The sequence below is a fragment of the Staurois parvus genome, unplaced genomic scaffold (assembly GCF_062004578.1).
Source record: "Staurois parvus isolate SC_StPar_1 unplaced genomic scaffold, SC_StPar_1.0 ptg003352l, whole genome shotgun sequence".
NCBI classification, from domain to species: domain Eukaryota; kingdom Metazoa; phylum Chordata; class Amphibia; order Anura; family Ranidae; genus Staurois; species Staurois parvus.
The window spans coordinates 16786-88874 of NW_028321148.1; the positions used below are offsets into that span (position 1 = coordinate 16786).

Below are 72089 nucleotides of genomic sequence, written 5' to 3' on the forward strand. Positions count from 1 at the left end.
CCAATCCCTCCACTGGCCTCCATACAGTGTCCTCTACCCCCCCCCGCCAATCCCTCCACTGGCCTCCATTCAGTGTCCTTCACCCCCCCCCCCCGCCAATCCCTTAACTGGCCTCCATTCAGTGTCCTCCACCACTCTCTGCCAATTCCTCCACTAGCCTCCACTCAGTGCCCTCCACCCCCCTCTGCCAATAACTCCACTGGCCTCCACTCAGTGTCCTCCACCCCTCTCTGCCAATCCCTCCACTGGCCTCCAATCAGTGTCCTCCACCCCCCTCTGCCAATCCCTCCACTAGCCTCCATTCAGTTTCCTCCACCCCCCTCTGCCAATCCCTCCACTGGCCTCCATTCAGTGTCCTCCACCCCTCTCTGCCAATCCCTCCACTGGCCTCCACTCAGTGTCCTCCACCCCTCTCTGCCAATCCTTCCACTGGCTTCCCATTGCCCAACAGATAAAATTCACAACATTAACAAATACATATAAAGCCATTTATAACTCTGCCCCAAATTACATCACCGACCTTGCCTCCAAATATCACCCAAACCGTACTCTCCACTCCTCGCACGGCCTCCTGCTCTCTAGCTCCCTTGTCTCCTCCTCCCATGCTCTTCTCCAGGACTTTTCCAGAGCTTCCCCCATCCTCTGGAGCTCTCTACCCCAATTTATCAGACTTGCCTACTCTGCTCACTTTTAGGTGATCTCTGAAAACCTATCTCTTCAGGGAAGCCTATCCCGCCCCCAGCTAATAATGGAATCTTCTACTCCTCCTACCAGTCCATCCTCCAAAGCTATTACCTTTTGTACCACCAGCCCCTCCCTCCTAGATTGTAAGCTCTCAGGATCAGGTCCCTCCTCACCTTGTATTGAACTGTATTGTTGCTGTATTGTCTCCAGTTATATTGTAAATGTATATTGTAAAATGTATTGTATTGTAATGTATGTATGTAATGTATGTTCCTAACCCCAGAAACCACTAAACAGCTCATCCACTCCCTCATCATATCACGACTCGACTACTGCAACTCCCTCCTCACTGGCCTGCCTCGCCGCTGGCTATCCCCGCTTCAGTCGATCCTGAATACGGCTGCCAGACTCATTCACCTTTCCAACCGCTCCATTTCCGCCACCCCCCTCTGCCAATCCCTCCACTGGCCTCCACTCAGTGTCCTCCACCCCCCTCTGCCAATCCCTCCACTGGCCTCCACTCAGTGTCCTCCACCCCCCTCTGCCAATCCCTCCACTGGCCTCCACTCAGTGTCCTCCACCCCCCTCTGCCAATCCCTCCACTGGCTTCTGATTGCGCAACGGATCAAATTTAAAATCCTAACACTGACGTACAAAGCTGTCCACCATCCTGCCCCGAACTACATCACCGACCTAATATCCAAGTACCACCCAACACGCACACTCCGCTCCTCACAAGACCTCCTTCTCTCTAGTTCCCTGGTCTCCTCCTCCCATGCCCGCCTCCAGGACTTCTCCAGGGTGTCACCCATTCTCTGGAACTCCCTTCCCCAACCCATCAGATTATCACCTACTCTCCTCACCTTTAGGCGTACCCTGAAAACCCATCTCTTCAGGAAAGCCTACCCCACCCCCTGCTAACTTGCTGACCTCCTCCACTCCTCCTACCACTCCATCCCCCACAGCTATCTTCTCCTGTGCCACCATCCCGTCCCTTCTAGATTGTAAGCTCGAAAGAGCAGGGCCCTCGATCCCCTCATGTTTTGCATTGTATTGGTATTGTTCTGTCACATGTTCTGTCCCCCTTTGTAATGTACAGCACTGAGCGAACTATTGGCGCTTTATAAATACTGTATAATAATAATAATAATAATAATAATAATTGTATTGTAATGTATGTATTGTATGTAAAATGTAATGTTTTGTAAAGTGCTGAGCAGGGGCGGACTGACAACTCATGGGGCCCCCGGGCAATAGGAGATCATGGGGTCCCTGTGTCCTTGCCCAAACTCAAAAAAGCCTATGAAAAAGGTACCAGGGGCATCTCATGGGGCCCCCTACTGACCCCGGGCCCTCGGGCAGTGCCCGAGTTTCCAAATGGTCAGTCCGCCCCTGGTGCTGAGAAAGCTGTTGGCGCCATATAAATCCTGAACAATAATAATAATAATAATAACAGGGCTCTCTTCTGTCATTCTCTCAGCCGATAAGTGGGTCCCGGCCATAAATCATTGCTGGAGTGAATTGCAGCACAGCCGGGGCGACGCACGAGGGCGCTCCCTAAGTGGAGGAGTTGGATCATGTACATGATCCAGTGCAGTGGTGCCTCTCTGCCGCAGTATATCTGCAGAAAACGGTCGTCAACTGGTTAAGAAAACACAGCACCACATTGAATTAAAGTGAATGCAAACTCCAACATTGAACTTCTCTAGTTTGTTCTCATACTTTATTTGCTCCGTGTTGCTGTGGTTTAAAGCAAACAAGATAACATCTGAAGAACAGCAATGGGCAAGTCCCTATTGTGTATTTAAGATACGGAGAAGTAATCATTTATAAACTATCAATGACAAAGCCTAACAACAAATATGTTCGTTGCTCCTGGGTGAACGATTTACGGTTATCTAGAGCTGAGCTTCCCGACCTTAACGAGACCAGGGCCTGGGTCAAATCATCCAAAACCTTCCATGCCCCAACAGTAAAAAATGTACATTATATGGGGTTGGCTGTCACTGTGGGGGGTTTTGTGTTTGGGGACTCTGTAGCAAACTTGGAGGCTGCTGTATGGGATGAGGCTTCTGAAGGGGACTGTGAGATACTGTGCAGGATGGTGTCTTTGGAGGGGGCTGGGGGTCTTTTTGGGAGGCTGGTGACTTTGCAATGTGGGAAACTGGAGGGCGCTGAAAGGTCTGTGAAGCATTGTGGGAGGTTAGGGGACAGTGAACTGTTGGATGTTGGGGGCACTGTGGAGGCCTTACAATAGGCTGGGGGGGGCACTGTGTGGAGTTGTAGAGCACTGTGGAAAGTTGGGGGACACTATGGGGTCTGAGGGGCGCTGTGGTCCACTCTGGAAGGTTAAGGATCCCTATGGGAGCTGGGAGGCATTGTGGGAGGTTAGGAAATCTGCAGCTGCCTGGAGGCCCATGGGGGAAGGAGGCCACGACCCGGCAGCAATCCACAGCCTAGTGGCTGAGGACCACTGATCTATGCTCCAACCCTCTAAGAGATGTTTGGATAATGTTTGCACCCCCTACAGAAGTAAGATAACATTTGAGGATGAAGAAGTCTCGTTTCAAGTTTTTTAACCAGATTAGTCTACTAAAAGGAGTTTACGTCTTTCTCGACTTGAGTAACAGGAGACTAGGATGTTCTTGGGACAAATGTCACCTCCTGTCTCCCCCATGTTCCTCAGTCCTTAACATTATATACGGGGAAAGAAGTGGCAGTGAGGGAGGCATTTGATTGGCTTGGATTGGTTTGAATAAGCAAACTTGGAGGTGCTGTATGGGATGAGGTTTCTGGAGCGGACTGTGAGAAACTGTGGAGGATGGTGTCTCAGGAGGGGGCTGGGGTCTTTTTTGGGAGGCTGGTGACTTTGCAATGTGGGAGACTGGAGGGTGCTGAAAGGTCTGGGGAGCATTGTGGGAGGTTAGGGGGCAGTGTACTGTTGGATGTTGGGGGCACTATGGAGGCCTTACAGTAGGCTGGGGGGGGGGCACTGTGAGGAGTTTTAGAGCACTGTGGAAAAGTTGGGGGACACTATGGGGTCTGAGAGGCGCTGTGGTCCACTCTGGAAGGTTAAGGAGCCCTATGGCAGCTGGGAGGCATTGTGGGAGGTTAGGAGATCTGAAGCTGCCTGGAGGCCCCTGGGGGAAGGAGACCATGACCCGGCAGCAATCCACAGCCTAGTGGCTGAGAACCACTCCAAAAGAAATGTTTGATTAATGTTTGCACCCCCTACAGAAGTAAGATCACATTTGAGGATGAAGGAGTCTAGTTTCCAATTTTTGAACTAGATTAGTCTACTAGAATATAAAGAAACCAACACACACAAAGGAGTTTATGTCTCCCTCGACTTGGGTGGCAGGAGACTAGGGTGTTCTTGGGACAAATGTCACCTCCTGTCTCCCCTGGGTTCCTCAGTCCTTCGCATTATATACGGGGAAAGAAGTGGCAGTGAGGGAGGCATTTGATTGGCTTGGATTGGTTTTAATAAGCAAACGTGGAGGTGCTGTATGGGATGAGGTTTCTGGAGGGGACTGTGAGAAACTGTGGAGGATGGTGTCTCAGGAGGGGGCTGGGGGTCTTTTTGGGAGGCTGGTGACTTTGCAATGTGGGAGACTGGAGGGTGCTGAAAGGTCTGTGGAGCATTGTGGGAGGTTTGGGGGCAGTGTACTGTTGGATGTTGGGGGCACTATGGAGGCCTTACAGTAGGCTGGGGGGGCACTGTGTGGAGTTGGGGGACACTATGGGGTTGAGAGGCGCTGTGGTCCACTCTGGAAGGTTAAGGAGCCCTATGGGATCTGGGAGGCATTGTGGGTGGTTAGGAGGTCTTCAGATGCCTGGTGGCCCCTGGGGGGGGGCTGGGGGTCTTTTAGGGAGGCTGGTGACTTTGTAATGTGGGAGACTGGAGGGTGCTGAAAGGTCTGTGGAGCATTGTGGGAGGTTAGGGGGCATTGTACTGTTGGATGTTGGGGGCACTATGGAGGCCTTACAGTAGGCTGGGGGGGCACTGTGTGGAGTTGTAGAGCACTGTGTAAAGTTGGGGGACACTATGGGGTTGAGAGGCTCTGTGGTCCACTCTGGAAGGTTAAGAAGCCCTATGGGATCTGGGAGGCATTGTGGGAGGTTAGGAGATCTGCAGATGCCTGGTGGCCCCTGGGGGAAGGGGGCCACGACCCGGCAGCAATCCACAGCCACAGGATATAATTTGTAGGAAGTAATAGAAGGTAACTGAATCCCAAGGAACTTCGTTGCTCTCACAAACTCCAGTGGCTGCTGGAAGCTGAAGACAAAAGAAGGGGAAAGCGAGAGCGCAAAGTGTCGTTACCTTTAATAGACAATGAATAAAACAAAGGAAAAAGATTTCACAAACAGAGACTTCTATCACAAATCTACCCTTGTAATGGGTCCCCATTTTATGGATTTTATTATAAAGTGCCCAAAATGAATGCACTAGGCATTTACTCCCTTTCTGCTTCTGTTGTTGCTACTCTGAATACCTAGCACAGCCTCTCCCTCTTTGCACGTGATAGCCCTCTCCTCTTCTAATTACTGTCTGTGCTGACCCAGCTCCTCTCATCACCCTACATAAACTTCTATGTAGCTGAGGGTGGCAGAATTGAAGGGAAATACTACTGAGTGTCCCTTGAGTGACACCTGTGAGTCTGCTGGGGGCCTGGGGCTGCTGACATTACATCCAAGATGGCAACACCCAGTTGGATGTCTACACAAGGGAGGATTTTACAGGGTAAAAACATGGCCAAAACACCTAAAATGCACATAGAGTCATATGGGAAGATAGTTGTTCACACACTACTGTAATTGGGACTTTGATGGAACTTGTGGCAACTACTGCAGCCATTCTAGGGAATCCCACACATTTTTGGAATGCATTTACCAAGATATTATTATTATTATTATACAGTATTTATATAGCGCCAAAGGGTTTGCTCAGCGCTGTAGCAAGGGGGACAGAACATGAGACAAGACAGTAACAATACAATACACGAGGGGTTCGAGGGCCCTGCTCCTTGGAGCTTACAATCTAGGAGGGAGGGGAAGGTGGTACACGAGGAGATGGCTGTGGGGGATGGAGTGGTGGGAGGAGTGGAGGAGGTTAATTGTTAGGTGAGGTTGCGGTAGGCTTCCCTGAAGAGGAGGGTTTTCAGGGTGCGCCTGAAGGTGAGGAGGATAGGTGACTGTCTGATGGATTGGGGTAGGGAGTTCCAAAGGATGGGGGAAGTCCTAGAGAAGTCCTGCAATTGGGCGTGGGAGGAGGAGACCAGGGAGCTAGAGAGTAGGAGGTCCTGTGAGGAGCGGAGGGCACGGGTAGGGTAGTATTTGGGTATCAGGTCAGTTATGTAGTTTGGGGCAGCGTTGTGAATGGCTTTGTATGTCAGGGTTAGCAATTTGAATTTGATGAGCTGGGCAATCGGGAGCCAATGAAGGGATTGGAAGAGGGGGGAGGCAGAAGTGGAGCAGTTGGTGAGGTGGATGAGTCTGACCGCTGAGTTCAGGATAGACTGGAGTGGGGATATCGTTCGTTTGGGTAGGCCAGTGAGGAGGGAGTTGCAGTAGTCCAGGCGTGAGATGATGAGGGAGAGTACGAGTTGTTTGGTGGTGTCTGGGGTCAGGAAGGAGCAGATCTTGGAGGTGTTGCGGAGGTGGAGCCTGCATGACTTTGATAGTGATTGGACATGAGGTTGGAAGGAAAGGTGGGAGTCCAGGGTGACACCCAGGACTTTGGCGTGTGGGGTGGGAGAGATGGTGGCGTGGTTAGTAGTGATGGAGAAGATGGGGGGGCACGTGGGGGGCGGGGGAAGACCAGGAGCTCGGTTTTGATTAGGTTAAGTTTGAGGAAATGGAGTGTCATCCAGTCTGATATGTCGTTCAGGAGGTGGGCGATGCAGGCAGAGAGTGAGGGGGTGAGGTGGGGGGTGGGGAGGTAAATTTGGGTGTTGTCTGCATAGAGGTGGTAATTGAAGCCGTGGGAGTGAATACGTTTGCCATGGGAGGAGGTGTAGATGGAGAAGAGGAGGGGACCGAGCCTTGGGGGTCCCCAAAAGAGAGGGAGGGGGAGGTGGTAGTGTTATAGGTGACGCTGAAGGAGCGTTGGGAAAGGTAGGAGGAGAACCAGGAGAGAGCAGCGTCCCTGATGCCAAGGGAGTGCAGTTTGGCAAGGAGGAGTGGGTGGTCAACAGTGTGGAAGGCCGCGGAGAGGTCGAGGAGCAGGAGGACAGAGTAGTCGCCTTTGGCTTTGGCGGTTAGCAGGTCGTTGGAGAGTTTGAGTAAGGCGGTTTCGGTGGAGTGTAGGGGACGGAAGCCGGACTGTAGGGGGTCAAGGAGGTTGTTATCAGTGAGGTTGGCGCTTAGGCGACTGTAGGCCAGGCGCTCAAGGAGCTTGGAAGTGAAGGGCAATAAGGAGATGGGTCTAAGGTTGTTAAGGTTAGTGGGGTCAAGGGAGGGTTTTTTGAGTATGGGGGTGATGTGTGCGGCTTCAGTGAAGACCTTAGTGACCTCCTCAGGGGTAGCTGGGCTGAAGGAGCGGAGCGTTGGGGAGGTGATGGTGTGGGGGGCATTAGGTACAGTGGGGGGTAGTGCGGCTATGAGGTCGGGGGAGGGGAGGGTTGAGGGCTTAAAGGAGGGTGGGAGGCGGGGTGGAGAGGTGGATTGCGAGTTGACAATGTCCTTACGGATTGCGTCAAGATATGTAAAAATATATGTTAAAATTACTTTTTTTATAGGTTAAAAAAAGATCTGAAGAATATATTTTAAAAAAATAAATTTTTAAAAATAATTTTCATATATTTTGTAATATATGAAAAACGCATTTCAACATGCAGTATATATATATATATATATATACATACACGCATTCCAAAAAGGTAGATTTGTATTTTTAAAGACATACAGTATATTTAAAATGTATTTTGAAATTTTTTTTTCATATATTTTGTAATAAAAATGCATTTCAACATGCAGTGTGTATATGTGTATATATATATATATATATATATATATATATAAAATATATAATTTTCATTTTTTTAAAAATTATTATTTATTTATTTATATATTGAATATGGCCAAAATTGTAGCATTTCATATGTTTGGGAAGAATATTTTTAAAATATATTTTTCTTCCATGTGGGAAGATCCTTTCCATCCTTGACCACTTGCCGTCCACCTGCTGTTTATAAACGGCAGGACGGTGGCACTCCAGGGGCGGGTTGCCGTTCATAAACGGCACCCGCCATTTCCAGCTGTGCGCGCTCCCTGGGAGCGTGCAGCACCGTGATCCGGTGCCCTCTGTGTCCTCCATACACAGTGAAACACCGATCGTCGGACGGGGCCTCTGTACGAGGTCCCAATCATGTGATCACTGATTGGCCAATCAGTGATCACATGCAAAGTAGTAAGCAAGATGTCACTTCTGACATCATTGCTTACTACGTGTGAAATCTGTGAATGATCACAGAGGTCACATGGTACAAGGCTATTCACAACAGCCTTGTAACATGTGACAAGCTGTGACCAATCACAGCTCACTCAGTAGTTCTCAATGGCTGCAAGAATGCAGACAGAGAAGGAGAAATGATTGCTTTTACATCCTATATGGGTGTAAAAGCAATCAGTGTAAAAAAAAAAAAATCTTCATCACCCCCCACAAGCAGTACAGTGTCACCATGGTGACACTGTAGTGCTAGGGTGACAGTATGTAAAAAAAAAAAAAAATAATAATACTATAAAAAAATAAAATAAATATGTAAAAAAAAATTTAAAAATTATAATTTTTGGTTATAAACTAATTTGGGTTTTTTTTTTTACTAAAAAAATAACGGAATACATTTTGGCCGAGATATATAATGAAATATTATTTATTTGCAAAATTTTATTAAAAAAAACACTTTTTTTCAAACTTTTTGGACATTTTCATTTACATAGCAAAAAAAATAAAAATCCCAGCGGTGAATAAATACCACCAAAATAAAGCTTTATCTGTCTCAAAAAAATGGTAAAAAATTCATATGGGTACAGTGTTGCACGACCGCGCAATTGTCATTCAAAGTGTGATAGCGCTAAAAGCTGAAAATTTGGCCTGGACAGGAAGGGGGGAAAGTGTCCGGACTGGAAGGGGGTGAAAGTGTCCGGACTGGAAGGGGGGGAAAGTGTCCGGACTGGAAGGGGGGGAAAGCGTCCGGACTGGAAGGGGGTGAAAGCGTCCGGACTGGAAAGGGGGGAAAGTGTCCGGACTGGAAGGGGGGGAAAGCGTCCGGACTGGAAGGGGGGGAAAGCGTCCGGACTGGAAGGGGGGGAAAGCGTCCGGACTGGAAGGGGGGGAAAGCGTCCGGACTGGAAGGGGGGTGAAAGTGTCCGGACTGGAAGGGGGGGAAAGCGTCCGGACTGGAAGGGGGTGAAAGTGTCCGGACTGGAAGGGGGGTGAAAGTGTCCGGACTGGAAGGGGGTGAAAGTGTCCGGACTGGAAGGGGGGTGAAAGTGTCCGGACTGGAAGGGGGGGAAAGTGTCCGAACAGGAATGGATGAAAGCGTCCGGACTGGAAGGGGGTGAAAGCGTCCGGACTGGAATGGATGAAAGCGTCCGGACTGGAAGGGGGGGAAAGTGTCCAGACTGGAAGGGGGGGAAAGTGTCCGAACAGGAATGGATGAAAGTGTCCGGACTGGAAGGGGGGGAAAGCGTCCGGACTGGAATGGATGAAAGCGTCCGGACTGGAAGGGGGGGAAAGTGTCCGGACTGGAATGGATGAAAGCGTCCGGACTGGAAGGGGGTGAAAGTGTCCGGACTGGAAGGGGGTGAAAGTGTCCGGACTGGAAGGGGGGGAAAGTGTCCGGACTGGAAGGGATGAAAGCGTCCGGACTGGAAGGGGGGGAAAGTGTCCGGACTGGAAGGGGGTGAAAGTGTCCGGACTGGAAGGGGGGAAAGTGTCCGGACTGGAAGGGGGGAAAGTGTCCGGACTGGAAGGGGGGGAAAGTGTCCGGACTGGAAGGGGGGGAAAGTGTCCGGACTGGAAGGGGGGGAAAGTGTCCGGACTGGAAGGGGGGAAAGTGTCCGGACTGGAAGGGGGGAAAGTGTCCGGACTGGAAGGGGGGGAAAGTGTCCGGACTGGAAGGGGGGAAAGTGTCCGGACTGGAAGGGGGGAAAGTGTCCGGACTGGAAGTGGTTAAGGATTGTGTTCTGGGAAGGGCTCTGTACACCGGACCAGCTCCATGGAGCAATATTGTATTACCAGATATTTGTCTAACGTATCAGCGATTTTCTACAAACACGTGACTCTCATACTATAGTATCACGGACACCACAAGAACAAACGTGTTGTATGTAAAGTCTGTATCTGTAAACCAACTATGTAACCACACAGAGATATGAAAATGGCGGTGACGTAACACACAGGTACACTCAGGTTGATCTGGATAGACGGGTGTCTTTATTCAACCTTCCCAACTATGTGACGAATGCCCCGTACACACGATAAGAAAATCATCCGAAAAATTTAGCGGAACCGCTGATCGAACGATTTTCTCTTCATTGATGACCGGGATGTTTTAACCGATAACGATATTGTGAACGAAAAAATCTGATTCGCGTACGAACGAGCGATTTTCTATGCAGCGGTATGACGCATGAGCGGAAACAGACGATGACCCGGATGTTTATATCCGAGGAATCTTCGTAAACACGAACGAAAAATCCAAATGTTAAAAGTAGATCGGCCGAATGAGATGACGAAACCAGAATCCTGTATATTATATTTTATGTATCGCTATTTACAGTGAAGGAAATGCGTATTTGCTCCCCGGCTGATGCTGATTGTTCGCCCCTCACACAGAAATGATCGGTCTAACAATCGAATGTTCGCCTCTCACACAGAAATGATCGGTCTAACAATGGAATGTTCGCCTCTCACACAGAAATGATCGGTCTAACAATCGAATGTTCGCCCCTCACACAGAAATGATCGGTCTAACAATGGAATGTTCGCCCCTCACACAGAAATGATCGGTCTAACAATGGAATATTCGCCCCTCACACAGAAATGATCGGTCTAACAATGGAATGTTCGCCCCTCACACAGAAATGATCGGTCTAACAATGGAATGTTCGGTGTAACACTGAGAGACAGAATACAACAACAAATTCAGCAGAAATGCGTCTAACAAATGATGACGGATCTGCATGTTCATGAGGGAAAGAAGGATTTGATGCCCTATCATTCAGCAGCATTTCTGGCTCCCAGGTGTCTCTCACACAGGTAACAAGCTGAGATTAGAAGCAGCCTCTTAAAGGGAGAGATGCTAATCTCATTTTCTGACCTGTATAAAAGACACCTGTCCACAGGAGCAATCAAACCATCAGATTCCAAACCCTCCACCACGGCAAAGACCAAAGAGCTGTCCAGGGATGTCAGGAACAGGATCGAAGACCTACACAAGGCTGGACTGGGCTACCAAACTATGGCCAAGCAGCTTGGTGAGAAGGTGACAACAGTCGGTGCAATCATTCACAAATGGAAGAAACACAAAACAACTGTCAGTCTCCCTAGGACCGGTGCCCCGTGCAAGATCTCCCCTCGTGGAGTGTCAATGATCATGACAACAGTGAGGCATCATCCCAGAACTACGAGTGAGGATCTTGTCAATCATCTCCGGCCAGCTGGGACCGCAGTCACCAAGAGAACAATGGGTAACACACTACGCCGACGAGGATTGAAATCCCGCAGTGCCCACAAGGTCACTCTGCTCAAGAGAGCCCATGTCCAGGCCCGTCTGAAGTTTGCCACTGAACATCTGAATGAGGCAGAGCAGGACTGGTTGAAAGTGTCCTGGTCAGATGAGACGACCAACATGGAGCTCTTTGGCATCAACTCAACTCGCCGTGTTTGGAGGCGGAGGACGAGGAATGCTGCCTATGACCCCAAGAACACCATCCCAACTGTCAAACATGGTGGTGGAAACATTCTGCTTTGGGGGTGTTTTTCTGCTAAGGGGACAGGACAACTGCACCGCATCAAGGGGACCATGGACGGGGCAATGGAGCGGCAAATCTTGGGCAAGAACCTTCTCCCCTCAGCCAGGGCATTGAAAATGAATGGCGGGTGGCTGTTCCAGCATGACAAGGAGCCAAAACACGCGGCCAAGGCAACAAAGCAGCGGCTGGAGAAGAAGCACGTTAAGCTCCTGGAGTGGCCTAGCCAGTCTCCAGACCTTCATCCGGCTGACAATATCTCTGTGGAGGGAGCTGAAAGTTGGAGTTGCCAAACGTCAGCCGCCAAACCTTCATGATTTGGAGAGGATCTGCCAAGAGGAGTGGGCCAAAATCCCTCCTGAGATGTGTGCGAACCTGGGGGCCAACTCCAGGAAACGTCTGACCTTTCTGATTGTCAACAAGGGATTGGCCACCAAGTACTAAGTCATGTTTTGTGAAGGGGATCAAATCCTTCTTTCCCTCATGAACATGCAGATCAGTCATCATTTGTTAGACGCATTTCTGCTGAATTTGTTGTTGTATTCTGTCTCTCAGTGTTACACCGAACATTCCATTGTTAGACCGATCATTTCTGTGTGAGGGGCGAACATTCCATTGTTAGACCGATCATTTCTGTGTGAGGGGCGAACATTCCATTGTTAGACCGATCATTTCTGTGTGAGGGGCGAACATTCCATTGTTAGACCGATCATTTCTGTGTGAGGGGTGAACATTCCATTGTTAGACCGATCATTTCTGTGTGAGGGGCGAACATTCAGCATCAGCCGGGGAGCAAATATGCATTTCCTTCACTGTGTATATATAGGTCATGTAATAACTGATATTATACTCATCGCTGGTCATCGTGTATATCGATCGTTCTGGCCGGAAGGGCGTGGCTACAAGGTCACACACACCGCATCACTTCCAGTTGTACGGAAGACATCAGCACTATGTGTTGCTGATGAACGATTCCTCGCTGTTGTCACTTTCAGTGTCTGATGAGGAATTTCCCCCACCAATCATTATCACTCAATTCTGCAAGTGGTTCTGATTTACTATCGCTGTTCTCGGTCTAAAACCGCGTCTGACCTAAAGGGACGCTTTGACTGCCATGGACGTTTCTCAGTTTCCAGGACCTCAGAGTTCCATCGGGGATATCGCTCTTCACTTCCTGTCCCCGAGACACAACAGGAAGTGAGAGGAAATCTCCTCAAACTGGACAGAAAGACACGAATTGTTGTCTCCTCCATCCAGAATGGAAACACGGATTTAGATACAAATTAAAGGGATAAAATACATCCTGACAACCAGAAATCATAGGACAGCACAGAGCTCACCCTGCACACCCTCATGGGGCCGTAATGTCAGGACAAAGAGAGAGAGAGAGATGGATGGAGGGAGGTAGGGATGGATGGACGGATGGATGGACGGAGGAAGGTAGGGATGGATGGACGGACGGATGGACGGATGGATAGATGGATGGACAGATGGATGGAGAGATGGATAGACGGATGGATAGATGGATAGATGGATGGATGGAGAGATGGATAGACGGATGGATAGATGGATGGACGGATGGATGGAGAGATGGATAGACGGATGGATAGATGGATGGATGGATGGATGGACGGACAGATGGACAGGTGGATGGATGTATACGTGGATGGACGGATGGACGGATGGATGAACGGATGGACAGACGGATGGATGGATGGACGGATAGATGGATGGATGGACGGATGGATGGATGGACGGATAGATGGATGGACGGATAGATGGATGGACGGACGGATGGATGGACGGATAGATGGACGGATGGACGGACGGATTCAGAGATGGATGGATGGACGAATGGATGGATGGACGGATTGATGGATGGACGGATGGATGGACGGATGGATGGACGGTCGGATGGAGAGAAGGATGGATGGACGGATGGACAGATTGATGGACGGACGGATGGATGGACGGATTGATGGACGGACGGATGGATGGATGGCTGGCTGGGTGGAGGGATGGCTGGATGGACGGATAGATGGACGGATGGATGGACGGACGGATGGAGAGATGGATGGATGGACGGATGGATGGCTGGGTGGATGGACGGATGGATGGACGGATGGATGGAAGGATGGATGGATGGCTGGATGGACGGATGGCTGGATGGACGGATGGATGGACGGATGGATGGCTGGCTGGATGGACGGATGGACAGATGGATGGCTGGATGGAAGGATGGATGGATGGCTGGATGGACGGCTGGATGGATGGACGGATGGACAGAGGGATGGATGGACGGATGGACAGAGGGATGGATGGACGGATGGACAGAGGGATAGATGGACAGACGGATGGATGGATGGACAGACGGATGGATGGACGGACAGACGGATGGATGGACGGATGGATGGATGGCTGGATGGCCGGACGGACAAATGGATGGATGGATGTATAGGTGGATGGACGGATGGACTGATGGAGGGATGGACGGATGGATGGACGGATGGATGGACGGACGGATGGATGGATGGACGGACGGATTCAGAGATGGATGGATGGACGAATGGATGGATGGACGGACGGATGGATGGACGGTCGGATGGAGAGATGGATGGATGGACGGACGGATGGATGGACGGATGGATGGATGGCTGGCTGGGTGGAGGGATGGCTGGATGGACGGATAGATGGACGGATAGATGGACGGATGGATTGATGGACGGATGGAGAGATGGATGGATGGACGGATGGATGGCTGGGTGGATGGATGGCTGGGTGGATGGACGGATGGATGGACGGATGGATGGATGGTCGGATGGAGAGATGGATGGATGGACGGACGGATGGATGGACGGATAGATGGACGGATGGATGGACGGACGGATGGAGAGATGGATGGACGGATGGATGGCTGGGTGGATGGACGGATGGATGGACGGATGGAAGGATGGATGGATGGACGGATGGAAGGATGGATGGATGGACAGATGGATGGATGGATGGATGGAGAGATGGACGGATGGATGGATGGACGGATGGATGGACGGATGGAAGGATGGATGGAGAGATGGATAGACGGATGGATAGATGGACAGATGGATGGATGGACGGACGGATGGACGGAAGGATGGATGGAAGGATGGATGGACGGATGGATGGACGGATGGATGGACGGACGGATGGATGGAAGGATGGACGGATGGACGGATGGATGGACAGATTCTGTAGATCGTTGCTCCAAGTTCCCAGCATGCTGACAGTGTGGCTCTGTGATCTGGATTGCACTCAGGGTAGTCACAAGTCTCCTCTCTTCTCAGGCAGCAATCCATTCCCCAGAGCAGAGCAGGAGGAGTTCCGGGAAGGTTACTCCAAGTGTCTGCAGGAGGCGCTGTCCTACCTCACCCTCCATGGTGTGGCAAAGGAGATGTCAGTCACCCCCCCCCCCCCTCCCCTCCATCCTCCATCCAACAGGAGAAGCACCAACCCCCGACTGGCAGCTTCAAGCCTTTGTGGAGACCCTGGTAGAGGAGCTGGGCCATCCCAAGTCCCAGCACATTGATAGGACTGTATCAGGGACTGTAGAGCTGGGAGGACGCAGAGATTGCTGGGACCTCATGTGGCTCCTCCCCTTCGTGTATTTCCATAGTGGGAGGAGATCGATGTTTGCTTCATAATGAAGAATGGATCCTACAGGGCGGGACCATCCAGGAACTCCTCCTACCTCCTGCTGAACACGCCCCTTGCCTGGCCGCCCCTGAACTCTGCCGTCTGTGGTCTGATCCGAGCCGAAAATCACCGAAAGGGGGGGGGGGGGGAAATGTGCGGAGCTCTGATGTCCATGTGTAAGGCGTGTTCTGTCACGTGTTCATGTGTGTTATATACATCCAATAGACGTGCAGAACGAAAATCTTTGCTTTGCTTCGGATCGATTCGTTCCGTTACTAATTTCCTTTTGTTGCGTTCGTTTCCTTTCTTTTATTCTATTCCTTTATTTTTCCATTCTATTTTATTCTATTCTTTGATTTTCTATTCTATTCTGTTTTATAGCTTTTCAATTCTTTTCGGAATTCGAATTTCAGAAGACGGCTGTATTCTTTCTATTCTATTTTTTTCTCTTCTTTTTCTATTCTATTCTGTTTTAGTCTTATTCTTTTTGAAATTTGAATTCGGAAGACAGCTGTACTCTTTCTATTCCATTCTATCCTATTCTATTTTTTTCTACTCTTTTATTTTCTATTCTATTCTGCTCTAGTCTTATTCTTTTTGAAATTCGAATTTTGGAAGACGGCTGTAAAATTTTCATTATCCGGAGATGCAGCTGCATCACGGGTCTGCATTTAATGCATCACTGCTTTTTTTTAATTATTTTTTCTTTTTTTAATTTTTATTTCAATCAAACTCCTTTATTGGGCTCATTTTCAAACCTTAATACACCGGAGGAAAGCAAAATACGGGATAATTCATGGCAGCTGAGGGAACAGATGAGCCGTGACAGGTACCCTTTATTTTTTTTTCTTCGTTTTTTTTTTATTTTTAATTTTATTTCTTCGTTTTTTTAATTTTTTTTTCTTCGTTTTTTTAATTTTTTTTTCTTCATTTTTTTGTTTTTTTTATTGTTTATTTTTTTTCTTCTTGTTCCAGCTGGAGATCAGAGAAGGCACATCTTGATATATCTGTTATGACAGGTCCCCTCTATTTTTCTTTCTTTGTTTTTTTACATTTTTAATTTTTTTTCTTCGTTTTTATTTATTTCTTCATTTTTGTTTTTTTTATTTTTGTTTTTTTCTATCAAACTCCTTTATTGGGCTCATTTTCAAACCTTAATACACCAGTGGAAAGCAAAATACAGGATAATTCATGGCAGCTGAGGGAACAGATGAGCCGTGACAGGTACCCTTTATTTTTTTTTCTTCGTTTTTTTTTATTTTTAATTTTTTTTTCTTCGTTTTTTTAATTTTTTTTTCTTCGTTTTTTTAATTTTTTTTTCATTTTTTTGTTTTTTTTATTGTTTATTTTTTTTCTTCTTGTTCCAGCTGGAGATCAGAGAAGGCACATCTTGATATATCTGTTATGACAGGTCCCCTCTATTTTTTTTTCTTTGTTTTTTTACATTTTTAATTTTTTTTCTTCGTTTTTATTTATTTATTTCTTCATTTTTGTTTTTTTTATTTTTTTTTTTCTATCAAACTCCTTTATTGGGCTCATTTTCAAACCTTAATACACCAGTGGAAAGCAAAATATGGGATAATTCATGGCAGCTGAGGGAATGGTTGAGCCTTGACCGGTCCCCTGTATCTTTTTTTCTTCTTTTTTTTGAATGTTTTATTTTTTTTCTTCGTGTTCCAGCTGGAGATCAGAGAAGGCACATCTTGATCTATCTGTCACGACAGGTCCTCTTTATTTTTTTTATTTATTTTCTTCGGTTTTTATTTACTTAATATTTTTTAATTTTTTTTTTTAATTTTAATCTTTTTTTATCAATCTCCTTTATTGGGCTCATTTTCAAATCTTAATACACCGGTGGAAAGCAAAATACGGGATAATTCATGGCAGCTGAGGGAATGGATGAGCCGTGACAGGTCCCCTTTATTTTAATTTCTGTTTTTTTTTTTTTTCTTCTTGTTCCAGCTGGAGATCAGAGAAGGCACATCTTGATATATCTGTCATGACAGGTCCCCTTTATTTTTTTTTCTTTGTTTTTTTAACATTTTTAATTTTTTTTTCTTCGTTTTTATTTTATTTCTTCATTTTTTGTTTTTCTATTTTTATTTTTTTTTCTATCAAACTCCTTTATTGGGCTCATTTTCAAACCTTCATACACTGGTGGAAAGCAAAATACGGGATAATTCATGGCAGCTGAGGGAATGGTTGGGCCGTGACAGGTCCCCTTTATTTTTTTTTCTTCCTTTTTTTTATTTTTTTTTTCGTTTTTTTTATTTATTTATTTTTTTCTTCATTTTTTTGTTTTTTATTGTTTATTTTTTTTTCTTCTTGTTACAGCTGGAGATCAGAGAACGCACATCTTGATATATCTGTCATGACAGGTCCCCTTTATTTTTTTTTCTTTGTTTTTTTAACATTTTTAATTTTTTTTCTTCGTTTTTATTTATTTATTTCTTCATTTTTTGTTTTTTTATTTTTTTTTTCTATCAAACTCCTTTATTGGGCTCATTTTCAAACCTTAATACACCAGTGGAAAGCAAAATACAGGATAATTCATGGCAGCTGAGGGAATGAATGAGCCGTGACAGGTCCCCTTTATTTTAATTTCTTTGTTTTTTTTCTTTGTTTTTTTACATTTTTATTTTTTTTTGTTTTTATTTATTTCTTTGTTTTTTGTTTTTATTTTTTTTTTCTATCAAACTCCTTTATTGGGCTCATTTTCTAACCTTTATACACCGGTGGAAAGCAAAATACAGCTGAGGGAATGGTTGAGCTGTGACAGGTCCCCTTTATTTTAATTTCTTTGTTTTTTTACATTTTTATTTTTTTTTTTGTTTTTATTTATTTCTTTGTTTTTTGTTTTTATTTTTTTTTCTATCAAACTCCTTAATTGGGCTCATTTTCAAATCTTAATACACCGGAGGAAAGCAAAATACGGGATAATTCATGGCAGCTGTAGGCATGGTTGAGCCGTGACAGGTCTCCTTTATTTTTTTTTTCTTCGTTTTTTTTTTTATTTTTAATTTTTTTCTTAGTGTTCCAGCTGGAGATCAGAGAGGGCACATCTTGATATATCTGTCATGACAGGTCCCCTTTATTTTTTTTTTTCTTTGTTTTTTTTTTATTTTTAATTTTTTTCTTAGTGTTCCAGCTGGAGATCAGAGAGGGCACATCTTGATATATCTGTCATGACAGGTCCCCTTTATTTTTTTCCCTTTTTTTTCTTTTTTTTCTTCGTTTTTTCTTTTTTTCTTCGGTTTTTCTTTTTTTTTTCTTCATTTTTTTTTTATTTTAAATTTTTTTTTCAATCAAACTCCTTAATTGGGCTCATTTTCAAATCTTAATACACCGGAGGAAAGCAAAATACGGGATAATTCATGGCAGCTGAAGGCATGGTTGAGCCGTGACAGGTCCCCTTTATTTTTTTTCTTCGTTTTTTTTTATTTTTAATTTTTTTCTTAGTATTCCAGCTGGAGATCAGAGAGGGCACATCTTGATATATCTGTCATGACAGGTCCCCTTTATTTTTTTTTCGTTTTTTTTTTCGTTTTTTCTTTTTTTTTTTCGGTTTTTCTTTTTTTTTTCTTCATTTTTTTTTTATTTTAAATTTTTTTTTCAATCAAACTCCTTTATTGGGCTCATTTTCTAACCTTCATACACCGGTGGAAAGCAAAATACAGCTGAGGGAATGGTTGAGCTGTGACAGGTCCCCTTTATTTTAATTTCTTTGTTTTTTTACATTTTTATTTTTTTTTTTGTTTTTATTTATTTCTTTGTTTTTATTTTTTTTTCTATCAAACTCCTTTATTGGGCTCATTTTCTAACCTTCATACACCGGTGGAAAGCAAAATACAGCTGAGGGAATGGTTGAGCTGTGACAGGTCCCCTTTATTTTAATTTCTTTGTTTTTTTACATTTTTATTTTTTTTTTTGTTTTTATTTATTTCTTTGTTTTTATTTTTTTTTCTATCAAACTCCTTAATTGGGCTCATTTTCAAATCTTAATACACTGGAGGAAAGCAAAATACGGGATAATTCATGGCAGCTGAAGGCATGGTTGAGCTGTGACAGGTCCCCTTTATTTTTTTTTCTTCGTTTTTTTTTTTATTTTTAATTTTTTTCTTAGTGTTCCAGCTGGAGATCAGAGAGGGCACATCTTGATATATCTGTCATGACAGGTCCCCTTTATTTTTTTTTCGTTTTTTTTTTCTTTTTTTTCTTCGTTTTTTCTTTTTTTTCTTCGGTTTTTCTTTTTTCTTTCTTCATTTTTTTTTTATTTTAAATTTTTTTTTCAATCAAACTCCTTTATTGGGCTCATTTTCTAACCTTCATACACCGGTGGAAAGCAAAATACAGCTGAGGGAATGGTTGGGCCGTGACAGGTCCCCTTTAATGGCTCGCGGTCTTCATCGCCTCGTCTAGGGTAGGATAGGACTGTCTGCTATTCGTCTCAGTCAGCCGCCATGTCAAATCTTCGTAACCCATAGCAACCAATAAATCCTGTTTCAGAGATTCCAAAATATCTCTCAGCCGTGACATTAATGCCGGCCATACACGGGTCGAATCCCGCACAATTTTTCATCCTGAAAATCGAAAACGCTGTTCGCTAATCCAATGACTTCGAAAATCGGCCGACCGAGTCAGAAAGTTCACTTCCTGTTTCGGCTATGGGACAGGAAGTGAAGAAACGTGTCGGGGTGGCAGTTTTTTCTTTCAGGCATCATGAGTGACATGGATCTGCATCACTGGTTGATGTGGGATGTAAATCCTGGGACATTTTTTTTTTTTTTTGTGAATGAGAAGGGTTACTTTGTACTCCACTCATTCACATAAGTGGGGCCGGTATCTGGGGCCCCTTATTTTTTGGGGGGCTTCCAGATTGTAATAAGCCACTTACCCACAGACCCCATATTCACAGGGCTAGGGTCGTGAGGAAGAGGCCCGTGTCCTCATCGCATCCGTGGCAAGGTACCCCCCCAGGTTGAGGGCATGTGGTCTAGTGCAGTTCATGGGGGAGGGGGGGCTTTCTTGCCTCTCTCTTTTCTGACCAGCCAGGCTGCATGCTTGGACAATGGTTTGGAGGGACCCCACGCTTTCTGTGGATGAGCTTGCCGTTATAATTCATACCATGTACTGGTATGAATTATGTGGGAACCCCACTTTTTTTTTTAACTACCCCCCTTTTTTTTTATTTGCTAGCCAGGTAAATGAATAGGTGACATCACTGCATCCTGCACCTGCCGGTGTCCTTAACAACCATTAACAGTGGGAAGCTGTCACGTCATACCCAGGGGCGGACTGACAACTCATGGGGTCCCCGGGCAATAGGGGATCATGGGGCCCCTGTGTCCTTGCCCAAACTCAAAAAAGCCTATGAAAAAGGTACCAGGGGCATCTCATGGGGCCCCCTACTGACCCCGGGCCTTCGGGCAGTGCCCGAGTTTCCAAATGGTCAGTCCGCCCCTGGTCATCCCTAAATGAAACAACAGCACAGTGAACAGAAGGTGCCTTGGTGACACGCCCCTTGGGGGCTTGTCCGGGATGCAATGCAATGATCTTCTTGGGCCCAGAGGAAAGTGGACATCTTGTGGCAGAAAAGAGGTATTGCAGGACCTCAGATTAAAGGTGAGTATTACACCCTTGGCTGCACACAACTCTGGGCTTTTTTTTATTACAAATGGCCCCCTGCAGGTGTAAAAACAATGTTTTCTTGACACCAACATGGCAGCATGCATATGATATAGCTCTGCCCCATATCCACCCACAGGACCAGTTTAAACCTATAAAAAAAAAAGTAAAGAGAGCCCCGCCCCATAGTCAAATGTCGGTGAACTTGGTCAGGATGACGGCTCAAGATTCCATGTCCATTGTACTAAAGTCTGATTGTTCATTATATCCCTCAACGTTTAACTAGATAGGTATCATATTTATAACATACTGGAGTCAGGAAAACAGAAAATTGTGTCAATTGTACTACTTTGGGGAAGTGATCAGTATTTTTTTTTTTTTTTTTTTTTTTTTACACAATTTGATTGCTTATAGCAAAGCATTTAACTGAATGAAATCGATTCATTTATGTTTTTTGGTTGATTGGCCATGGCTAATCACATGACAGAGGCTGTCAATGGCCCAGCCTGTGCATGTGATCACTGCAGGGGCGGACTGACCATTTGGAAACTCGGGCGCTGCCCGAGGTCAGTAGGGGGCCCCATGAGATGCCCCTGGTACCTTTTTCATAGGCTTTTTTGAGTTTGGGCAAGAACACAGGGGCCCCATGATCCCCTATTGCCCGGGGACCCCATGAGTTGTCAGTCCGCCCCTGGATCACTGTGACCATTCACAGCTAGACACACTTGCATTCAATGGCTGGAATGAAAGGAAGCCATCCATTGTTGACAACTGTCATGTGACCTGCTGTAATTGGTCACCGCAGGTCACATGGTGCTGGCAACGGGGCCAATACACAGATCTGTCATCGGCCGTGTCCGAGGTACACAGCCGGTGACAGATCTCGACACCGAGCGGCTCTGCGGGCTGAGAAGGACGTCGTATGACGCTGAGAGGCTCACCTGCCCGTCATTTTACTAAGGGCCGGGTGGGAAGTGGTTAAACAGGTTCTGTGGGTGGAGATAGGGGAGGGGCTATATCATATGTATCCTGGCATGGATTGGCATCAGGAAAGGAAAATTACGGCATTTGATACAATTTTCTTAAAACCAGGACACCCTTTAAATACTCGATATGGTTCATTATTTTAAACAGTTTACATAGGAAAATGAAAATAAATATACAGCAAGCAACATCTGTGGCCATAAATACGTATAGTATGTAATGAGGAAACATGTAGCTCAATGAAACTTCCCTTTCGAGGGAAAACAAAATTACTAAAAAAAATATATAAAATAATAATATAGGGTATTCAATTGCGACACGAGTCATATTGTAATTGAATGTTATTAACCATTTGACGCCCGGCCTATAGCTGTTTGGCAGCCGCAAAAATGCATTACCTTTCCGGGGTGTACGCCATTTGGCGTCCTCCCGCACATGCGCAGTTCACGCGGTTGCAGAGACGCGCAGCAGCACGATCTGTCACCGGCCGTATACCTCGGACACGGCCGATGACAAATCTGAGTACCGGCCCCTCTTGCCGTGACCATGTGACCTGCTGAGTCACATGACAGTTATATACAATGGATGGCTTCATTCATGCCATCCATTGTGTACTAGTGTCTAGCTGTGAATGGTCACAGCAGGTCACATGCACATGTCATGTGATTAGCTGTGGCCAAATCACAGCTAAGCACAAAAAAAAAACAAACCCTGAATGAATCGATGTAATTCAGGTAAATGCTTGCTTATAGCAAAGTAATTCTTTGCTATAATAATAATACATGCAGCGCTAAAATAAGAAACCTGCTACAACATAAAGAAACATGTGTAATAGACTACTAGTGCTTAGTAGTGATTTGTAAGTGTCCTCATAGCATATATGCAGTAGTCCCAATAAACTTGTGCAAGACGTGATGAACTCCGTGCTGTGAAGTGTTTAATAATATGCACTCACCAGAAAGCGCATAAAATGCGCATTTGAGTTGTCAGACCACTCCTGGTCCCAGAAAGGTTGCACCTATATGGATCATCTGGCAAGCTGTCACTCTGTCACTCCTTAACCAGCAGGGGGACTCCCGACATCCAAAGGACCCCACAGAGATAATCCAGGCTTATACCCAGGGCACTTTCATGCAGTATCCACCTTGAGAGAGGGGGGGCTTGACCAAGAAGCCCACCCCAAAGAACACTGATAGTGTAGTATGTTCCAACCAATAGTTCTTTATTAAAGATATAGTATACAGAGTAACTCACAGAGTATCCAGATATAAAGATGGCCGCCGGCCTCCACGAGGTACGGAACGGCGTGACGTCACCGGCTAGGCTCCACCCTGACGCGTTTCGTGCGGACGAGCACGTTATCAAAGGGAGCGAGCACTAGCCGGACTGATCTATATATACCGTTCCACGCGCATGCGCGGTGGAACAAAAAAGCCGGTGACGCCATCTTGGCCCGCTCGCGCATGCGCAAACCATGCGATAGCGGCCATTTTCAAGGTTATCGTGGCTCAGGGTAGGCGACCCTTGTGCATTCCAAAGAAACTCCCTCACCTACCCTGTCACAACAGAGACAGGTGTAGCGGGGGGCGGCAGATCACGGCAGATCACTGAAAAACCTTATATATTAACCGCAGGGAGTGAGAAAAAATGTTAATAGACTGCCCTTAGTCTATTACCAACGAATTAAATATAGGTGCAGTCAGAATAGCATGTATAGGGGCTGATTAAATAGTGCTTATTGCACACCCCAAAGTACATGTTAGAATTTGGCCAAAACTCCCTCAAAACCCACAAGACTTTATAAATCCTAAATAATGCCTAAAATCACCCCCCTGAGCCATAATAAATTGCACATAATATATGAAAATACTACATGACATATAAATAGAATAAAAAATCATAAAAAAATACATAAACATCAGCAAATGTGTAAATAGTAAAAACAAAGTGAAATATATGTATAAAACGTTTAAAATGATAAAAACTCATCAACTTGTATCAACTAGTATCAATAAAACAATTAATGTCAAGGTCTACATTCAGGCCTTGGGGGAAAAAAGACTGTAACTCATAAATCCACTTGGTTTCCAATTTGGAAACCGATCTCTTTTTGTATGTACCCCTCCAATGTGGTTTCACGATATCTATCGCTGCAAATTTCAGGCATTTGGGATTACAGTTATGGTGCAGTCTATAGTGTAAAGATAGTGAGTGGTCCTTGAATCCTTTTTTAATATTTTTAAGGTGCTCACGTAATCTGTCCCGTAACCTTCTTGTGGTCCTCCCAACATATTGTTTCCCACACCCGCACTCTAGTAGGTAAACGACATAAGTACTGTTACAGGTGATAGTATTTTTAATTTCATATGTTCTGTTGGTAGTGTTGGAGGCAAAAGTCTTCACCGGTCTTTTGTGTGTGCCATTATTAACACAGATCATACACCTATTACAAGGATAAAAACCTTTGTGTCCAAAATTAAAAGTAGCATTATTTGGCTAAAAATTCTCCTTGATAAAACTGAAAAGGAACAGAGAATTAAGAAAAAGAAAAAATATGGGAGAGACTGTAAGGATTATGCTAATAAAGAAATTTTCAAATGGCAGACCCCTAGCCTTCCCCCTCCATTACAGTCTGCAACCCAACCGGAAGGTAATGGTTCTAGACCCTACATTCATCCAAATAAAGGCAATAAAGGGAATGTCCCATGAATAAATCCACAAAAGTCAATGGGGACACCAAAGGGAAACAACTATAGAGTCAAAGATGACAGACCCCCCACTACACCAAACCCCATGCAAGATCAATATAACATACCCACCTTTAATAGATTTCAAGGGTTTAATCAGATGCATACACCGTTTTATGGGGATAGGAATTTTAGACCATATCCCAATCAGAATTACAATCATAATAGTAATAGAACAGGTGGTAACCGAAATGGTAATGGAGGGCATCCCCTTAAACCGCAACAAAGGGGGAATTGGAGAAATACAAAAAATTATAACCAGGGGAATCAAGGCAATAACAATTATTATTACCAAGAAGGAGGGAGAGGGGAATGGACCCCAGGGAGACAACAATATAACTCCAGCCAAAACTGGGATCCATCGCCAAGGGGATACCCGTCCAATAATCATGGCCCTCAAAATCGGGGTTACCCACAAGCCCCTGTACAAAGGAATGAGAACTACTCATACTCTAATTCTGATCAACAATACCCTCACCCCCAAAATCATTTTTTAGGAATAGGACCGGCAAGAAAAAGAAGTACGCGGTCAGAGGAAGAAGAGGAGGAAAGAGGGTACATAGACACCAAAAAAAGAAAAATGTAAACTCTAAAGGCATTTTTAATCTGAGTAAACAAAAACTAACTGATAATGAAGTAAATCTCCTGAACAAAGGGCTGAAATTTGCCCCAAGGGCCAAACTTAACAAATTTGACACTTATATTGATATTCACAAGTTTAGGAGGAAACTGGCTATGAAAAGATATTTTCTAAATGCCCCTCCCACAAGGATTTCCTCTAACTCTGCCACTAGCACTTTCAAGCACTCAGGCCTTAAGAATGCCTCTTTGTTCAACCCCCCAGCTCATTCATATGTTAACGTTTTTAAAAATCTAGTTTTAAAAGACCTGGAAAAAATCAAGGTCAAGAATAGAGACAACCACAAACACAGAGATTCTCTGGTTAAATCATTACTCGATGAAAAAGATCTGGTAGTTCGCCCAGCCGATAAAGGCGGGGGGGTAGTCATCATGGACAAGACAGATTATGTCAAACAGGTATATCTTATCTTAAACGATAAGAACACATATCAAACCCTGGATCGTAACCCTCTGGTACCCTATAAAAAATCTTTGAAGAGTATCATAAATAAGGGTTATGATATGGGTATTCTAACCAAAAAAGAAAAAGAATATCTGTGCCCCATTGCACCTAAACTACCAGTTCTATACTGTTTGCCTAAGATACACAAAGATCTGACTAACCCCCCGGGGAGACCTATAGTGAGTGGAATTGGCTCTCTAAGCTCAAGGATTGGTGAATACATAGACCATTTCTTGCAGCCTCTGGTGGCCAAAACACCAGCATTTCTAAGAGACACAAAACAAATGCTTTTAGACATTAAAACCATCAAATTGAATTCTCCCACATATTTGGTCACAGCAGATGTGTCAGCACTTTACAGCAGCATTAAACATGATGATGGTATGGCGGCAGCCGATTTTTATCTGAATATGGCCACGGACATTCCTACAACACAAAGGATATTCATTTTAGACCTTCTTAAATTTGCTATGACACACAACTACTTTTGGTTTGGGAATGAATTTTATTTACAAACTACGGGCGTCGCTATGGGCGCCAAGTTTGCCCCAAGCCTGGCAAATCTATTTATGGCGAGATGGGAGGAAGACCTCATCTACTCCAGAGAATGGCCTAACCTTGTGTTTTATCGAAGATATATTGATGATGTGTTCTTACTATGGCAGGGGGATGAATTCACTCTTAAGAATTTTTTTATCACATTAAATTTTAATGAATCAAATATTAAATTTTCTTACCAGTATGATCTTAAACAAATAGATTTTTTAGATCTTACCCTTTTTGTATCAGACATGAATATTCTAACTAAAACATTTTTTAAGGAAACAGACCGGAACAGTTTTATTCCACTTGACAGTTGTCATCACCCAAACTGGCTAAAGAATATCCCTAAAGGTCAATTCCTTCGGATAAAAAGAAATTGTGATAACATTGAGGATTTTCACAGACAGTCTATAACCCTAAAAGAAAGATTTTTGGAAAAGGGCTATGACGAACCTTTCTTGACTAAAACAATAGAGGAAGTACTTAATAAAGACAGGAATGAATTACTCGAGCCCACTATGGCGGCCAAAAATAATATGATCTGCCCGTTTATTACTAATTTTAATACCCAATTTAAAGATGTTTCAAAGATAATTAAGAAAAACTGGTCCATTCTTTTAAATGACCCAATATTGGGAAAAGAATTACCTAACCGTCCTGAGATCATTTTCCGTAGAGCACCACCTCTTAGGTTGGCCTTAGCCCCTAATATTGTGAATCCTCCAAATAATGCTACTTTTAATTTTGGACACAAAGGTTTTTATCCTTGTAATAGGTGTATGATCTGTGTTAATAATGGCACACACAAAAGACCGGTGAAGACTTTTGCCTCCAACACTACCAACAGAACATATGAAATTAAAAATACTATCACCTGTAACAGTACTTATGTCGTTTACCTACTAGAGTGCGGGTGTGGGAAACAATATGTTGGGAGGACCACAAGAAGGTTACGGGACAGATTACGTGAGCACCTTAAAAATATTAAAAAAGGATTCAAGGACCACTCACTATCTTTACACTATAGACTGCACCATAACTGTAATCCCAAATGCCTGAAATTTGCAGCGATAGATATCGTGAAACCACATTGGAGGGGTACATACAAAAAGAGATCGGTTTCCAAATTGGAAACCAAGTGGATTTATGAGTTACAGTCTTTTTTCCCCCAAGGCCTGAATGTAGACCTTGACATTAATTGTTTTATTGATACTAGTTGATACAAGTTGATGAGTTTTTATCATTTTAAACGTTTTATACATATATTTCACTTTGTTTTTACTATTTACACATTTGCTGATGTTTATGTATTTTTTTATGATTTTTTATTCTATTTATATGTCATGTAGTATTTTCATATATTATGTGCAATTTATTATGGCTCAGGGGGGTGATTTTAGGCATTATTTAGGATTTATAAAGTCTTGTGGGTTTTGAGGGAGTTTTGGCCAAATTCTAACATGTACTTTGGGGTGTGCAATAAGCACTATTTAATCAGCCCCTATACATGCTATTCTGACTGCACCTATATTTAATTCGTTGGTAATAGACTAAGGGCAGTCTATTAACATTTTTTCTCACTCCCTGCGGTTAATATATAAGGTTTTTCTGCCGTGATCTGCCGCCCCCCGCTACACCTGTCTCTGTTGTGACAGGGTAGGTGAGGGAGTTTCTTTGGAATGCACAAGGGTCGCCTACCCTGAGCCACGATAACCTTGAAAATGGCCGCTATCGCATGGTTTGCGCATGCGCGAGCGGGCCAAGATGGCGTCACCGGCTTTTTTGTTCCACCGCGCATGCGCGTGGAACGGTATATATAGATCAGTCCGGCTAGTGCTCGCTCCCTTTGATAACGTGCTCGTCTGCACGAAACGCGTCAGGGTGGAGCCTAGCCGGTGACGTCACGCCGTTCCGTACCTCGTGGAGGCCGGCGGCCATCTTTATATCTGGATACTCTGTGAGTTACTCTGTATACTATATCTTTAATAAAGAACTATTGGTTGGAACATACTACACTATCAGTGTTCTTTGGGGTGGGCTTCTTGGTCAAGCCCCCCCTCTCTCAAGGTGGATACTGCATGAAAGTGCCCTGGGTATAAGCCTGGATTATCTCTGTGGGGTCCTTTGGATGTCGGGAGTCCCCCTGCTGGTTAAGGAGTGACAGAGTGACAGCTTGCCAGATGATCCATATAGGTGCAACCTTTCTGGGACCAGGAGTGGTCTGACAACTCAAATGCGCATTTTATGCGCTTTCTGGTGAGTGCATATTATTAAACACTTCACAGCACGGAGTTCATCACGTCTTGCACAAGTTTATTGGGACTACTGCATATATGCTATGAGGACACTTACAAATCACTACTAAGCACTAGTAGTCTATTACACATGTTTCTTTATGTTGTAGCAGGTTTCTTATTTTAGCGCTGCATGTATTATTATTATAGTGTGAAGGTTTGAAGTTTGTGCCTTTCATGCCAGCTGCTTGTTACGCATCTCCAAGCGCTCGTTAATTATCCCCTTTTTTCAATTCTTTGCTATAAGCCAATTGTGTAAAAAAAAAAAAACAAAATACTGATCACTTCCCCAAAGTAGTACAATGTTACTATGGTAACATTGTACTACTTTGGTCATAGTGAAATATGAAAAGAAAATCTTAAAAAAAATAAAAAACAAAATGTAATGAAAAATTAAAAATAAAAAAAAAAATATATATATTTTTTTCATACTGTCACCAGTCAGTGTCCCTGATCACCGCCATGCCAGTTATATGATGACGCTGTACTGCACTGGTGACAGTATGTAACAAAAAAAAAAAAAATAGTGAAAATAATTTTAATTTATATATATATATATTTTTTTTTTAATTTTTCCAAAAAAATGACAAAAAAAATACAAACTTATTTTTTTTGTATTTTTAAAAAATACAAAAAAAAAACTCGCCATGCCTCTTATGAAGTACGTCGGACTGTCTACTCTGCAAAAAGGGGTCATTTGGGGGATATCTGTACCGTCCTGACATTTGGGGGATATCTGTCCTGTCATTTGGGGGATATCTGTACCGTCCTGACATTTGGGGGATATCTGTACCGTCCTGACATTTGGGGGATATCTGTACTGTCCTGACATTTGGGGATATCTGTACCGTTCTGACATTTGGGGGATATCTGTACTGTTCTGACATTTGGGGGATATCTGTACCGTCCTGACATTTGGGGGATATCTGTACCGTCCTGACATTTGGGGGATATCTGTACCGTCCTGACATTTGGGGGATATCTGTACTGTTCTGACATTTGGGGGATATCTGTACCGTCCTGACATTTGGGGGATATCTGTACCGTCCTGACATTTGGGGATATCTGTACCGTTCTGACATTTGGGGGATAGCTGTACCGTCCTGACATTTGGGGATATCTGTACTGTTCTGACATTTGGGGGATATCTGTACTGTTCTGACATTTGGGGGATATCTGTACCGTCCTGACATTTGGGGGATATCTGTACCGTCCTGACATTTGGGGGATATCTGTACCGTCCTGACATTTGGGGGATATCTGTACCGTCCTGACATTTGGGGGATATCTGTTCTGTCCTGACATTTGGGGGATATCTGTACCGTCCTGACATTTGGGGGGATATCTGTACTGTTCTGACATTCTTGGACCTCAAAAAATTAGATTGGCTGTCAGTACTTCAGGATTGATCAATATTCAGATCTATACCATAGTTTGTGAACTCTATAACTTTCCTACAAACTAAATAATACATCCTAATTTGGGTTATTTTCACCAAAGACATGTAGCAGAATACATCTCGGCCTAAATTTATGAAGAACAATTATTTATTTGCAAACTTTTATAACAGAAACAAAGAAAAATGTGTTTTTTTTCAAAATTTTCGGTTTTTGATAATTTAGCAAAAAATAAAAACCCCAGCGGTGATTAAATACCACCAAAAGAAATCTCTAGTTGTGTGAAGAAAATGATAAAATTTTAGTTTGGGTACAATGTTGTATGACCGCGCAATTGTCATTCAAAGTGTGAGAGCGCTGAAACCTGAAAAATGGCCTGGGCAGGAAGGGGGGGAAGTGCCCGGTATTGAATTGGTTAAAAATGACCTTTCCTTTCCGCTGTAAAATGCAATATGGCCACCTGGGGGTATTCTGTACACAGATGATATACAGAACACCATTTCCTGCTTGTGTGATTGGCTCACTCATTTTCCCAGAAGTCTGCACAAGACACAAGTCAGATTTTGGGCATCCCCTGCAACAAAAATGTCATTCTTGGCGAGATACTCCCAAAGGGAAAATCACATCTAAAAAGGGATGCAGACCCTGCCAACTTTCCCATTAGAGCCCTGCAGGTGCAGCAGCCGATTGATAATTATAAAGTCACTCCCCTTCATGTTGCACATGGGCACAGACACACAAACGGCTTTTTCTTCAGAACAAAAAGGTAGGAATCTGAAACAAAGTTTGCTAAAATCCCTGCAATGTAGAGATCGCCCAGAGGGGAGGGTTTTCTTCTCAGCAAAAGTGGAGTTACCCCCCCGGTTCACATCTACAGTTGTGTTCAAAATAATAGCCGTCAGACATCACTAACCGGATCAATCACTGTTTTTGGTGGAAATGATATTTCTACATGGCAAATAATTTCCTAGCAGGTGTAGTAGAGTCATAGAAATCCAACAGACCCGACAGTCATGACATGCATGCCGCTGATTCTGTGTCATTGAATCACTCATTGAAAGGGGCGTGTTCACAATAATAGCCGTGTGGAGTTCTATTCGATTTTTTATAGCTTTATCGGATGTTTTATAGCAGTGGTTCTCAACCTGTGGGTCACGACCCCTTTGGGGGTCGAACGACCCTTTCACAGGGGTCCTCTAAGACCATCAGAAAACACATATTTTCGATGTGTAAAGAGCAGCTACTCTGTTAAAAGCAGCTACTGTGTTAAAAGCAGCTACTGTGTTGAAAGCAGCTACTGTGTAGAAAGCAGCTACTGTGTTGAAAGCAGCAGTGTTGGAGGTAAAACGACACTCATGAATTATAATTACTGGGTAAATAATTTTATGGTTGGGGGTCACCACAACATGAGGAACTGTATTAAAGGGTCACGGCATTAGGAAGGTTGAGAACCACTGTTTTATAGCAAAATTGTCAGTCTTTGTTTATAGCGCAAAAAAATAAATAAAATAAATTGCAGAGGTGATCACATACCACTGAAAGAAAGCTCTATTTGTGGGGGAGGGGACACATTTCATTTGTGTACAGTGTTGCATGACCGAGCAATTGTCTGTTAAAGTAGTGCAGTGCTGTATAGCAAAAAATGGCCTGGTCAGGTGGGGGTGGGGAATCCTCTGCAGGACAAGTGGTTAACAGTAACATCCCCCCCCCCCCCAAAAAAAAAGTCAAAATACTTCCTTTAAAAAGACATTTTATTCAGCGATGTCACAAGCTGTTCACATGTCAAATACACAAATGGATGTTCCCGGCTGTATTTTACATCTGCTGAAAGGGGAGCCGGGGGGGGGGGCTCCCCCGACATTCAATATTTTTTGAAAGTAAATCATCAGCATTTCTCTAGTTGATCCTCAAAGGCCAGATCTTGTTTTTTCCAAAAAATGTGCCCCCTGACCTGGACGGAGATCAGGAACGGAGGCAGCACGCAGCACTGCGGACAGTCGTAGTCAGGGAGCGGCTTGACGACACCTAGATGGAGACAGAAATTGGATGAGAATTAGAAGACAGTTGCTGGAAATCGCCGGCATTCATTAACAACATTTAACAAGTAACATTTTTTTCTTTGGATGAAGTGTGGATGTACTTTGATAGCTCGCCATGTCCCCATCGGGAAGGATGACCCCCTCTGTTGTCACCTTGCACTACACATGCTCAGTTGCTCGCTGTTTTCAGACACTGCGCTGAATATGTAAAGGCCGATGTGCTGACAGCCTGAAGATTTACTGCTGCTCATGGAGCTCTGGGCTTCAGCAAAATGGCCGCCTCCAGCAAGGAGAAACAGGAGTGATGCTGAAGGCAATTTACACTGCACACTTATTTTGGTAGCATGATTATTAATGTAATATCTGTAGGGGGTCCAAAAGCTGCCCTGTGGGGGATGAGGGTCCAAAGGCTGCCCTGTGGAGGATGGGTGGAGAAAGCTGCCCTGTGGGGGATGAGGGTCCAAAGGCTGCCCTGTGGAGGATGGGTGGTGAAAGCTGCTCTGTGGGGATGAGGGTCCAAAGGCTGCCCTGTGTAGGATGGGTGGAGAAAACTGCCCTGTGGGGGATGAGGGTCCAAAGGCTGCCCTGTGGGGGATGAGGGTCCAAAGGCTGCCCTGTGGGGATGAGGGTCCAAAGGCTGCCCTGTGGAGGATGGGTGGAGAAAACTGCCCTGTGGGGGATGAGGGTCCAAAGGCTGCCCTGTGGGGGATGAGGGTCCAAAGGCTGCCCTGTGGGGGATGAGGGTCCAAAGGCTGCCCTGTGGGGGATGAGGGTCCAAAGGCTGCCCTGTGGGGATGGGTGGAGAAAGCTGCCCTGTGGGGGATGAGGGTCCAAAGGCTGCCCTGTGGGGGATGAGGGTCCAAAGGCTGCCCTGTGGGGGATGAGGGTCCAAAGGCTGCCCTGTGGGGGATGAGGGTCCAAAGGCTGCCCTGTGGGGATGAGGGTCCAAAGGCTGCCCTGTGGGGATGAGGGTCCAAAGGCTGCCCTGTGGGGATGAGGGTCCAAAGGCTGCCCTGTGGGGATGAGGGTCCAAAGGCTGCCCTGTGGGGATGAGGGTCCAAAGGCTGCCCTGTGGAGGATGGGTGGAGAAAGCTGCCCTGTGGGGATGAGGGTCCAAAGACTGCTGTATGGAGGCCGGGTGGTGAAAGCTGCCCTGTGGAGGATGAGGGTCCAAAGGCTGCTCTGTGGAGGATGGGTGGAGAAAGCTGCCCTGTGGGGGATGAGGGTCCAAAGACTGCTCTGTGGGGGATGAGGGCCCAAAGGCTGCTCAGTGGAGGATGGGTAGTGAAAGCTGCCCTGTGGGGGATGAGGGTCCAAAGGCTGCTCTGTGGGGGATGAGGGCCCAAAGGCTGCTCTATGGGGGATGGGTGGTGAAAGCTGCCCTGTGGGGGACAAGGGCCCAAAGGCTGCTCTATGGAGGATGGGTGGTGAAAGCTGCCCTGTGGGGGATGGGTGGTGAAAGCTGCCCTGTGGAAGTTTCACAATCCAGGAATCCATAAAGAGTATTACAGACAAATTCACCTTTTTAAACAAGCAGCTTTGTTTTGTAGAACAGACATTGAATTAGTAAAATCCATCTGCATTGGGGTTTAGTGGCAGAAATGATAATTGGATTTCCGGGACTAAAAATCCTTCTATGAATCTGTACTTCCCTGCGGTCTGTCGGCACTATCAGTGGATGAAGGGAATGTCCTCTCTGGTGCCACAGATTTTACTTGTGATAAACAATTTTTAAAGTTGTAACAAATAACGGATTCGATTTTCTTCATTTGCAGTCCTGGAATTCTGATTAAAAAGCCCTGTGAAGGGGATTCAGACAGCAGCCCCGTGTAGGGGGCCGGACCAACGCCCCGTGTAGGGTGCCGGACCAACGCCCCGTAGAGTGGTGCCGGACCAACGCCCCGTGTAGGGGGCCGGACCAACGCCCCGTGTAGGGGGCCGGACCAACGCCCCGTAGAGTGGGGCCGGACCAACGTCCCGTAGAGTGGTGCCGGACCAACGCCCCGTGTAGGGGGCCGGACCAACGCCCCGTAGAGTGGGGCCGGACCAACGTCCCGTAGAGTGGTGCCGGACCAACGCCCCGTGTAGGGGGCCGGACCAACGCCCCGTAGAGTGGTGCCGGACCAACGCCCCGTAGAGTGGGGCCGGACCAACGCCCCGTGTAGGGGGCCGGACCAACGCCCCGTGTAGGGGGCCGGACCAACGCCCAGTGTAGGGGGCCGGACCAACGCCCAGTGTAGGGGGCCGGACCAACGCCCAGTGTAGGGGGCCGGACCAACGCCCAGTGTAGGGGGCCGGACCAACGCCCAGTGTAGGGGGCCGGACCAACGCCCGGCACGATCAATGGATGAAGGTGAATGTCCTCTCTGGCCTCATAGAGAAATCTTATTCCCATTATTATGGACGATTCCGAGGGTGAATCATTATCCAATACTCCGAATTTGGGCTTTTAGCCAGTTTTCTATCCATTTACAAAGCCTGAAGACTTCACCTCACACAGGACAAACACCCTGTAAAAGGGGAGCGATCGGACGACCTGTCCTGCATGGGGCCCCACCTGTCCTGCATGGGGCCCCGAACACTGTAGGGCAGCTTTTCTCAACCATTTAACCAACAAGAAATTTTACATTTTAGGGAACCCCTAAAATACATTTCAGTCTGCAGCTCCCAGTATATCAGCCAATCAGCGAGAGTTCGGGATTAGAATAAATAAAATTCATCTTTTTAACGTGAAGCTTTTGTTTTTCTACACAAACATTTCATGGCAAAAGTATCTGCATTGGGGTTTGGTGGCAAAAATGACAGATTGCAGAAGGTAAAAATCCTTCTATGTATCCTGTACTGTCCTGCCTGGTGGGGGGGTCCGATAAGCTGCCCTGGAGGGGCAAATTCACAAATTTAAATTAAAAGCTTTGAAAATGAGAATTTCAAGCCGACTTGTTTGCCAATCACAGCTGCTCCAGATTCTGTCTGGTTCACTTCTGATGAACGCCCACCTGAAGTTCCGGGGTCCGGAGGGAGCAACACACAGACCACCTTCTAGAGTATGACCATAATCACCCCTCGTCACGGCACAAGTCAATCGCCCCCCCAAAGCCTGAACCCCAACATTACAGATAACCCTAACATACATAACCACAAAGTCTATAAGGACACGCCCCACCCCCACCATATACCCCTTGGTATAGACAAACATTGCCCCCGGCACAAAGCCCTCAGTAAAGATAGATGCCTCCCACCCCGAACCCTCAGTATAGACGGCCGGCGCCCTCAGCACAGATCCCTCAGCATAGACCAGAGGTGAGCAAATGTGGCCCTCCAGCTGTTGTAGAACTACAAGTCCCATGAGGCATTGCAAAACTGACAGCTACAAGCATGAGTCCCAAAGGCAGAGGCATGATGGGACTTGTAGTTCACCAAAAGCTGGAGGGCCACAGTTGCACACCCCCGATATAGACGGACGGCACCCTCAGCACAGTGTCAAACGCTTTTACAAAATCCAAGTATACCACATCCACCGCCGCCCCTCCGCCCAAGTACGCCCCAGCCGGCCCCTCCGTCCAAGTACGCCCCAGCCGGCCCCTCCGCCCAAGTACGCCCCAGCCGCCCCTCCGTCCAAGTACGCCCCAGCCGCCCCTCCGTCCAAGTACACCCCAGCCGCCCCTCCGTCCAAGTACACCCCAGCCGCCCCTCCGTCCAAGTACACCCCAGCCGCCCCAATGCCCAAGTACGCCCCAGTACACCACCACCACCCCTCCGTCCAAGCACACCCCAGCCGCCCCTCTGCCCAAGTACACCCCAGCCGCCCCTCCGTCCAAGTACACCCCATCCGCCCCTCCTTCCAAGTATACCACAGCCGCTCCTCCATCCAAATACGCCCTCAGTATAGACGCACAGTGCCCTCAGTATAGACGCACAGTGCCCTCAGTATAGACGGATAGCGCCCTCAGCACAGTGTCAAAAGCTTTTACAAAATCCAAGTATACCACAACCACCGCCGCCCCTCCGCCCTAGTACGCCCCAGTACACAACCGCCACCCCTCCGTCCAAGCACACCCCATCCGCCCTAGTATGCCACCGCCGCCGCCGCCCCTACGTCCAAGTATGCCAAAGCCTCAGTATAGACCAGAGGTGAGCAAATGTGGCCGTCCAGCTGTTGTAGAACTACAAGTCCCATGAGGCATTGCAAAACTGACATTTACAAGCATGAGTCCTAAAGGCAGAGGCATGATGGGACTTGTAGTTCACCAAAAGCTGGAGGGCCACAGTTGCACACCCCCGATATAGACGAACGGCGCCCTCAGTATAGACGGATGGCACCCTCAGCACAGAGCCCTCAGTATAGACAGATGGTGCCCTCAGCACAGAGCCCTCAATATAGACGGACAGCGCCCTCAGCACAGAGCCCTCAGTATAGACGGACGGATCCCTCACCACAGAGCCCTCAGTATAGACGGACGGAGCCCTCAGTATAGACGGACGGCGCCCTCAGTACGGAGCCCTCAGTATAGACGGACGGCGCCCTCAGTACGGAGCCCTCAGTATAGACGGACGGCGCCCTCAGCACGGAGCCCTCAGTATAGACGGACGGCGCCCTCAGCCCAGATCCCTCAGTATAGACGGACGGCGCCCTCAGCACAGACGGACGGCGCCCTCAGTATAGACGGACGGTGCCCTCAGCACGGAGCCCTCAGTATAGACGGACGGTCCCCTCAGCACAGAGCCCTCAGTATAGACGGACGGCACCCTCAGCAGAGCCCTCAGTATAGACGGACGGCGCCCTCAGCAGAGCCCTCAGTATAGACGGACGGCGCCCTCAGTATAGACGGACGGCGCCCTCAGCACGGAGCCCTCGGCACAGACGGACGGCGCCCTCAGCACGGAGCCCTCGGCACAGACGGACGGCGCCCTCAGCACGGAGCCCTCGGCACAGACGGACGGCGCCCTCAGCACGGAGCCCTCGGCACAGACGGACGGCGCCCTCAGCACGGAGCCCTCGGCACAGACGGACGGCGCCCTCAGCACGGAGCCCTCGGCACAGACGGACGGCGCCCTCAGCACGGAGCCCTCGGCACAGACGGACGGCGCCCTCAGCACGGAGCCCTCGGCACAGACGGACGGCGCCCTCAGCACGGAGCCCTCGGCACAGACGGACGGCGCCCTCAGCACAGAGCCCTCCGTATAGACGGACGGCACCCTCAGCACAGAGCCCTCAGTATAGACGCACAGTCCCCGCCCAGCACAAACCCCCAGTCAGTATAGACGTACAGTCCATGGTACCACTTGAAGCTGCCGCAGTAAACGTACGTAAGGAAGTCTTCCAGCGGTCAGTAACACTTTAACCTCCCAAACTAAAACAACGTTTGGATGGAATAACCTTCGGGATGAAAGTCACAACTACAGGAAATGCTTTACATTACAAACGACCCCCCATGTGCAGCTCCAGCAGGACACGTGTCATAGATGTACTTTCAGCCGACGTTCCTCAATGTTTCAGCACCGATGGCCTGCCGAGAGAAAGAAAAACCTTCAGCATTTCACACGTTTGTGGTCATACATACACATTACACAACACGGCTATGTCTCCTCATTAGTACACGGGGGGGGGGGGGGGGGGCGGCAGAGACATGAGTGACACCTTCATGCCTTTACATAAGACGCTCAGCCCAAGCAGGACGCCTTGCGATTATCTAGAGAGTTTATTTAACCCTTTCACTGCCAAAGTCGCTTGTGTTCCCGACACAAATGCTGAAAATAAATAAATATCATTTTAGGCCTGAAGATTACATAAAATCCCTCAAAAAACTTTAAAAAAAAAAAAAAAAAAAAAAAAGGGTAGGTTTGGAATATTTTATGCGTTTGGGTGCAAATAGTAAAAAAAAACTATTAAAAACTTTTTTTTTTTACATCACATAGGGGACATAGTCTCCATGTGATGATTTTTTAGGAAACAGATGATGGTTAATGAGACACTCGGGGTGTAATAGACCGGCATGAATCCCCTGAATGTAATGCAGTGCAGATCGCATTGCATTCCATTATTTCCTAGTCATGCTGGTTGGGGACACAGAGGCTGACCTGACAGTGACATCATACACATGGCTTTCTGGGTGTGTCTGCTCTTGCTCTGCACTCCTGACATTCCTCCTCACATTGACTGTTTCTACCATCCCAGCTACCACCTTCCTACCCAGACAGATCCTCCCCTCACCCTGCACCCCGCCTGCAGTGACCAAACAGCAGACTTCTGTGGAATTCTAATTAAGAAGCCCCGGGAAGGAGGTCTGACAATCTTCCCTATAGGGGGTGCTGGACAATCGCCCTGTAGGTGTGCCGGACAAACGCCCTTTAGGGGGTGCCAGACAAAACGCCTTGTAGCAGGTGCCGCACAAACGCCCTGTAGTGGGTGTCGGATCAATGCAATGTAGGGGGTGCCGGACAGCAACCTGTAGGGGGTACCAAACAAACGCCATGTGCTGGACAAACGGCCTGTAGGGGGTGCCGGACACACATCCTGTAGCGGGGACGGACAAACGCGCTGTAGGGGGTGCCCAACAAATGCAACGAAGGGGGTGCAAAACAACCGCCTTGAAAGGAGTGCCGGAGAAACACCCTGTAGGGGGTACCGAACAAACACCTTCTCGGTGGTGCCGGAGAAAGCCCTGTAGGGGGTGCCGGAACACGTCCTTTAGGCAGATGCCGGCTAAGGTCCTGTAGGGGGTGCCGGACAGACATCCTGTAGGGGGTGCCGGACAGACACCCTGTAGGGAAGTTTGTCAACCTTTTAACCATCAAGCCAATTTTATCTTCTAAATTTCAGGGAACCCCTTAAATAATTTTCAGTCTGCAGCTCCCAGTAGATCAGCACAAATCAGTGAATGTTCGGAATTATAATAAACATTCACATTTGTAACCAGAAGCTTTGTTCTGTAGAAGAAACATTTCATTTGGTGGCAAAACATCTGCATTGGGGTTTAGAGGCAGAAATGACCAATTAGATTTCAGTAGCTAAGAATCCTTTTCTGTGCCCCGCCCTTCTCTGCGTCTTGTCGGCACTATCAGTGGATGAAGGGAATGTCCTCTCCGGGGCCACAGATTCTACTTGTGATAAACAACAATATTTAAAGTTGTAACAAATAATAAATGGATTTCTTTTCACTTCCTGTCCTGCAAACCCCCCCATAGAGAAATCCTATTCCCATTATTATGGACCATTCAGAGTGGAATCATTAACCAATAATCTCTGAATTTGGGCTTTTAGTAAGTTTTCTATCCATTTACAGCCTGTAGACTTCACCTTACAGCTATGTGTGGGGAGCTGTGTCATCGCTTTTACAAAATCCAAGTACGCCCCAGCCGGCCCCTCCGCCCAAGTACGCCCCAGCCGGCCCCTCCGCCCAAGTACGCCCCAGCCGGCCCCTCCGCCCAAGTACGCCCCAGCCGGCCCCTCCGCCCAAGTACGCCCCAGCCGGCCCCTCCGCCCAAGTACGCCCCAGCCGGCCCCTCCGCCCAAGTACGCCCCAGCCGGCCCCTCCGCCCAAGTACGCCCCAGCCGGCCCCTCCGCCCAAGTACGCCCCAGCCGGCCCCTCCGCCCAAGTACGCCCCAGCCGGCCCCTCCGCCCAAGTACGCCCCAGCCGGCCCCTCCGCCCAAGTACGCCCCAGCCGGCCCCTCCGTCCAAGTACGCCCCAGCCGGCCCCTCCGCCCAAGTACGCCCCAGCCGGCCCCTCCGCCCAAGTACGCCCCAGCCGGCCCCTCCGCCCAAGTACGCCCCAGCCGGCCCCTCCGCCCAAGCACGCCCCAGCCGGCCCCTCCGCCCAAGCACGCCCCAGCCGGCCCCTCCGCCCAAGCACGCCCCAGCCGGCCCCTCCGCCCAAGCACGCCCCAGCCGGCCCCTCCGCCCAAGCACGCCCCAGCCGGCCCCTCCGCCCAAGCACGCCCCAGCCGGCCCCTCCGCCCAAGTACGCCCCAGCCGGCTCCTCCGCCCAAGTACGCCCCAGCCGGCCCCTCCGTCCAAGTACGCCCCAGCCGGCCCCTCCGCCCAAGTACACCCCAGCCGGCCCCTCCGCCCAAGTACACCCCAGCCGGCCCCTCCGCCCAAGTACACCCCAGCCGGCCCCTCCGCCCAAGTACACCCCAGCCGACCCCTCCGTCCAAGTACACCCCAGCCGGCCCCTCCGACTTATGACTTCAAAGTTTGACCTTTTTGCTGCCAAAGCCATTTTTGTGTTTTCTTGCTGGCCGGGGACACTGAGGTTGACCTGGAAGTGATGTCACACATTTCCGGGTCAGAAACAAGGAAGGGAGAAGAGCGGACATGTGTCGGCTCTCCTCCCTCCCCTTTACCCAGCGGCACCTGCTATGTTGTGTGGAGGCAATCAGGCGCAGCCTCCCGAATGCTCCATCTGACAGAAAGGAGTCCGCCTGTCAGATTTACACACAATCCCGGGGTGGGAAGCCGCCAGGAATGTATGTAACAGGTTGGTTCACTAACCTCTGCAGGAAAACAGAACTGCCAATCAGTGAGGCCACTTACCTTTATGTTGGCGGTCCGTTCCTCCGGAGAAACACGCCGACCACAAGCCAGGACTTGGCCCCCGATGTCCTCACACACACGGGTTGTGCCTAAGAGAGAAAATCACAACACTTAGAATCGGTTCTTTTGATGCACAGATTTCTCTCTGACCAATCACATGTAGGCGAGCCACTACAGCACGTTTCTCTGCCGTCTGTGCCGGGACCAGCCTGCACATGTAACCACTTGTGTCCCGCCAGCCATGTACTGGGGGGGGGCGCTCAGGCAAAGCAACGTACTGCACACCGCTGCCTGCTTCTGGGCTTGGGGGGGCACATGCATGCCAACCTACTAGTCCGGGGGCTAAACCGGGGGTTGCAACCTTCTAGTCCGGGGGCTAAACCGGGGGTTGCAACCTTCTAGTCCGGGGGCTAAACCGGGGGGTTGCAACCTTCTAGTCCGGGGGCTAAACCGGGGGGTTGCAACCTTCTAGTCCGGGGGCTAAACCGGGGGGTTGCAACCTTCTAGTCCGGGGGCTAAACCGGGGGGTTGCAACCTTCTAGTCCGGGGGCTAAACCGGGGGGTTGCAACCTTCTAGTCCGGGGGCTAAACCGGGGGGTTGCAACCTTCTAGTCCGGGGGCTAAACCGGGGGGTTGCAACCTTCTAGTCCGGGGGCTAAACCGGGGGTTGCAACCTTCTAGTCCGGGGGCTAAACCGGGGGTTGCAACCTTCTAGTCCGGGGGCTAAACCGGGGGTTGCAACCTTCTAGTCCGGGGGCTAAACCGAGGGTTGCAACCTTCTAGTCCGGGGGCTAAACCGGGGCTGCAACCTACTAGTCCGGGGGCTAAACCGGGGCTGCAACCTACTAGTCCGGGGGCTAAACCGGGGCTCCAACCTACTAGTCCGGGGGCTAAACCGGGGCTCCAACTTACTAGTCCGGGGGCTAAACCGGGGCTGCAACCTTCTAGTCCGGGGGCTAAACCGGGGCTGCAACCTTCTAGTCCGGGGGCTAAACCGGGGCTGCAACCTACTAGTCCGGGGGCTAAACCGGGGTTGCAACCTACTAGTCCGGGTGCCCGCTCAGGCAAAGCGACGTACTGTACACCACTGCCTGCTTCTGGGCTTGGGGGGGCACATGCATGCCAACCTACTAGTCCAGAGGCTAAACCGGGGTTGCAACCTACTAGTCCGGGGGCTCAACCGGGGTTGCAACCTACTAGTCCGGGGGCTCAACCGGGGTTGCAACCTACTAGTCCGGGGGCTCAACCGGGGTTGCAACCTACTAGTCCGGGGGCTCAACCGGGGTTGCAACCTACTAGTCCGGGGGCTAAACCGGGGGTTGCAACCTTCTAGTCCGGGGGCTAAACCGGGGGTTGCAACCTTCTAGTCCGGGGGCTAAACCGGGGGTTGCAACCTTCTAGTCCGGGGGCTAAACCGGGGGTTGCAACCTTCTAGTCCGGGGGCTAAACCGGGGGTTGCAACCTTCTAGTCCGGGGGCTAAACCGGGGGTTGCAACCTTCTAGTCCGGGGGCTAAACCGGGGGTTGCAACCTTCTAGTCCGGGGGCTAAACCGGGGGTTGCAACCTTCTAGTCCGGGGGCTCAACCGGGGTTGCAACCTACTAGTCCGGGGGCTCAACCGGGGTTGCAACCTACTAGTCCGGGGGCTCAACCGGGGTTGCAACCTACTAGTCCGGGGGCTCAACCGGGGTTGCAACCTACTAGTCCGGGGGCTCAACCGGGGTTGCAACCTACTAGTCCGGGGGCTCAACCGGGGTTGCAACCTACTAGTCCGGGGGCTCAACCGGGGTTGCAACCTACTAGTCCGGGGGCTCAACCGGGGTTGCAACCTACTAGTCCGGGGGCTGCAACCTTCTAGTCCGGGGGCTAAACCGGGGGTTGCAACCTTCTAGTCCGGGGGCTAAACAGGGGGTTGCAACCTTCTAGTCCGGGGGCTAAACCGGGGGTTGCAACCTTCTAGTCCGGGGGCTAAACCGGGGGTTGCAACCTTCTAGTCCGGGGGCTAAACCGGGGGTTGCAACCTTCTAGTCCGGGGGCTAAACTGGGGGTTGCAACCTTCTAGTCCGGGGGCTAAACCGGGGGTTGCAACCTTCTAGTCCGGGGGCTAAACCGGGGGTTGCAACCTTCTAGTCCGGGGGCTAAACCGGGGGTTGCAACCTTCTAGTCCGGGGGCTAAACCGGGGGTTCAACCTTCTAGACCGGGGGCTAAACCGGGGCTGCAACCTACTAGTCCGGGGGCTAAACCGGGGCTCCAACCTACTAGTCCGGGGGCTAAACCGGGGCTCCAACCTACCAGTCCGGGGGCTAAACCGGGGCTGCAACCTTCTAGTCCGGGGGCTAAACCGGGGCTCCAACCTACTAGTCCGGGGGCTAAACCGGGGCTGCAACCTTCTAGTCCGGGGGCTAAACCGGGGCTCCAACCTACTAGTCCGGGGGCTAAACCGGGGCTCCAACCTACTAGTCCGGGGGCTAAACCGGGGCTCCAACTTACTAGTCCGGGGGCTAAACCGGGGCTGCAACCTTCTAGTCCGGGGGCTAAACCGGGGCTGCAACCTACTAGTCCGGGGGCTAAACCGGGGCTGCAACCTACTAGTCCGGGGGCTAAACCGGGGCTGCAACCTACTAGTCCGGGGGCTAAACCGGGGCTGCAACCTACTAGTCCGGGGGCTAAACTGGGGCTGCAACCTACTAGTCCGGGGGCTAAACCGGGGCTCCAACCTACTAGTCCGGGGGCTAAACCGGGGCTCCAACCTACTAGTCCGGGGGCTAAACCGGGGCTCCAACCTACTAGTCCGGGGGCTAAACCGGGGCTCCAACCTACTAGTCCGGGGGCTAAACCGGGGCTCCAACCTACTAGTCCGGGGGCTAAACCGGGGCTGCAACCTACTAGTCCGGGGGCTAAACCGGGGCTGCAACCTTCTAGTCCGGGGGCTAAACCGGGGCTGCAACCTACTAGTCCGGGGGCTAAACCGGGGCTGCAACCTACTAGTCCGGGGGCTAAACCGGGGCTCCAACCTACTAGTCCGGGGGCTAAACCGGGGCTGCAACCTACTAGTCCGGGGGCTAAACCGGGGCTGCAACCTACTAGTCCGGGGGCTAAACCGGGGCTGCAACCTACTAGTCCGGGGGCTAAACGGGGCTGCAACCTACTAGTCCGGGGGCTAAACCGGGGCTGCAACCTACTAGTCCGGGGGCTAAACCGGGGCTGCAACCTACTAGTCCGGGGGCTAAACCGGGGTTGCAACCTACTAGTCCGGGTGCCCGCTCAGGCAAAGCGACGTACTGTACACCACTGCCTGCTTCTGGGCTTGGGGGGGGGGCACATGCATGCCAACCTACTAGTCCAGAGGCTAAACCGGGGTTGCAACCTACTAGTCCGGGGGCTCAACCGGGGTTGCAACCTACTAGTCCGGGGGCTCAACCGGGGTTGCAACCTACTAGTCCGGGGGCTCAACCGGGGTTGCAACCTACTAGTCCGGGGGCCCGCTCAGGCAAAGGGACGTACTGTACACCACTGCCTGCTTCTGGGCTTGGGGGGGCACATGCATGCCAACCTACTAGTCCAGAGGCTAAACCGGGGTTGCAACCTACTAGTCCATATATATATAAAAAAATACATTTTTAACCGAATTTAAATCTGGAGCTTTTAGGAACATCCGCAGCTTTTAAAATCAAAAGGTGCTTTATGGTGACTTAGGCCGGCCATACACGGGTCAAAATTCGACCGATTTGTTGTCCTAAAATCGGACCTAAGAATAATCAGCTGATTTTCGCACCGTTAGCAGGTCAGTGACATCGGCCGATTTTCATGGCTCCTCCCCTTTTCGGTGATCGGGCATGTTGGAAAATTTGTGAAAAACGACCGATTTTCAATTCAATGGTCAAACCGTACGATCGTTTTTCTGAAAACAACCACCACCTGAGCCGTGACCTGGAAGGAACAGAAGATTCACCTGTTCTATGGGGGGAACTTTATGATTAGGTCGGCCGATTTTTTGAAATCATTGATGGCGCCATCGGATTACCGAGCGAACGACGTTTCCGATTTTTGGGCGGAAAATCGTTGGGAATTCGACCCGTGTGTGGCCGGCATTAAACATTTTATATTTTTAACATTGCGATGTTTATCTCCTCCTCCCCACCCTGCCAGTCTCCGCCCCTGGGATCAGCCGGGAGGGGAGAGACCTTGCAGTGCAATGAGCACCGATTGGCTGCTCCTCAGAAAAAGGGGCGTGTCCAGCGGATCCTTTATCCCTTTCGCTGTCGGAGACGTTTTTTGCAAAAGTTTAAAAAAATCATTTTAGGCTTAAAAATGACAAAACCCCCAAATATGAGAGATTTCCTGAAAGCCGAAACCCCGGAGAGCACAGTGGGGGGGGGGGGGGGGGTGATGTTTATGTCACATGATATGACCGCAAATGGCACAAAATACCGAACTTGTTATTTTAGGGCACAAAAAATAGCAATAAATGAGCCGATTTTGTGGTAAAATATAAATGCCGAGATTGCAGCGATGACACCGATCTCCGGGATACGGAGGGATCCGATCAGCATGCCCACCTGTGCACATCAGTGCCGCCCATCAGTGCCCACCATCAGTGCCGCCCATCAGTGCTCAACATCAGCGTCGCCCATCAGTGCCCAACATTAGTGCCCAACATAAGTGTCGCCCATCAGTGCCCAACATCAGCGTCGCCCATCAGTGCCCACCATTAGTGCCCAACATAAGTGTCGCCCATCAGTGCCCAACATCAGCGTCGCCCATCAGTGCCCACCATTAGTGCCCAACATAAGTGTCGCCCATCAGTGCCCACCATCAGTGCCCAACATAAGTGTCGCCCATCAGTGCCCACCATCAGCGCCGCCCACCATCAGTGCCAAACAACTGTGCCGCCCATCAGTGCCCACCATCAGTGCCAAACAACTGTGCCGCCCATCAGTGCCCACCATCAGCACCGCCCATCAGTGCCACCCACCATCCGTGCAGCCGAACATCAGTAGTGCCGCCCACCATCAGTGCCACCCACCATCAGTGCCACCCATCAGTAGTGCCGCCCACCATCAGTGCCACCCATCAGTAGTGCCGCCCACCATCAGTGCCACCCATCAGTAGTGCCGCCCACCATCAGTAGTGCCCACCATCAGTGCCACCCACCATCAGTGCCACCCATCAGTAGTGCCGCCCACCATCAGTAGTGCCCACCATCAGTGCCACCCACCATCAGTGCCACCCATCAGTAGTGCCGCCCACCATCAGTAGTGCCCACCATCAGTGCCACCCACCATCAGTAGCTGTGCCCACCATCAGTAGTGCCGCCCACCATCAGTAGTGCCCACCATCAGTAGTGCCGCCCACCATCAGTAGTGCCGCCCACCATCAGTAGTGCCGCCCACCATCAGTAGTGCCCACCATCAGTAGTGCCCACCATCAGTGCCGCCCCAATAACACACATCAGTGGAGAACAATGACCGGATTGGAAAAGTTTATAACAGAAACAAATGAAAAACTTTTTTTCACATTTCTTGCTTTTTTGTTTATAGTACAAAAAATAAGTGGGGGGGGGGGGAGTACAGACCCCCCCGGAGTACAGACCCCTCCCCCCCGGAGTACAGACCACCGAACAAAGCTGTGAGGAATGGTGCACAGGTCACGTGTGTGCGATGTCACATGACCGCGATTGTCCTCCGAAGTGACACCGCTGACAGCTGAACATGGGCAGGGAGGGGGGCGTGTCCGGTCACATCATCCACATCCGGGAACATTGCCTGTCTTGGTTTTCCCGCCATCACACACAGCGGCTCCTCACCTCTCCTCCGGGCTCCCCGGCCAGGTTGTGCTTCACACTTCCCGCCATTTTCTCTCCCCTCACGCGCACCAAACTCTCCCACCGAAGTAACACTCAGCACAGCTCCGCACGTAGACGCAGATGAGACGGAGAGGCGCATGCGCGGACAGAGGACTGGACAGCCCGCCTTCAAAAACAAGACGAAGAGCGGACAGCGCCGCTTAGAAGCTGGAGGGGGAACTGCAACTGGAATCAGCGCCTCCGGGGCGTACAGCAGATACAGCGGGGATGCGGGTTTTGGCTGCATTTGAATTCCAGCTGCCTGGATCCGGGGGCGTCCGACCTTCCGGCCTTCCATCGGGAGAAGGCGAATTGTTTTGGACCTACACATAAAAAGAACAAAAAACATTCACAATTTGAATCGCGGGCAGAAATCATCACCCTCAGCCCATAATCGCGAGTCGCACCGCAGTCGCTGCAAAACGCACCACACGTGCTTCATACCTCCCAACTGTCGCTGATTCCGAACAAGTCCCGCTGTCCTCATTTCTCCTCCTGCCCCTCCGTCTCCCTGCCCCTCCGTCCTCCTGCCCCTCCGTCCTCCTGCCCCTCCGTCCTCCTGCCCCTCCGTCCTCCTGCCCCTCCGTCTCCCTGCCCCTCCGTCTCCCTGCCCCTCCGTCTCCCTGCCCCTCTGTCCTCCTGCCCCTCCTTCCCCCTGTCCTCCTGCCCCTCTGTCCTCCTGCCCCTCCGTTCCCCTGTCCTCCTGCCCCTCCGTCCCCCTGCCCCTCTGTCCTCCGTCCTCCTGCCCCTCCGTCCCCCTGCCCCTGTGTTCCCCTGTCCTCCTGCCCCTCTGTCCTCTATCCTCCTGCCCCTCCGTCCCCCTGTCCTCCTGCCCCTCCGTCCTCCTGTCCTCCTGCCCCTCTGTCCTCCTGCCCCTCCGTCCCCCTGTCCTCCTGCCCCTCCGTCCCCCTGTCCTCCTGCCCCTCCGTCCTCCTGCCCCTCCGTCCCCCTGTCCTCCTGCCCCTCTGTCCTCCTGCCCCTCTGTCCTCCTGCCCCTCTGTCCTCCTGCCCCTCTGTCCTCCTGCCCCTCCGTCCCCCTGCCCCTGTGTTCCCCTGTCCTCCTGCCCCTCTGTCCTCCTGCCCCTCTGTCCTCCTGCCCCTCCGTCCTCCTGCCCCTCCGTTCCCCTGTCCTCCTGCCCCTCCGTCCTCCTGCCCCTCCGTCCCCCTGCCCCTGTGTTCCCCTGTCCTCCTGCCCCTCTGTCCTCTATCCTCCTGCCCCTCCGTCCCCCTGTCCTCCTGCCCCTCTGTCCTCTATCCTCCTGCCCCTCCGTCCCCCTGTCCTCCTGCCCCTCCGTCCTCCTGCCCCTCCGTCCCCCTGTCCTCCTGCCCCTCTGTCCTCCTGCCCCTCCGTCCCCCTGTCCTCCTGCCCCTCCGTCCCCCTGTCCTCCTGCCCCTCCGTCCTCCTGCCCCTCCGTCCCCCTGTCCTCCTGCCCCTCTGTCCTCCTGCCCCTCCGTCCCCCTGCCCCTGTGTTCCCCTGTCCTCCTGCCCCTCTGTCCTCCGTCCTCCTGCCCCTCCGTCCCCCTGCCCCTCCGTTCCCCTGTCCTCCTGCCCCTCTGTCCTCCGTCCTCCTGCCCCTCCGTCCCCCTGCCCCTGTTTTCCCCTGTCCTCCTGCCCCTCTGTCCTCCTGCCCCTCTGTCCTCCTGCCCCTCTGTCCTCCTGCCCCTCCGTTCCCCTGTCCTCCTGCCCCTCTGTTCCCCTGTCCCTCTGTCCTCCTGCCCCTCCGTCCCCCTGCCCCTGTGTTCCCCTGTCCCTCTGTCCTCCTGCCCCTCTGTTCCCCTGTCCCTCTGTCCTCCTGCCCCTCTGTTCCCCTGTCCCTCTGTCCTCCTGCCCCTCTGTTCCCCTATCCCTCTGTCCTCCTGCCCCTCGTTTCCCCTGCCCCTCTCTTTCTCTGTCCTCTTGCCCTTCTATCCCCCTGTCCCTCCATCTCTCTGTCCTTCCGTCATTCTACCCCTCTGTCCCCCTGTGCCTCCGTCTCTCTGTCCTTCTGTCCTCCTGCCCCTCCGTCCCCCTGCCCCTGTGTTCCCCTGTCCTCCTGCCCCTCTGTCCTCCGTCCTCCTGCCCCTCCGTCCCCCTGCCCCTCCGTTCCCCTGTCCTCCTGCCCCTCTGTCCTCCTGCCCCTCTGTCCTCCGTCCTCCTGCCCCCCCCGTCCTCCTGCCCCTCTGTCCTCCGTCCCCCTGCCCCTGTGTTCCCCTGTCCTCCTGCCCCTCTGTCCTCCTGCCCCTCTGTCCTCCTGCCCCTCTGTCCTCCTGCCCCTCCGTCCTCCTGCCCCTCCGTCCTCCTGCCCCTCCGTCCCCCTGCCCCTCCGTCCCCCTGCCCCTCCGTCCCCCTGCCCCTGTGTTCCCCTGTCCTCCTGCCCCTCTGTTCCCCTATCCCTCTGTCCTCCTGCCCCTCGTTTCCCCTGCCCCTCTCTTCCTCTGTCCTCTTGCCCTTCTATCCCCCTGTCCCTCCATCTCTCTGTCCTTCCGTCATTCTACCCCTCTGTCCCCCGTGCCTCCGTCTCTCTGTCCTTCTGTCCCCCTACTCCTTTGTCCTCCTCATTTGTCCCTCATTCTGGTCTGATCTCTGTACTTGTATTTAAAAGATGTACTATTTATCAAAAAGTGTTTCCCAGTGCCAAATCTTTCATCCATCTTTTATTTGGAGGGGGGTGGTTGTGCTATGAGGGGTGATTTGTGTTAGGAGGGGGGATTGGGAGGGGTTGTGCTAGGAGAGGGGATTGGGAGGGGTTGTGCTAGGAGGGGGGATTGGGAGGGGTTGTGCTAGGAGAGGGGATTGGGAGGGGTTGTGCTAGGAGGGGGGATTGGGAGGGGTTGTGCTAGGCGGGGGGGGATTTGTGTTAGGAGGGGGGATTGGAAGGAGTTGTACTAGGAAGGGGGATTTGTGTTAGGAGGGGGGATTGAAAGGAGTTGTACTAGGAGGGGGGATTGGGAGGGGTTGTGCTAGGAGGGGGGATTTGTGTTAGGAGGGGGGATTGGGAGGGGTTGTGCTAGGAGGGAGGATTTGTGTTAGGAGGGGGGATTGGAAGGAGTTGTACTAGGAGGTGTGATTTGTGTTAGGGGGGATTGGAAGGAGTTGTACTAGGAGGGGGGATTTGTGTTAGGAGGGGGGATTGGAGGAGTTGTCCTAGGAGGGGGGATTGGGAGGGGTTGTGCTAGGAGGTGTGATTTGTGTTAGGAGGGGGGGTTGGAAGGAGTTGTACTAGGAGGGGGGATTTGTGTTAGGAGGGGGGATTGGGAGGGGTTGTGCTAGGAGGGGGGATTTGTGTTAGGAGGGAGGATTGGGAGGGGTTGTGCTAGGAGGGGGGATTGGAAGGAGTTGTACTAGGAGGTGTGATTTGTGTTAGGAGGGGGGATTGGGAGGAGTTGTACTAGGAGGTGTGATTTGTGTTAGGAGGGGGGATTGGGAGGAGTTGTACTAGGAGGGGGATTTGGGGGAGGTTGTACTATGAATGGTGATGGGGGATTGGGGGAGAGGATTTGTTCTGGGGTGAAATATTTGAGGGTAAAGAGCATGTGTGCTAGGAGGGGTGAAGTAGAACTACATGGGAATTTTTTTTCTTGGTGATTGGGGGGCATTTGTGCTTGGAGGGGGGATTGAAGGGACGTTGTGCTAGGAGGGGTGATTTTTTGGGGTGGGAATTTGTGCTGGGAGAGGGGATTGGTGGAAATTTGTGCTAGGAGGGGGAATTTGGAGGGGTTGTGCTAAGAGGGGGGGATTGTGCTATGAGGGGGGATTGGGAGGGGTTGTGATAGGAGGGGGGATTTGTGCTGTGAGGGGGGATGGGAAGGGGTTGTGCTAAGAGGGGGAAGTGGATTTGTGCTGTGAGGGGGGATTGGGAGGGGTTGTGATAGGTGGGGGGGTTTGTGCTATGAGGGGGGATTGGGACGGGTTGTGCTAAGAGTGGGGAGATTTGTGCTATGAAGGGGGATTGGGAGGGGTTGTGATAGGAGGGGGGGATTTGTGCTATGAGGGGGGATTCGGAGGGGTTCTGCTATGGGGGGGGGGGTGGATTTGTGCTGTGAGGGGGGATTGGAAGGGGTTGTGATAGGTGGGGGGGTTTGTGCTATGAGGGGGGATTGGGAGGGGTTGTGCTAAGAGGGGGGAGATTTGTGCTATGAGGGGGGATTGGGAGGGTTTGTGATAGGAGGGGGGATTTGTGCTATGAGGGGGGATTGGGAGGGGTTGTGCTAAGAGGGGGGGGTGGATTTGTGCTGTGAGGGGGATTGGGAGGGGTTGTGATAGGTGGGGGGGGTTGTGCTATGAGGGGGGATTGGGAGGGGTTGTGCTAAGAGGGGGGAGATTTGTGCTATGAGGGGGGATTGGGAGGGGTTGTGATAGGAGGGGGGGATTTGTGCTATGAGGGGGGATTCGGAGGGGTTGTGCTATGGGGGGGGGTGGATTTGTGCTGTGAGGGGGGATTGGAAAGGGTTGTGATAGGTGGGGGGGTTTGTGCTATGAAGGGGGATTGGGAGGGGTTGTGCTAAGAGGGGGGAGATTTGTGCTATGAGGGGGGATTGGGAGGGGTTGTGATAGGAGGGGGGATTTGTGCTATGAGGGGGAATTGGGAGGGGTTGTGATAGGAGGGAGGGATTTGTGCTATGAGGGGGGATTGGGAGGGGTTGTGATAGCAGGGGGGGATTGGGAGGGGTTGTGATAGGAGGGGGGATTTGTGCTATGAGGGGGGATTGGGAGGGGTTGTCTCCATAGACCTGCATAGTTGCCAACTCTCATGAATTGCCCAGGACACGCGCAGATTTTTGAATGCTGTCCTGAGAGGTCCTTGTCCCGGGCAGCATCCCAAAAATCAAAGCAGGTCACAGACCGTGAAGCTCTGCGGGTGGCTCCTGCACCCACGTCCAGATAACAGACACATGGGGGAAGCTGCGACTGTGTGCTCCGTCCGCACTGCCTGGAGGAGTTTGCTCTCATGCTAACACTACACTCCGGGGTCCTGAAACAACCCCCCCCCCCTCCCCCATGTCTCCCCCACCAGCGATCCTTACCCATATCTCTACATTCCTTGTATGCAGAGGGAGGAAAGAAGATTTCTGCCCCCCCCCCCCCGCCATGCTCTGTAAACTCTGGATGGCTTCAGCTGGAGGGGTGAGTGTGGAGGGGGGCAGAAATGAAGCTGCTGAAAGCATTGGGGGGGGGTGAATGTTCCAGGAGTCGGCTGGAGTTTGCAAGCAGAGAGTCGGCCGGGATGGGTGTCCCCATGCAGCCGGCTTCAGTTGCAGTATGTGGGTGTCACTGCAGCTCGGAGGGGGGTCAGTGAATGTGCTTCCCCCTCCCATTTACAGACATATCTGCCCAGCCATTTCCATCCATCACCTCCAAGGCCCTTTCACATGGGGGCTGCTGAGCCATACTTTTACCGCCACCCCTGGCTGCATGCCCAATCATGCTTTACTCTGCAGCTGCTGTCTGTTGAAGACGGCATTGCTGGTCAAACTCTCCTATGGAGGACAATGGGGCTGCTCTGTACGTGTGACACCAATGCCCAGCTCACAGTCCCAGCACACAGTCCCAGCACACAGTCCCAGCACAGTCCCAGCTCAGTCCCAGCACAGTCCCAGCTCAGTCCCAGAGCACAGTCCCAGCACACAGTCCCAGCACAGTCCCAGCACACAGTCCCAGCTCAGTCCCAGCACACAGTCCCAGCACACAGTCCCAGCTCAGTCCCAGCACACAGTCCCAGCGCAGTCCCAGCACACAGTCCCAGCGCAGTCCCAGCTCAGTCCCAGCACACAGTCCCAGCACACAGTCCCAGCACACAGTCCCAGCGCAGTCCCAGCTCAGTCCCAGCACAGTCCCAGCACAGTCCCGCAATGTGACACTGACATTCAGCAAAAAAAAAAGTAAAAAAAAAAAAACAGGCATCAGGAGGTGGTAGGAGCACTCCCCCATGTCATTCCCCCCCTCATGTCACTGTCCTCCCATATCAGTCCCCCCCCCATGTCACTGACCTCCCCATGTCTCCCCCCCCCCTTCATGTCACTGACCTCCCCATGTCATTCCCCCCCCCCCCCTTCATGTCACTGACCTCCCCATGTCATTCCCCCCCCCCCTTCATGTCACTGACCTCCCCATGTCATTCCCCCCCCCCCCTTCATGTCACTGACCTCCCCATGTCATTCCCCCCCCCTTCATGTCACTGTCCTCCCCATATCATTCCCCCCCCTTTCATGTCACTGACCTCCCCATGTCATTCCCCCCCTCATGTCATTGTCCTCCCATATCAGTCCCCCCCATGTCACTGTCCTCCGCATGTCATGCCCCCCATGTCACTGAACCCCCCCACATGTCAGTGTCTTCCCCATGTCACGTCCCCCCCCATGTCACTGACCCCCACACATGTCACTGTCCTCCCCATGTCACTTCCTCCCCCCATGTCACTGTCCTCCCCATGTCACTGTCCTCCCCAAATGTCACTGTCCCCCCCAAATGTCACTGTCCCCCCCAAATGTCACTGTCCTCCCCAAATGTCACTGTCCTCCCCAAATGTCACTGTCCTCCCCATGTCAGGCCCCCCCCCCCACTGTCCACCCCCACATGTCACTGTCCTCCCCATGTCATTACCCCCCCTCATGTCACTGTCCCCCCACATGTCACTGTCCTCCGCATGTCATGCCCCCCTTATGTCACTGTCCCCCCATGTCACTGAACCCTCCCACATGTCAGTGTCCTCCCCATGTCACTGACCCCGACACATGTCATGCCCCCCATGTCACTATCCTTTCCATGTCACTGACCCCACCACATGTCATGCCCCCCATGTCACTATCCTTTCCATGTCACTGACCCCCCACATGTCACTGTCCTCCACATGTCACGGCCCCCCTCATGTCACTGTCCTCCCCACATGTCACTGTCCTCCACATGTCACGGCCCCCCTCACGTCACTGTCCTCCCCACATGTCACTGTCCTCCCCACATGTCACTGTCCTCCCCACATGTCACTGTCCTCCACATATCACGGCCCCCCTCATGTCACTGTCCTCCCCACATGTCACTGTCCTCCACATGTCACGGCCCCCCTCATGTCACTGTCCTCCCCACATGTCACTGTCCTCCCATATCAGTCCCCCCCCCCTCATGTCACTGTCCTCTGCATGTCATGCCCCCCCATGTCACTGACCCCCCCCCACATGTCAGTCTCTTCCCCATGTCACGCCCCCCCCATATCACTGACCCCCACACATGTCACTGTCCTCCCCATGTCTCTTCCCCCCCTCATGTCATTGTCCTCCCCATGTCACAGCCCCCCATGTCACTGACCCCAGCAAATGTCACTGTCCCCCCCAAATGTCACTGTCCTCCCCATGTCAGCCCCCCCCAATGTCCTCCCCCCACATGTCACTGTCCTCCGCATATCATTACCCCCCTCATGTCACTGTCCCCCCACATGTCACTGTCCTCCGCATGTCATGCCCCCCCTTATGTCACTGCCCCCCACATGTTATGCCCTCCCCATGTCATTCCCCCCTTCATGTCAGTGTCCTCCCATATCAGTCCCCCCCCATGTCACTGTCCTCCGCATGTCATGCCCCCCATGTCACTGAACCCCCCCACATGTCAGTGTCTTCCCCATGTCACGTCCCCCCCATGTCACTGACCCCCACACATGTCACTGTCCTCCCCATGTCACTTCCTACCCCCATGTCACTGTCCTCCCCATGTCACTGTCCCCCCCAAATGTCACTGTCCCCCCCAAATGTCACTGTCCTCCCCATGTCAGGGCCCCCCCCCACTGTCCACCCCCCACATGTCACTGTCCTCCCCATGTCATTACCCCCCTCATGTCACTGTCCCCCCACATGTCACTGTCCTCCGCATGTCATGCCCCCCTTATGTCACTGTCCCCCCATGTCACTGAACCCTCCCACATGTCAGTGTCTTCCCCATGTCACTGACCCCGACACATGTCACTGTCCTTCCCATGTCACTCCCCCCCCCTCATGTCACTGTCCTTCCCCATGTCACGACCTCCCCATGTCACTGACCCCACCACATGTCATGCCCCCCATGTCACTATCTTTTCCATGTCACTGACCCCCCACATGTCACTGTCCTCCACATGTCACGGCCCCCCTCATGTCACTGTCCTCCCCACATGTCACTGTCCTCCACATGTCACGGCCCCCCTCATCTCACTGTCCTCCCCACATGTCACTGTCCTCCCATATCAGTCCCCCCCCCCCTCATGTCACTGTCCTCCGCATGTCATGCCCCCCCCCCCACATGTCAGTCTCTTCCCCATGTCACGCCCCACACATGTCACTGTCCTCCCCATGTCTCTTCCCCCCCTCATGTCATTGTCCTCCCCATGTCACGGCCCCCCATGTCACTGACCCCAGCACATGTCACTGTCCCCCCCAAATGTCACTGTCCTCCCCATGTCAGCCCCCCCCATGTCCTCCCCCCACATGTCACTGTCCTCCGCATATCATTACCCCCTGTAATGTCACTGTCCCCCCACATGTCACTGTCCTCCGCATGTCATGCCCCCCCTGTAATTTCCCCCCCATGTCACTGTCCTCCCCATGTCACGCCCCCCACTGTCCTCCCCCCACATGTCACTGTCCTCCCCATGTCATTCCCCCCCACATGTCACTGTCCTCCCATGTCAGTCCCCCCCTCATGTCACTGGCCTCCCCACATGTGACTGTCCTCCCCACATGTCACCCCCCCCCCCATGTAACTGTCCTCTCTCCGATCCATGATGCTCCCCAATACGCATCTTTGATCCAGCGGTGTGTGTCAGTGTAATCAGCGGTGTGTCAGTGTAATCAGCGGTGTGTGTCAGTGTAATCAGCGGTGTGTCAGTGTAATCAGCGGTGTGTGTCAGTGTAATCAGCGGTGTGTCAGTGTAATCAGCGGTGTGTGTCAGTGTAATCAGCGGTGTGTGTCAGTGTAATCAGCGGTGTGTCAGTGTAATCAGCGGTCTGTGTCAGTGTAATCAGCGGTGTGTGTCAGTGTAATCAGCGGTGTGTGTCAGTGTAATCAGCGGTGTGTGTCAGTGTAATCAGCGGTCTGTGTCAGTGTAATCAGCGGTCTGTCGGTGTAATCAGCTGTGTGTGTCAGTGTAATCAGCGGTGTGTCAGTGTAATCAGCGGTCTGTGTCAGTGTAATCAGCGGTCTGTGTCAGTGTAATCAGCGGTGTGTCGGTGTAATCAGCTGTGTGTGTCAGTGTAATCAGCGGTCTGTGTCAGTGTAATCAGCGGTGTGTCGGTGTAATCAGCGGTGTGTGTCAGTGTAATCAGCGGTGTGTGTCAGTGTAATCAGCGGTGTGTCGGTGTAATCAGCGGTGTGTGTCAGTGTAATCAGCGGTGTGTCGGTGTAATCAGCGGTGTGTGTCAGTGTAATCAGCGGTGTGTGTCAGTGTAATCAGCGGTGTGTGTCAGTGTAATCAGCGGTCTGTGTCAGTGTAATCAGCGGTGAGTGTCAGTGTAATCAGCGGTCTGTGTCAGTGTAATCAGCGGTGTGTCGGTGTAATCAGCGGTGTGTCAGTGTAATCAGCGGTGTGTCGGTGTAATCAGCGGTGTGTCAGTGTAATCAGCGGTGTGTCAGTGTAATCAGCGGTGTGTGTCAGTGTAATCAGCGGTGTGTCAGTGTAATCAGCGGTGGGTGTCAGTGTAATCAGCGGTGTGTCAGTGTAATCAGCGGTGAGTGTCAGTGTAATCAGCGGTCTGTGTCAGTGTAATCAGCGGTGTGTGTCAGTGTAATCAGCGGTGTGTGTCAGTGTAATCAGCGGTGTGTCAGTGTAATCAGCGGTGTGTGTGAGTGTAATCAGCGGTGTGTCAGTGTAATCAGCGGTGGGTGTCAGTGTAATCAGCGGTGGGTGTCAGTGTAATCAGCGGTGTGTGTGAGTGTAATCAGCGGTGTGTCAGTGTAATCAGCGGTGTGTGTCAGTGTAATCAGCGGTGTGTGTCAGTGTAATCAGCGGTGGGTGTCAGTGTAATCAGCGGTGTGTGTCAGTGTAATCAGCGGTGTGTGTCAGTGTAATCAGCGGTGTGTCAGTGTAATCAGCGGTGTGTCAGTGTAATCAGCGGTGTGTCAGTGTAATCAGCGGTGTGTGTCAGTGTAATCAGCGGTGGGTGTCAGTGTAATCAGCGGTGTGTGTCAGTGTAATCAGCGGTGTGTCAGTGTAATCAGCGGTGTGTCAGTGTAATCAGCGGTGGGTGTCAGTGTAATCAGCGGTGTGTGTCAGTGTAATCAGCGGTGTGTCAGTGTAATCAGCGGTGTGTCAGTGTAATCAGCGGTGTGTCAGTGTAATCAGCGGTGTGTCAGTGTAATCAGCGGTGAGTGTCAGTGTAATCAGCGGTGTGTGTCAGTGTAATCAGCAGTGTGTCAGTGTAATCAGCGGTGGGTGTCAGTGTAATCAGCGGTGTGTGTCAGTGTAATCAGCGGTGTGTCAGTGTAATCAGCGGTGTGTCAGTGCAATCAGCGGTGTGTGTCAGTGTAATCAGCGGTGTGTGTCAGTGTAATCAGCGGTGTGTGTCAGTGTAATCAGCGGTGTGTCAGTGTAATCAGCGGTGTGTGTCAGTGTAATCAGCGGTGTGTCAGTGTAATCAGCGGTGGGTGTCAGTGTAATCAGCGGTGTGTCAGTGCAATCAGCGGTGTGTGTCAGTGTAATCAGCGGTGTGTGTCAGTGTAATCAGCGGTGTGTCAGTGTAATCAGCGGTGTGTCAGTGTAATCAGCGGTGTGTCAGTGTAATCAGCAGTGTGTGTCAGTGTAATCAGCGGTGTGTCAGTGTAATCAGCGGTGTGTCAGTGTAATCAGCGGTGTGTCAGTGTAATCAGCGGTGTGTGTCAGTGTAATCAGCGGTGTGTCAGTGTAATCAGCGGTGTGTCAGTGTAATCAGCGGTGAGTGTCAGTGTAATCAGCAGTGTGTCAGTGTAATCAGCGGTGGGTGTCAGTGTAATCAGCGGTGGGTGTCAGTGTAATCAGCGGTGGGTGTCAGTGTAATCAGCGGTGTGTGTCAGTGTAATCAGCGGTCTGTGTCAGTGTAATCAGCGGTGTGTCAGTGCAATCAGCGGTGTGTGTCAGTGTAATCAGCGGTGTGTGTCAGTGTAATCAGCGGTGTGTGTCAGTGTAATCAGCGGTGTGTCAGTGTAATCAGCGGTGTGTGTCAGTGTAATCAGCGGTGTGTGTCAGTGTAATCAGCGGTGTGTCAGTGTAATCAGCGGTGGGTGTCAGTGTAATCAGCGGTGTGTGTCAGTGTAATCAGCGGTGTGTCAGTGTAATCAGCGGTGTGTCAGTGTAATCAGCGGTGTGTGTCAGTGTCATCAGCGGTGTGTCAGTGTAATCAGCGGTGTGTCAGTGTAATCAGCAATGTGTGTCAGATCTACATGGGGGACAGATCTACATGGGGGGACAGATCTACATGGGGGGACAGATCTACATGGGGGGACAGATCTACATGGGGGACAGATCTACATGGGGGGGGGGCAGATCTACATGGGGGGGGGGGGGCAGATCTACAAGAGGAGGCAGATCTACATGAGGAGGCAGATCTACATGGGGGACAGATCTACATGGGGGACAGATCTACATGGGGGACAGATCTACATGGGGGACAGATCTACATGGGGGACAGATCTACATGGGGAGACAGATCTACATGGGGGACAGATCTACATGGGGGGACAGATCTACATGGGGGGACAGATCTACATGGGGGGACAGATCTACATGTGGGGACAGATCTACATGTGGGGACAGATCTACATGGGGCACAGATCTACATGGGGCACAGATCTACATGGGGGGACAGATCTACATGGCGGACAGATCTACATGGGGGACCGATCTACATGGGGGAGAGATCTAATTGGGGCACAGATCTACATGGGGCACAGATCTACAGGGGGGGACAGATCTACATGGGGGGACAGATCTACATGGGGCACAGATCTACATGGGGGACAGATCTACATGGGGCACAGATCTACATGGGGCACAGATCTACATGGGGCACAGATCTACAGGGGGGGACAGATCTACATGGGGCACAGATCTACATGGGGCACAGATCTACATGGGGGACAGATCTACATGGGGCACAGATCTACATGGGGGACAGATCTACATGGGGGACAGATCTACATGGGGGACAGATCTACATGGGGAGAGAGATCTACAGGGGGAGACAGATCTACATGGGGGGACAGATCTACATGGGGGACAGATCTACATGGGGGACAGATCTACATGGGGGACAGATCTACATGGGGCACAGATCTACATGGGGGGACAGATCTGCATGGGGGACAGATGTACATGGGAGGCAGATCTACATGGGAGGACAGATCTACATGGGGGACAGATCTACATGGGGGACAGATCTACATGGGGGACAGATCTACATGGGGGGACAGATCTACATGGGGGACAGATCTACATGGAGGAACAGATCTACATGGGGGACAGATCTACATGGGGGACAGATCTACATGGGGGGACAGATCTACATGGGGGGACAGATCTACATGGGGGGACAGATCTACATGGGGGGACAGATCTACATGGGGGGACAGATCTACATGGGGGGACAGATCTACATGGGGGGACAGATCTACATGGGGGGACAGATCTACATGGACAGATCTACATGGGGGACAGATCTACATGGGGGAAAGATCTACATGGGGGACAGATCTGCAAGGGGGGAAAGATCTACATGGAGGGACAGATCTACATGGGGGGACAGATCTACATGGGGCACAGATCTACATGGGGCACAGATCTACATGGGGCACAGATCTACATGGGGGACAGATCTACATGGGGGACAGATCTACATGGGGGACAGATCTACATGGGGGGACAGATCTACATGGGGCACAGATCTACATGGGGGACAGATCTACATGGGGCACAGATCTACATGGGGGACAGATCTACATGGGGGACAGATCTACATGGGGGCACAGATCTACATGGGGGGACAGATCTACATGGCGGACAGATCTACATGGCGGACAGATCTACATGGCGGACAGATCTACATGGCGGACAGATCTACATGGAGGACAGATCTACATGGGGGGACAGATCTACATGGGGGGACAGATCTACATGGGGCACAGATCTACATGGGGCACAGATCTACATGGGGGACAGATCTACATGGAGGGACAGATCTACATGGGGGACAGATCTACATGGGGGACAGATCTACATGGGGGACAGATCTACATGGGGAGACAGATCTACATGGGGGACAGATCTACATGGGGGGACAGATCTACATGGGGGGACAGATCTACATGTGGGGAAAGATCTACATGGGGCACAGATCTACATGGGGCACAGATCTACATGGGGGGACAGATCTACATGGCGGACAGATCTACATGGGGGACAGATCTACATGGGGGAGAGATCTAATTGGGGCACAGATCTACATGGGGCACAGATCTACAGGGGGGACAGATCTACATGGGGGGACAGATCTACATGGGGCACAGATCTACATGGGGGACAGATCTACATGGGGCACAGATCTACATGGGGCACAGATCTACATGGGGGACAGATCTACATGGGGCACAGATCTACAGGGGGGGACAGATCTACAGGGGGGGACAGATCTACAGGGGGGGACAGATCTACATGGGGCACAGATCTACATGGGGGCACAGATCTACATGGGGGACAGATCTACATGGGGAGAGAGATCTACAGGGGGAGAGAGATCTACATGGGGGACAGATCTACATGGGGGGACAGATCTACATGGGGGGACAGATCTACATGGGGGACAGATCTACATGGGGGACAGATCTACATGGGGGACAGATCTACATGGGGCACAGATCTACATGGGGGGACAGATCTGCATGGGGGACAGATGTACATGGGAGGCAGATCTACATGGGAGGACAGATCTACATGGGGGACAGATCTACATGGGGGACAGATCTACATGGGGGACAGATCTACATGGGGGGACAGATCTACATGGGGGGACAGATCTACATGGGGGAACAGATCTACATGGGGGGACAGATCTACATGGGGGGACAGATCTACATGGGGGGACAGATCTACATGGGGGACAGATCTACATTGGGGACAGATCTACATGGGGGACAGATCTGCAAGGGGGGACAGATCTACATGGGGGGACAGATCTACATGGGGGGACAGATCTACATGGGGCACAGATCTACATGGGGGGACAGATCTACATGGGGCACAGATCTACATGGGGGACAGATCTACATGGGGCACAGATCTTCATGGGGCACAGATCTACATGGGGGCACAGATCTACATGGGGGGACAGATCTACATGGCGGACAGATCTACATGGCGGACAGATCTACATGGAGGACAGATCTACATGGGGGAGAGATCTACATGGGGGAGAGATCTACATGGGGGACAGATCTACATGGGGGAGAGATCTACATGGGGCACAGATCTACAGGGGGGGACAGATCTACATGGGGGAGAGATCTACATGGGGCACAGATCTACAGGGGGGGACAGATCTACATGGGGGGACAGATCTACATGGGGCACAGATCTACATGGGGGACAGATCTACATGGGGCACAGATCTACATGGGGGACAGATCTACATGGGGCACAGATCTACATGGGGGACAGATCTACATGGGGGACAGATCTACATGGGGGACAGATCTACATGGAGGACAGATCTACATGGGAGGACAGATCTACATGGGGGGGGGGCAGATCTACAAGAGGAGGCAGATCTACATGAGGAGGCAGATCTACATGGGGGTACAGATCTACATGGGGGACAGATCTACATGGGGGACAGATCTACATGGGGGACAGATCTACATGGGGGACAGATCTACATGGAGGACAGATCTACATGGGGGACAGATCTACATGGGGGGACAGATCTACATGGGGGGACAGATCTACATGGGGGAACAGATCTACATGGGGGGACAGATCTACATGGGGGGACAGATCTACATGGGGGACAGATCTACATGGGGGACAGATCTACATGGGGGACAGATCTGCAAGGGGGGAAAGATCTACATGGGGGGACAGATCTACATGGGGGGACAGATCTACATGGGGCACAGATCTACATGGGGGGACAGATCTACATGGGGGGACAGATCTACATGGGGGACAGATCTACATGGGGGACAGATCTACATGGGGGACAGATCTACATGGTGGAACAGATCTACATGGGGGACAGATCTACATGGGGGGACAGATCTACATGGGGGGACAGATCTACATGGGGGGACAGATCTACATGGGGGACAGATCTACATGGGGGACAGATCTACATGGGGGAAAGATCTACATGGGGGACAGATCTGCAAGGGGGGAAAGATCTACATGGAGGGACAGATCTACATGGGGGGACAGATCTACATGGGGCACAGATCTACATGGGGGACAGATCTACATGGGGGACAGATCTACATGGGGGACAGATCTACATGGGGGACAGATCTACATGGGGGCACAGATCTACATGGGGCACAGATCTACATGGGGGGACAGATCTACATGGGGGGACAGATCTACATGGGGCACAGATCTACATGGGGGACAGATCTACATGGGGCACAGATCTACATGGGGGGACAGATCTACATGGCGGACAGATCTACATGGCGGACAGATCTACATGGCGGACAGATCTACATGGAGGACAGATCTACATGGGGGGACAGATCTACATGGGGCACAGATCTACATGGGGGACAGATCTACATGGGGCACAGATCTACATGGGGGACAGATCTACATGGAGGGACAGATCTACATGGGGGACAGATCTACATGGGGGACAGATCTACATGGGGGACAGATCTACATGGGGAGACAGATCTACATGGGGGACAGATCTACATGGGGGGACAGATCTACATGGGGGGACAGATCTACATGTGGGGACAGATCTACATGTGGGGACAGATCTACATGGGGCACAGATCTACATGGGGGGACAGATCTACATGGCGGACAGATCTACATGGGGGACAGATCTACATGGGGGAGAGATCTAATTGGGGCACAGATCTACATGGGGCACAGATCTACAGGGGGGACAGATCTACATGGGGGGACAGATCTACATGGGGCACAGATCTACATGGGGCACAGATCTACATGGGGGACAGATCTACATGGGGCACAGATCTACAGGGGGGGACAGATCTACAGGGGGGGACAGATCTACAGGGGGGGACAGATCTACAGGGGGGGACAGATCTACATGGGGCACAGATCTACATGGGAGGACAGATCTACATGGGGGCACAGATCTACATGGGGGACAGATCTACATGGGGGACAGATCTACATGGGGGGACAGATCTACATGGGGGGACAGATCTACATGGGGGAACAGATCTACATGGGGGGACAGATCTACATGGGGGGACAGATCTACATGGGGGACAGATCTACATGGGGGACAGATCTACATGGGGGACAGATCTGCAAGGGGGGAAAGATCTACATGGGGGGACAGATCTACATGGGGGGACAGATCTACATGGGGCACAGATCTACATGGGGGGACAGATCTACATGGGGCACAGATCTACATGGGGGACAGATCTACATGGGGGACAGATCTACATGGGGCACAGATCTTCATGGGGGCACAGATCTACATGGGGGGACAGATCTACATGGCGGACAGATCTACATGGCGGACAGATCTACATGGCGGACAGATCTACATGGGGGAGAGATCTACATGGGGGAGAGATCTACATGGGGGAGAGATCTACATGGGGGAGAGATCTACATGGGGGAGAGATCTACATGGGGGAGAGATCTACAGGGGGGGACAGATCTACATGGGGGAGAGATCTACATGGGGCACAGATCTACAGGGGGGGACAGATCTACATGGGGGAGAGATCTACATGGGGCACAGATCTACAGGGGGGGACAGATCTACAGGGGGGGACAGATCTACAGGGGGGACAGATCTACATGGGGCACAGATCTACATGGGGGACAGATCTACATGGGGCACAGATCTACATGGGGGACAGATCTACATGGGGGACAGATCTACATGGGGGACAGATCTACATGGGGGACAGATCTACATGGGAGGACAGATCTACATGGGAGGACAGATCTACATGGGGGGGGGGGGCAGATCTACAAGAGGAGGCAGATCTACATGAGGAGGCAGATCTACATGGGGGTACAGATCTACATGGGGGTACAGATCTACATGGGGGACAGATCTACATGGGGGACAGATCTACATGGGGGACAGATCTACATGGAGGACAGATCTACATGGGAGGACAGATCTACATGGGGGGGGGGCAGATCTACAAGAGGAGGCAGATCTACATGAGGAGGCAGATCTACATGGGGGTACAGATCTACATGGGGGACAGATCTACATGGGGGACAGATCTACATGGGGGACAGATCTACATGGGGGGACAGATCTACATGGGGGGACAGATCTACATGTGGGGACAGATCTACATGTGGGGACAGATCTACATGGGGGGACAGATCTACATGTGGGGACAGATCTACATGGGGCACAGATCTACATGGGGCACAGATCTACATGGGGGGACAGATCTACATGGCGGACAGATCTACATGGGGGACAGATCTACATGGGGGAGAGATCTAATTGGGGCACAGATCTACATGGGGCACAGATCTACAGGGGGGACAGATCTACATGGGGGGACAGATCTACATGGGGCACAGATCTACATGGGGGACAGATCTACATGGGGCACAGATCTACATGGGGGACAGATCTACATGGGGCACAGATCTACAGGGGGGGACAGATCTACAGGGGGGGACAGATCTACAGGGGGGGACAGATCTACAGGGGGGGACAGATCTACATGGGGCACAGATCTACATGGGAGGACAGATCTACATGGGGGCACAGATCTACATGGGGGACAGATCTACATGGGGGACAGATCTACATGGGGGGACAGATCTACATGGGGGGACAGATCTACATGGGAGAACAGATCTACATGGGGGGACAGATCTACATGGGGGGACAGATCTACATGGGGGACAGATCTACATGGGGGACAGATCTACATGGGGGACAGATCTGCAAGGGGGGAAAGATCTACATTGGGGGACAGATCTACATGGGGGGACAGATCTACATGGGGGGACAGATCTACATGGGGCACAGATCTACATGGGGGGACAGATCTACATGGGGCACAGATCTACATGGGGCACAGATCTTCATGGGGCACAGATCTACATGGGGGCACAGATCTACATGGGGGGACAGATCTACATGGCGGACAGATCTACATGGCGGACAGATCTACATGGGGGAGAGATCTACATGGGGGAGAGATCTACATGGGGGAGAGATCTACATGGGGGAGAGATCTACATGGGGGAGAGATCTACATGGGGGAGAGATCTACAGGGGGGGACAGATCTACATGGGGGAGAGATCTACATGGGGCACAGATCTACAGGGGGGGACAGATCTACATGGGGGAGAGATCTACATGGGGCACAGATCTACAGGGGGGGACAGATCTACAGGGGGGGACAGATCTACATGGGGGGACAGATCTACATGGGGCACAGATCTACATGGGGCACAGATCTACATGGGGGACAGATCTACATGGGGCACAGATCTACATGGGGCACAGATCTACATGGGGGACAGATCTACATGGGGGACAGATCTACATGGGGGACAGATCTACATGGGAGGACAGATCTACATGGGGGGGGGGGGCAGATCTACAAGAGGAGGCAGATCTACATGAGGAGGCAGATCTACATGGGGGTACAGATCTACATGGGGGACAGATCTACATGGGGGACAGATCTACATGGGGGACAGATCTACATGGAGGACAGATCTACATGGGAGGACAGATCTACATGGGGGGGGGCAGATCTACAAGAGGAGGCAGATCTACATGAGGAGGCAGATCTACATGGGGGTACAGATCTACATGGGGGACAGATCTACATGGGGGACAGATCTACATGGGGGACAGATCTACATGGGGGGACAGATCTACATGGGGGGACAGATCTACATGTGGGGACAGATCTACATGTGGGGACAGATCTACATGGGGGGACAGATCTACATGTGGGGACAGATCTACATGGGGCACAGATCTACATGGGGCACAGATCTACATGGGGGGACAGATCTACATGGCGGACAGATCTACATGGGGGACAGATCTACATGGGGGAGAGATCTAATTGGGGCACAGATCTACATGGGGCACAGATCTACAGGGGGGACAGATCTACATGGGGGGGCAGATCTACATGGGGCACAGATCTACATGGCGCACAGATCTACATGGGGGACAGATCTACATGGGGCACAGATCTACAGGGGGGGACAGATCTACATGGGGCACAGATCTACATGGGGCACAGATCTACATGGGGCACAGATCTACATGGGGCACAGATCTACATGGGGGACAGATCTACATGGGGGCACAGATCTACATGGGGGACAGATCTACATGGGGAGAGAGATCTACAGGGGGAGACAGATCTACATGGGGGACAGATCTACATGGGGGGACAGATCTACATGGGGGACAGATCTACATGGGGGACAGATCTACATGGGGCACAGATCTACATGGGGGGACAGATCTACATGGGGGGACAGATCTACATGGGGGACAGATCTACATGGAGGAACAGATCTACATGGGGGACAGATCTACATGGGGGGACAGATCTACATGGGGGACAGATCTACATGGGGGACAGATCTACATGGGGGACAGATCTACATGGGGGACAGATCTACATGGGGGAAAGATCTACATGGGGGACAGATCTTCATGGGGGGACAGATCTACATGGGGGACAGATCTACATGGGGGGACAGATCTACATGGGGGGACAGATCTACATGGGGGGACAGATCTACATGGGACACAGATCTACATGGGGCACAGATCTACATGGGGAGACAGATCTACATGGGGGACAGATCTACATGGGGAGACAGATCTACATGGGGCACAGATCTACATGGGGGACAGATCTACATGGGGGACAGATCTACATGGGGGCACAGATCTACATGGGGGGACAGATCTACATGGGGGGACAGATCTACATGGGGGGACAGATCTACATGGGGGACAGATCTACATGGGGGACAGATCTACATGGGGGGACAGATCTTCATGGGGGGACAGATCTACATGGGGGACAGATCTTGCTGCTACACCGGCTCAGGGACGTACAATACAATTATGACAGGTCACCATGACAACAGTGGCAGCTGTCAATAAATCGTTATTTCATCTCTATACAATGTGCAACACAAAGTGCAACCAGTCTTTGTACAGAGTCAGTCCTCAGACAGATCCCCCCCCCCCAGGCTGCCCTGATCCCCACTCCCTACACTGCCTCCTCTTCTATGTGGGATTGGGACCCCCAAACGCATCCACCAAGGCACGCCGTAAACATTGCACGCTTTTCTGGCCCTTTCGCTGCTGTTTTTAGCAAAATATTTAGGCCCGAGGATCGGATAAATCCCCCAAAACGGTACGAGGAGAGACCCCGGAGAATATAATGGCGGTCGTTCCAATATTTTCTGTCACTTGATATTTGCGCAACAGTTTATCAAGCACAAACTTTCAGTAAAATAATACAGTAACGTTCATTTCAGGGCACACACCCATTTTTTAGGTCAATTATAAAAGACGAAGTTGCGGCAATTAAATAGATACCCAACATGTCAAACCTTAAATCTGCATGCGCCTGCAGTTTTCTTCCTATGGGTACCGAAGTTTGTCGCCATTTTGCAGGCGCATGCAGATTTATGGTTTGACATGTTGGGTATCTATTCAGTGCAACTTAACCACTTCCAGTCCGGACACTTTCCCCCCCTTCCAGTCCGGACGCTTTGCCCCCCTTCCAGTCCGGACGCTTTCCCCCCTTCCAGTCCGGATGCTTTCACCCCCTTGCAGTCCGGACACTTTCCCCCCCTTCCAGTCCGGACACTTTTACCCCCTTCCAGTCCGGACACTTTCACCCCCCCATTCCAGTCCGGACACTTTCACCTCCCCCCATTCCAGTCCGGACGCTTTGCCCCCCTTCCAGTCCGGACGCTTTGCCCCCCTTCCAGTCCGGACGCTTTGCCCCCCTTCCAGTCCGGACGCTTTGCCCCCCTTCCAGTCCGGACGCTTTGCCCCCCTTCCAGTCCGGACGCTTTCACCCCCTCCCAGTCCGGACGCTTTCACCCTCTTCCAGTCCGGACGCTTTGCCCCCCTTCCAGTCCGGACACTTTTACCCCCTTCCAGTCCGGACACTTTCACCCCCTTCCAGTCTGGACGCTTTGCCCCCCTTCCAGTCTGGACGCTTTGCCCCCCTTCCAGTCCGGACGCTTTGCCCCCCTTCCAGTCCGGACGCTTTCACGCCCTTCCAGTCCGGACACTTCTCCCCCCCTTCCAGTCCGGACACTTTCACCCCCTTCCAGTCCGGACACTTTCACCCCCTTCCAGTCCGGACGCTTTCCCCCCCTTCCAGTCCGGACGCTTTCCCCCCCTTCCAGTCCGGACGCTTTCCCCCCCTTCCAGTCCGGACGCTTTCCCCCCCTTCCAGTCCGGACGCTTTCCCCCCCTTCCAGTCCGGACGCTTTGCCCCCCTTCCAGTCCGGATGCTTTCCCCCCCCCTTCCAGTCCGGATGCTTTCACCCCCTTGTAATCAGCGGTGTGTGTCAGTGTAATCAGCGGTGTGTGTCAGTGTAATCAGCGGTGTGTGTCAGTGTAATCAGCGGTGTGTCAGTGTAATCAGCGGTGTGTCAGTGCAATCAGCGGTGTGTCAGTGTAATCAGCGGTGTGTGTCAGTGTAATCAGCGGTGTGTCAGTGTAATCAGCAATGTGTGTCAGATCTACATGGGGGACAGATCTACATGGGGGGACAGATCTACATGGGGGGACAGATCTACATGTGGGGACAGATCTACATGGGAGGACAGATCTACATGGGGGGGGGGCAGATCTACATGGGGGGGGCAGATCTACAAGAGGAGGCAGATCTACATGAGGAGGCAGATCTACATGGGGGTACAGATCTACATGGGGGACAGATCTACATGGGGGGGCAGATCTACATGGGAGGACAGATCTACATGGGGGACAGATCTACATGGGGGACAGATCTACATGGGGGACAGATCTACATGGGGGACAGATCTACATGGGGGACAGATCTACATGGGGCACAGATCTACATGGGGCACAGATCTACATGGGGCACAGATCTACATGGGGGACAGATCTACATGGAGGACAGATCTACATGGGAGGACAGATCTACATGGGAGGACAGATCTACATGGGGGGACAGATCTACATGGGGGGACAGATCTACATGGGAGGACAGATCTTCATGGGGGGACAGATCTACATGGGGGACAGATCTAAATGGGGGGACAGATCTAAATGGGGCACAGATCTACATGGGGGGACAGATCTACATGGGGCACAGATCTACATGGGGCACAGATCTACATGGGGGACAGATCTACATGGGGGACAGATCTACATGGGGCACAGATCTACATGGGGGACAGATCTACATGGAGGACAGATCTACATGGGAGGACAGATCTACATGGGGGGACAGATCTACATGGGGGGACAGATCTACATGGGAGGACAGATCTACATGGGGAGACAGATCTTCATGGGGGACAGATCTACATGGGGGGGGACAGATCTACATGGGGCACAGATCTACAGGGGGGACCGATCTACATGGGGGACAGATCTACATGGGGGACAGATCTACATGGGGGACAGATCTACATGGGGGACAGATCTACATGGGGCACAGATGTACATGGGGGACAGATCTACATGGAGGACAGATCTACATGGGAGGACAGATCTACATGGGGGGACAGATCTACATGGGGGGACAGATCTACATGGGAGGACAGATCTACATGGGGAGACAGATCTTCATGGGGGACAGATCTACATGGGGGACAGATCTACATGGGGGGGACAGATCTACATGGGGCACAGATCTACAGGGGGGACCGATCTACATGGGGGACAGATCTACATGGGGGGACAGATCTACATGGGGCACAGATCTACATGGGGCACAGATCTACATGGGGGACAGATCTACATGGGGGACAGATCTGCATGGAGCACAGATCTACATGGGGGACAGATCTACATGGGGGACAGATCTACATGGGGGACAGATCTACATGGGGGACAGATCTACATGGGGCACAGATCTACATGGGGGACAGATCTACATGGGGGACAGATCTACATGGAGGACAGATCTACATGGGAGGACAGATCTACATGGGAGGACAGATCTACATGGGGGGACAGATCTACATGGGGGGACAGATCTACATGGGGGGACAGATCTACATGGGGGGACAGATCTACATGGGAGGACAGATCTTCATGGGGCACAGATCTACATGGGGGACAGATCTACATGGGGGACAGATCTACATGGGGGACAGATCTACATGGGGCACAGATCTACATGGGGCACAGATCTACATGGAGGACAGATCTACATGGAGGACAGATCTACATGGGAGGACAGATCTACATGGGAGGACAGATCTACATGGGAGGACAGATCTACATGGGGGGACAGATCTACATGGGAGGACAGATCTACATGGGGAGACAGATCTTCATGGGGGACAGATCTACATGGGGGGGACAGATCTACATGGGGGACAGATCTACATGGGGCACAGATCTACAGGGGGGACCGATCTACATGGGGGACCGATCTACATGGGGGACAGATCTACATGGGGGACAGATCTACATGGGGGACAGATCTACATGGGGCACAGATCTACATGGGGGACAGATCTGCATGGAGCACAGATCTACATGGGGGACAGATCTACATGGGGCACAGATCTACATGGGGGACAGATCTACATGGGGGGACAGATCTACATGGGAGGACAGATCTACATGGGGGGACAGATCTACATGGGGGGACAGATCTACATGGGGAGACAGATCTACATGGGGAGACAGATCTACATGGGAGGACAGATCTACATGGGGGTCAGATCTACATGGGGGACAGATCTACATGGGGAGACAGATCTTCATGGGGGGACAGATCTACATGGGGGACAGATCTTGCTGCTACACCGGCTCAGGGACGTACAATACAATTATGACAGGTCACCATGACAACAGTGGCAGCTGTCAATAAATCGTTATTTCATCTCTATACAATGTGCAACACAAAGTGCAACCAGTCTTTGTACAGAGTCAGTCCTCAGACAGATCCCCCCCCCCAGGCTGCCCTGATCCCCACTCCCTACACTGCCTCCTCTTCTATGTGGGATCGGGACCCCCAAACGCATCCACCAAGGCACGCCGTAAACATTGCACGCTTTTCTGGCCCTTTCGCTGCTGTTTTTAGCAAAATATTTAGGCCCGAGGATCGGATAAATCCCCCAAACGGTACGAGGAGAGACCCCGGAGAATATAATGGCGGTCGTTCCAATATTTTCTGTCACTTGATATTTGCGCAACAGTTTATCAAGCACAAACTTTCAGTAAAATAATACAGTAACGTTCATTTCAGGGCACACACCCATTTTTTAGGTCAATTATAAAAGACGAAGTTGCGGCAATTAAATAGATACCCAACATGTCAAACCTTAAATCTGCATGCGCCTGCAGTTTTCTTCCTATGGGTACCGAAGTTTGTCGCCATTTTGCAGGCGCATGCAGATTTATGGTTTGACATGTTGGGTATCTATTCAGTGCAACTTAACCACTTCCAGTCCGGACACTTTCCCCCCCTTCCAGTCCGGACGCTTCCCCCCCCCCTTCCAGTCCGGACGCTTCCCCCCCCCCTTCCAGTCCGGATGCTTTCCCCCCCTTCCAGTCCGGACACTTTCCCCCCCTTCCAGTCCGGACACTTTTACCCCCTTCCAGTCCGGACACTTTCCCCCCCTTCCAGTCTGGACACTTTTACCCCCTTCCAGTCCGGACACTTTCACCCCCTTCCAGGCCGGACACTTTCCCCCCCTTCCAGTCCGGACACTTTTACCCCCTTCCAGTCCGGACACTTTCCCCCCCTTCCAGTCTGGACACTTTTACCCCATTCCAGTCCGGACACTTTCACCCCCCCATTCCAGTCCGGACACTTTCACCTCCCCCCATTCCAGTCCGGACGCTTTCACCCCCTTCCAGTCCGGACGCTTTCACCCCCTCCCAGTCCGGACGCTTTCACCCCCTTCCAGTCCGGACGCTTTGCCCCCCTTCCAGTCTGGACGCTTTGCCCCCCTTCCAGTCCGGACACTTTCACCCCCTTCCAGTCCGGACACTTTTACCCCCTTCCAGTCCGGACACTTTCACCCCCTTCCAGTCTGGACGCTTTCCCCCTCTTCCAGTCCGGACGCTTTGCCCCCCTTCCAGTCCGGACGCTTTGCCCCCCTTCCAGTCCGGACGCTTTCACCCCCTTCCAGTCCGGACGCTTTCACCCCCTTCCAGTCCGGACACTTTTACCCCCTTCCAGTCCGGACACTTTTACCCCCTTCCAGTCCGGACGCTTTCCCCCCCTTCCAGTCCGGACGCTTTCCCCCCCTTCCAGTCCGGACACTTTCCCCCCCTTCCAGTCCGGACACTTTCCC

The 72089-nt window shown here is 51.1% G+C and overlaps 1 protein-coding gene across 1 annotated transcript; it reads right to left on the reverse strand.

The window, feature by feature from the left end:
- Window positions 1-31737: 31737 nt before the first annotated feature.
- On the reverse strand, window positions 31738-46926 carry LOC149428290 (uncharacterized). The gene is made up of 5 exons (XM_089667541.1): window positions 46869-46926; window positions 46386-46747; window positions 40580-40668; window positions 37513-37550; window positions 31738-32029 (listed from the first exon to the last, which is right to left on the reverse strand). Exons 2-4 carry the CDS (start codon window positions 46720-46722, stop codon window positions 37515-37517), a joined length of 462 nt encoding a protein of 153 aa, XP_089523667.1. The 5' UTR covers window positions 46723-46747; window positions 46869-46926; the 3' UTR covers window positions 31738-32029; window positions 37513-37514.
- Between the last annotated feature and the right edge of the window lie 25163 nt (window positions 46927-72089).

What these genes read in the sequence shown, in the direction of transcription:
- LOC149428290 (XM_089667541.1), bottom strand. Translation starts at nt 46,722, where the DNA reads ATGGAAGGCCGGAAGGTCGGACGCCCCCGGATCCAGGCAGCTGGAATT. An exon ending in CCGGGGAGCCCGGAGGAGAG is followed by an intron (nt 40,669 to 46,385) that starts GTGAGGAGCCGC and finishes TTTCTCTCTTAG; the next exon opens with GCACAACCCGTGTGTGTGAG. An exon ending in AACGGACCGCCAACATAAAG is followed by an intron (nt 37,551 to 40,579) that starts GTAAGTGGCCTC and finishes TTCTCTCGGCAG; the next exon opens with GCCATCGGTGCTGAAACATT.